At 45.3% G+C, this 72,089-nt stretch overlaps 1 protein-coding gene across 2 annotated transcripts; it reads left to right on the top strand.

Annotated features, from left to right (window-relative positions):
• Positions 1 to 33,983: 33,983 nt before the first annotated feature.
• On the top strand, positions 33,984 to 59,098 carry ctsl.1 (cathepsin L.1). 2 transcript variants are annotated; one of them, XM_078237204.1, is made up of 9 exons: positions 33,984 to 34,063; positions 34,163 to 34,265; positions 37,797 to 37,939; positions 39,823 to 40,014; positions 43,260 to 43,451; positions 48,833 to 48,998; positions 50,214 to 50,319; positions 55,910 to 56,005; positions 58,699 to 59,098. In XM_078237204.1, exons 2-9 carry the CDS (start codon positions 34,169 to 34,171, stop codon positions 58,703 to 58,705), a joined length of 999 nt encoding a protein of 332 aa, XP_078093330.1. In that variant the 5' UTR covers positions 33,984 to 34,063; positions 34,163 to 34,168; the 3' UTR covers positions 58,706 to 59,098. The 2 variants fall into 2 exon arrangements, with proteins under 2 accessions (XP_078093330.1, XP_078093331.1); XM_078237205.1 differs by having other exon boundaries at positions 34,057 to 34,265.
• The last annotated feature ends 12,991 nt before the right edge of the window (positions 59,099 to 72,089 follow it).

The following is a 72,089-nucleotide window of genomic DNA, read 5'->3' as shown; positions in this document are numbered from 1 at the left end:
ACGGTCCCGATTGCGACTGTTCCCTGGCTCTGGGAGATGTGCATGTGTCAGGAACGCATGTGCAAATCCCACAAAATGGCCGACACACAATTCTCTGGACCGGATCCGCCGGAAAATCTGTGGGTCGCGATGGGAGAATCACCCCCTTAGTTTCTGAAGGAGAGTCATATTGTTTTCAGAGGCTTTTTCCCAGAGTGGAAGGGTCGACTACAAGAGGGCACAGGTTTAAGGTGAGATGTGTTAAGTTTAGGGGAGATGTGCAGGGAAAGTTTTTCACACAGAAGATGGTGGGTGCCTGGAATGCACTGCCAGTGGAGGTGGTGGAAACGTTCAAGGTGTATCTTGATAGACACATGAACGGGAGGCGAACAGAGGGATAGAAACTGCACAGGCTTGATGGGTTGAAAGGCCTGTTCCTGTGCTGTATTGTTCTTTGTTCTTTAAAACATTAACTCTGTTTCTCTCTCCACATCTGTACGCTTATTCCAGACCTGGACACTTATTCCAGAACTTTCTGTTTTCATTTCGGATCCCCAGCATTTATGGTATTTTGCTTCTAATTTATGCATACGGGTTACATCAGCTTCGATCTTTTCCCTTTTTCCCTGGAGCGTAGGAGGCTTAGGGGTGATCTTATAGAGGTCTATAAAATAATGAGGGACGTTGATCAGTTAGATAGTCAATATCTTTTCCCAAAGGTGGGGGAGTCTAAAACTAGAGGGCATAGGTTTAAGGTGAGAGGGGAGAGATACAAAAGGGTCCAGAGGGACAATATTTTCACACAGAGTGGTGAGTGTCTGGAACAAGCTGCCAGAGGTAGTAGTAGAGGCGGGTACAATTTTTTTCTTTAAAAAAGCGTTTAGACAGTTACTTGGGTAAAATGGGTATAGAGGGACATGGGCCAAATGCGGGCAATTGGGACTAGCTTCGGAGTTTAAATAAAAAAGGCGGCATGGACAGGTTGGTCCGAAGGGCCTATTTCCATGCTGTAAATCTCTATGACTCTATATCTATGAAGAGGTCTCTCTTTCGTCATCTGGAGCTTTATTTTCACCTCGGGGAAGGGAAACAGGAGTCAGGCTGGCTTCCAGGTCCCAAGCTAACTCCGTGGGGGAGGCAGTCACACTTAGGAATCTTGACTGGGTGGCCTCCTTAATTGGTAAGGAGGCAAATTGCCCATCCAATTAGGCAACTGTCAAAGCTTGGTGGGGATGGGGGGTGAGTTTTATTTTTATTTGTGGGACATGGGCTGGCCAGCATTTATTGTCCATCCCTAGTTGCCCTTGAAATGAATGGCTAGCTTGGCTATTTCAGAGGGCAGTTGAGAGCCAACCACATTGCTGTGACTCTGGAGTCACACATAGGCCAGACCAGGTAAGGACGGCAGATTTCCTTCCCTGAAGGACGAACCAGATGGGTTTTTCCGACAATCAACAATGGTTTCATGGTCATCAGTAGATTCTTAATTCCAGATTGACTCCTGGTTTGTGGTGGGCAATCAGCTGCCGAACAGCTTGAGAGGAGCAGCAGGCTGCAGCGAATAACTGGGAGGGCATTTGAGCATGAAGATTTCATCTTACTAACTTTAAATTGAAAACAGATTTAGCAGCCAGGCCACCAACATGATGGTGAGGTGTGGGGTGCTTGGGGGGTGGGATGTGGGTGGAGGCTGTATCCCTCCACAGGGGAGCCTTTGGCAGCATCTGCACCCAGAGAGACAGGAAGGACCTACGCAGAGCACTGGGTGCTGCAGGCAGTGAAACTATCCCCCATTGCATTGGGGAACAGAAGCCTGATTAAAAATCCCAGTCAGCCAAGCCTCTTAATAAGCCTGATTGCCTGCCTGCCTTGTCAGGATGGGGAGGGCCATCAGGCCTCAACCCACTTTGGCACAAAATGGATGGCACCAAGAAAGGAGCTAGAAAGTTGGCATTGTCATTTTTGGGTCTTGCCCACCCTCTATGAGCCAGAAATTTCAGCCTTGGTTCTGCAGCCCTTGGACCATAAGTCCATAGGATATTGGAGTAGGATTAGGCCATTCAGCCCATCAAGTCTGCTCCGCCATTCAACCATGGCTGATAAGTTTCCCAACCCCATTCTCCCGCCTTTGCCCTGTAATCTTTGATCCTCTTACCAATCAAGAACCTATCTAACTGTCTTAAATGCACTCAATGACCAGGCCTCCACAGTCTTCTGTGGCAACGAATTCCACAGATTCACCACCCTCTGGCTAAAGAAATTCCTCCTCATCTCGGTTCTAAAGGGTCGTCCCTTTACTCTGAGGCGGTGCCCTCGGATTCCAGTCTCTCCTACTCATGGAAACATCTTCCCCATTGGAACAAATGCTCACTTGTGTATTGGATTCATTGATAATTGTTCAAAAAGAGCTGATGTGTTCTCAGGGAAAGGAAACAATTTGCATTTATGTTGAGCTTTTTGCAATCTTAAGAATATTCCAAAGTGATTTACAGTCAAATTGGGTGTGATGTAAAGTAGGAAAGCTGGTATCCAATCTGTGCTCAGCAAGGTGCCTCAAACAAGACGGCAGATAATAAGATGGTTATATTAAAGCAAAATATGGCGGATGCTCTGACGACTCGAACATTAACTCTGTGTGAGATTTTCCAATTCCACCCCCCCCCCCCGTCCCTGCACTAACCCCCCTCCGCCACCACCCTGTGGTGGAGACAGCTCACCATTGGCCAGCGGCAGGATCTTCCAGTCCTGCCGCTGTCAATGGGTTTTCCCATTGTTTGTACCCTCCACCATTGGAGAACCCATGGAGAGGGGGATGGAGGGGGGGCGGGGGGGGGGGGGGGGCGGGGCGGGGGGGGGGCGTCCATTGGCGGGACCAGAAGATCCTGCCAGTGAAAACAGCTGTCAAACTTCAGCCTCTGTTTTTCTCTCCACAGATGCTGCCACACCTGCTGAGGGTAATAACTTTAACAAGGCCCACGATGTGGACCTCCTAGAGTATGAGCTCCCTGATTGAGGCAATAATGGCTTGTCCATCCAGGGAGCTCTGCAGGTGTACATAATGTGGAGTGTCAGGGTTACTGGCACTCAGGGTTTATACTCCGTACGAGGAAGTACCTGTCTCAAGTGTTGCTGACTACATAAATAAACTTAAATTTGGTGAAGGGTGGGGTAAAGGCCTCGGAGGAGTTATGTCACTGAGTTTATCCAGCATTTTCTGATTTTATTCTAGGTATTTATGGCTGAGTGATTACTGTTTAGTGATGGTGGTTGTTGGGTAAATAATGGTCAGGAATCTTTATTATGATGTACTTTGGGTCAGAGATGATGGACACAGCGGGCTTTTCCTCGCTATTATTGATATACTTTGTTTGTTGTCATATTTGCAGAGCCTTTTAGTGAATATAATTAGGTTTCTAGCACCACAACAGAAGAGGGAAAGAAATGCAAATTTATGGCAATAATTTATCAACACCTTTGCTTTGCCAACTTCCCATTAATGAGACTTCAACAACAACCCTTTCCGTGACCAAAGGGAAGGGCAGGTGAATGAAGACATTTTGTGGTATTTATTACACTCTATTAAATAGGTAAATGTTCCAGTGCTGCTGTTTTGTTGTTTCCTTTATAATAGGTTGCTAAATCACATTTCAGAAAATGTTTTTAGCACGTAATTCGCAGCTGAATCTGATTTCAGGACTAACAGCAGGAAGTTCTATTCAAACATGCAATTTTTTGCTTTGTTTCTCAGTTACATAATCATTCCTTACGCGCAGATACTGACCAATTTCATACCAGGTGAACAGTCTGAAAGCACTGACTGCTAAAGAGTGGTTCAAGCGCACCCCCTCCCTCCCCCCACCTCCCCCCACCCGCAACCCCCACCACCCCCCACCACCCCCCACCCGCACCCCCTCCTCCCCCCACCTGCACCCTCCACAACCCGGAGACATTCATCCTGTAATTTATTGATGCACTGCCACTGCCTTTTACCCAGCGCTGGTTGATTTACTGTTGCAAAGGTTGCCAGGAGGACAAGTGAGAATTTACAGCAACAAAACCATTAGCAACTCAGAGTCCGTGAATGACACAGAAATACATTCCCCCTTTGAATGACTGCAAGAAAGAAAGGATAATTTGTGAAGGGTTCTATTCTGAGCCAGATAAGTACCCGTGTTAATTACTGGTCACTCTATTAATCAATGACCCAGATTACAGTGGAGAAAAAAGCACCGCAGTGCAGAAAGTAATTTTCTTGAAAGAAAAATGATGCCCGTTCCTTGCCAGGCATAGCTAGTTGGTAGCACTCTCCACCACTGCCCCCTCTGCTCCCCCCACCCCGCCACCCCCCCACCCACCACCCCTCTCCCCACCCCTCCACCAAACCAGGGCAGAAGAATATGGGCTCAAGTCCCATGTGAGACTTGAATTCAAAAATTCACGCCACTGCAGTACTGAGGGTATGCAGCACTGTCCTCGGTCTTTCTTCAGTTGCTGTCTTTCAGATAAGGCATTAAATTGAAGCCTGGTCTCTCTCATCTGTCAGCTTATTGTAAAGATTTCCACAAAACTATTTTTAAAAAGAGCAGGGAGTTTCCCCCGTTCCTGACCAATATTTATCCTCAATCAGCACCCTAATGCAGACAATCCGGTCACTATCAGCTTGCTGTTTATGGGATCTTGCTGTGCACAGATTAGCTGTTGCATTTCCTATTTTTCCAATGGCGGCCACATGTCAAAAGCATACAATTGGTTGTAAAGTTCTTTGGGGCATTTGGAGATCTTACAAGGTCCCATACGAAGGTGAGTCTTTGTTTATTCTGAACTTTCTTTATCTTTCCCAAGGTTAAATGATGATTATGATCTCTCCCCACCCCCGCAATCCCCCAATCAAACAAAATTCTTTTCAGCACAAAGGAATCCCATTAAACTGACAGGAAACCATACTCTATAAATAATTCAGATACAAGTGTGTTGATGTGCATCTTCAAACTTCACTAAGTGCCTTTGTGGTTTTTTTGTGATAGATGTGAACAGATAATATTGCATTATTATAAAATACCCTGCTCACTGACACTGAGCTTGGGTCTTGCCAGGGGCACTTAACTCCTGACCTCCAGCCTTGGTCCAAACATTGACAAAAGAGTTGAACTCAAGAGGGGAGCTCAGGGTGACCTCAAACCAGCAAATACTGAAGTCAATGGGTGCAATTCTCCCAAAAAATTTCTAAGTGTTGTCTCTGGCAGCTAAAGCGGCCCAGATCGTAACCCACCCACACTTAGACATTTCTTTGGAGCTTGGGGTGAATCCCGCCGGAAAAGAGAAATGTGGGACTGAAAGACACCAGCAAGGCCGAACACCATTTTTAAAGGGTGCCCCAATCTCTAGACAATCCTACAGACCACCCTTCCCGCCCACTACATGCCACCAAAGACCAACCTCCGTCCGCTGGCATCAGACCCCCGCCAAATCGCTGCACCTTCCCCCCTCAAGTGAACAGAACCCCACAATGGGGTCACCAAAGGCCCTCCCCTTCAGCAGCACCCTACCTCTGCCTTCCCTCCCTTGGCAGTGCCAATCAAAAAGTTGAGGCCAAAACATTGTCTGATTTCAACAAGAAATTAGATATAGCTCTTGGGGCTAAATGGGTCAAGAGATATGGGGGGAAAAGGGGGATCAGGATATTGAATTCGATAATCAGCCATGGTCAAAATGAATGGCAGAGCAGGCTCAAAGGGCTGAATGGCCTACTCCTGCTTCTAGTTTCTATGTTTCTATGCTTCTCTGACCACTGTCCTCAAACTCTGAAATTGCTTAAAAATATGATCATCTTCAGACAGCCACCCATCAGCGATCCTGCCTTTGTATTGGAATCTGCGTTTAATATTTTGGCAGTTTCCAAATTTGGCCACCATGAAATTCTCCATCCTTTGTTTTACCACAGAGTTGCCTACATGATACAAAGTAGCTGGAACAGCTAGCTGCCACGTGCTCTAGGGGAGAGTGTTTCCCATGGAATTGAACCCACTTCAATATCGAAAATCTATTGATATGAGAAATGCATGCACAATCGAGTAACTTCAATGCCAATGAAGACTCTGGGATTTCAAGGTTAAACTTTTCCAGTCTCTTATACCACAAATCAAAGCCCATAATATATTTCTCCATGGACTGATCATCTGTTTTCCTAAATCTGTCAAAGGCTGATCATTATTCAAACGGTTTCAACAAATCATCCTTGATGCAAAATCTCCCCAAAAACCGTAATAGAGGATTCAATCCCTCTTTGGAGCCCAAGTCACCCACATCCACTCCTGAAAATACTTTACTCCTAACTCATTTTACTTTTTGCTGGTAATGACAAAGGCAAAACCATAACTTGTTTCTTTCGGGGTAACAATCTCAGGGTAACTGTCCACATCTTAACTTTATTTTTCCATTCCTGATATGGTTCTGCCTGCGTAAAGAAAAGTAAAAACCTGAGATTTTACGTTGTCTTTCTGCCATCCTGTAACTGAGCTTTATAGCAGCAATTTGCTTCTTTTTCTCTCCAGGGAAGGCAATGGCCAAATGTTATTATCGCCTAACCCAGAAACTCAGCTAATGTTCTGGGGACCCCAGTTCGAATCTCGCCAAGGCAGATGGTGGAATTTGAATTCACTAAAAGAAATCTGGAATTAAGAATCTACGGATGACCATGGAACTATTGTCTATTGTCGGAAAAACCCATCTGGTTTACAAATGTCCTTTAGGGAAGGAAATCTGCTGTCCTTACCCAGTCTGGCCTACATGTGACTCCAGAGACACAGCAATGTGGTTGATTCTCAACTGCCCTCGGGCAACTAGAGATGGGCAATAAATGCTGGCCAGCCAGTGATGCCCATGTCCCATGAATGAATAAACAAAAAAGAGAATAGAGACAAAAAAACTTCTTCCATAGAATCCATAGAACCCGTACAATGCAGAAGGAGGCCATTTGGCCCATTGAGCCTGCACCAACCACAATTCCACCCAGGCTCTACCTCCGTAATCCCATGTATTTACCCTGTGAATTCCCCCTGACACTAAGGGGCCAATCAACCTAACCCGCACATCTTTCGATCGTGGGAGGAATTCTTATCCAGCAACCAATCACCAAAGCTTAAAGTTCATCCTCTGTCACCATGTTAATTCCAGTAATTGTATGCTTGAGGAAGAATGAATCTGAAGTTGCCCTGTACCTTAAAGCAGTTTACAGACAACCCCAGTTCCTCCTAGACACCCAGATTGAACTGGTTTATGTATAGAATTATCGAAACCCTACAGTGCAGAAAGAGGCCATTTGGCCCATCGAGTCTGCACCGACCACAATCCCACCCAGATTCTACCCCCATATCCCTACATATTTACCCGCTTATCCCTCTAACCTATGCATCTCAGGACACCAAGGGGCAATTTTAGCATAGCCAATCAACCTAACCCGCACATCTTTGCACTGTGGGAGGAAACCAAAGCACCTGGAGGAAACCCATGCAGACACGAGGAGAATGTGCAAACTCCACACAGACAGTGACCCAAGCCGGGAATCGAACCCAGGTCCCTGGAGCTGTAAAGCAGCAGTGCTAACCACTGTGCTACCGTGCCACCCCTTTTGCAATGATACTTTTGCAATGATTCCCTAATCCTTCCCCAGTGGTGGAAAGCTGTGCTTAATTATTAACTTGAAGCGTGTATTCTTTGCAGCACACTTTCAAAATTAACACAACCCACTGCCCCCACAATGAAAAGCCTGTCTTTCCTAGCATTCTCCCCGATGTGGGTGGGTCAAGCTGTGAAATTTCCCAACTCCCACTACCCACCACAAAGATGAAAATCCAGCCCAGTAATTCTGTTTCGCTCCACAGATGCTGCCTGATCTGCTGAGTATTTCCAACATTTTCTGTTTTTATTTCAGATTTGCAACATCGCAGTATTTTGCTTTTGAATTTCAAAATGTCCTCAATTTACACAATTTTCATGCCAATGAACTGAGTTTTGTTAACTATGCATCATCTCCTGGGATCTCTGAGCAATCGCAAGGGCCCAGAGTTGGGGTGAGGGAGTGCAGGAATTGTAAACGGTCGGAGGCAGACCTGACAAGGGTCAGGCACTTGGGTTCAGACAAAAAGCAGGCCTTTGTGAAGGCCCATTTCAGAGGAAGTCATCAATGGTGATGTCCTCATGTCTTGGAGGAAGCATCATTATCTCATCAGGTAACTATTAGTTGACATTGGTGCAGAAGCCCATAATGGTCCATCAATGACCCCACGCACCCCGGACATTCTCTCTTCCACCTGCTTCCATTGGGAAAAAGATACAAAAGTCGGAAGTCACGTACCAACCGACTCAAGAACAGCTTCTTCCCTGCTGCCATCAGAGTTTTGAATGGACTTACCTCGCATTAAGTTGATCTTTCTCTACACCCTAGCTATGATTGTAACACTACATTCTGCACTCTCTCCTTTCCTTCTCTATGAACGGTATGCTTTGTCTGTATAGCATGCAAGAAACAATACTTTTCACTGTATGTTAATACACGTGACAATAATAAATCAAATCAAAGAATTGCTATTGTTGCTGCCTAATCAAAATGGACCCTATTGATCCACAGAAACCATGATGTGGATTCACATGATGCAGCCACAGAGGTGACATTGTCTTGCCACCACTACCTGATGCAGTCACGTAGTTAGCTGCCAAGACTCAATGGGTGGATGAATGATGGACAGCGCTGTAGAGTAATGGGTTAAAGGTTGTATTAATGAAACCATTATGTTATTGATCTAAGCATGGGATGAATACACAGATGACCACAAGGCTGCAGGAGAGCAAGACACAAACCTGCTGTGACTTAGACAATGTGTACTGATCTATCAAGTCTTGTAAGTTGTGTAAATAATTTTTTTATAGACAATCTATATACTGACTATCTCAAGTCTATCATAGAATAAACAAGGTGCCATCAAGTTATGGTAAAACTACAAGACATAATAACAGATTGAAGCAAGGTGTCAGGTGAAACCTCTTTGAAACACAATGACAGTGCTGGAAGCCACAGCTTAGGAAACTGAGGTCTCAGATTGGAAACCTATCTCCACAACCTCAGAACAGATCGACTTCATAATGATGAATAACTGTACCAAAAGGTAACTCAGTGAGCGCACAGTGTGACTTGCAAGATGTCAACAGCTGCTGAACAGCCACGACCCATTCCACACCCATTCTAACACACAGAGAGTCCGCCGCAATGGGAGTTCTGGAAGAGACAGTTTGTAGGGTACTGAAGGGTTTCATGTTTATAACGAAAAACACAAACATCAGGTCTGTAAACCTTTATATGTAGTTGGGGCTGTTGCTGATGATGTCTCGGTGTGACAAGACATCAGACGACAACGTTATGGGGGCCATCAATAAGAACTTCAGTCATAAGAAAAATTTAGCCATGAAGCAAGATTCAACCAGAGGGGCTGAGGAACAGGGTCCTGAGGAGGTTCACAAGAATGATCCCGGGAATGAAAAGCTTGATGTCGGAGGAGCGTTTGAGGACTCTGGGTCTGTACTCGATGGAGTTTAGAAGGATGATGGGGGTGGGGGGGATCTCATTGAAATTTACAGAATACTGATAGGCCTGGATTGAGTGGACATGCCTTAGAGTAAAGGGATGACCCTTTAGAACCGAGATGAACAGGAATTTCTTCAGCCAGAGCGTAATGAATCTGTGGAATTTATTGCTACAGAAGGTTGTGGAGGCCAGGTCATTGAGTGTATTTAAGACAGAAAGATAGGTTCTTGATTGGTCAGGGGATCAAAGGTTACAGGGAAAAGGTGGGAGAATGGGGTTGGGAAACTTATCAGCCATGATTGAATGGTGTAACAGAGTCGATGGGCCGAATGATCTAATTCTGCTCCTATATCTTATCATCTTATAATCAGTTGATTCCTTTATTAATGATTTATATTGATTGGCTCGTCCCAAGATATATAGGTTTGGGGGATTAGTGGGGTAAATACGTTTGGTTATGGGGTAAGCCTGGGTAAGAGTCGGTGCAGACTCGTTGGACTGAATGGCCTCCTTCTGCACTGTAAGGATTTCATGATTGTTGCGATCAAAGAAATTAAACTCATGAAGCATTAAACCTTCACATATTATCACTGGATCCAAGTGACTATTGCATTATTACAGAAAGACACTGACTAAAAACTGAACTCCAGTCTCAACCCATATTTTGCATTTCCTGTTCCATGTTTAGTGCGGCATTAGATTACGCAGAACAACATCAACACACAAATCCCTGTTCTCCATACTGTATCGAGGCTGCGTTTCAATGAAATCCCATGCTGTAAGTGTCAAAAAACCCGAACTGAAACTTTCAACAGAACCAGAAATACATCTTTCAACATTAGCAGCAGCTGAAAAATAACGTTAAAAAGGCAGTTATGTCAGTTTGCAATGTAAAGTGGGACAGGGATTCTCGCTCGATAACCAAGGCGATGGTGCCCTCTGGTGTAAAGAAACTGATTTTCTAAACTCATCAGCCAAAGCGCCTTTATCAATTTGCCATATTGGTTTGTGCGTGATCCAAATATTCGCAGTCTCGTTAAATTTACAATGTGCATCTTATTAAGAAGGCACCAATTTGAACAGGCGTAAAGGCCTAAAGCAGTCTGGAATGCTACATATCACCACTTCCAAAGTTCATAATTCTTCAATGCAGTGCTGACTCCTTGCCTTTTCCCTAAGGCATTATATTCTTGCTTTCCTTATCTTAGTCATCCATAAACAGTGCACCATTCTCAGCAGCAGCCAAGTATCATTCTATTATCGGGCAGTATGGACTTGGAGAACAGCTTAAGGTGCACATTTTAATTTCTCTCTTCCCTTGTAGGGAAAACCAGGTCCCACTCTGTACCTCCTCACAACGGCTGTTTGGAGTCAGTGAACCACAGAGTAAGAAACCTGAAGATTACAATGACATCGGGCCAATCAAGCAGGAGTAGTTCCAATTTATGAGACAAAAAATGAAAATTAATTAAAATAAGACCCCAAGTACTCATTTCCATTTAGTTTACATTTGTTGGTGAATTTCCTGTTCGTCAAGCTGAACATGTTAATGTTGGGAAACGGAATGCTTCACACTTTCGACAACCTGTCATGAAGCAGCCCAAGTAAACTGTTATCTTCTTCTCAACAAAATGTCTTAACCTCAACCTCAAGAGTCTAACTATTGCATCGATATCACACTTTACCATTTCCTCCATCAGGCCAAGTGAAATTACCCAAGAAATGCTCATAATATCCAATATGGAATTTGTAAGACAATATCCACAGGGATTATTGACAGTTAGGGAGTCAGAAGAGGTCACTCAGATTTATTTCTGAAAAGCACAATGCCTTGTTTTCGGAAGAGATTAAACACAGTCAAACATACAGCAAAAGTGGATATAGGAAACTTATAAACTGCAATAAATTTGGATGTTACAGTGGATCTGATAAGGTCCTTTCACCTCTGCGATTTGAATGCAAATCCAGATGGATGTCTCTCAGTATCACACGAGAGAGAAACGAGTCCAAAGGCTGAATTTTACCCTCCCCCAAGACACGTTTTTGAGACAGGGTGGGGAGTGTAAAATTGAATGGATTGGACTCTCCTGGGAACCCGCCTGCCCAAATTCAGATGCAATTTCATGCTTGGGGGAGCATGGCCTCAGGACAGGAAACCCACCCATTCACCTAGTAAGGCCCTTAAGTGACACATAAAGGTCTGATCCTGCCCAGCCTCAAGGGATGGTGGGAAAGTGACATTTTCACTTTTCCCCATCTGGAGCGGGAAGGGGGGGGGGGGTGCGCCTCACTCAGTAGGTCCCACTCAGAGTTGGGGTGCCCTCCCACCCAAGACATTGGAACCCAAGGACCCCCTCCCTCATCACTCCCCCCCCCCCCCACCAGCCTACCCTCAACACTGCGAATGCCCCCCCTCTGGCCATCCCCTCCCCCATCACCCCCGGGCATCTCCCCATCCTCCCTCCCCCAGGAATTATCTCTTCGAAGAGCCCGGGACTTAGTCCCAAGCAGAGTGCTGCAGTACCGCTTCTGGCCACTACAGCGCTGCGCGTGGCTGGGTTGAAGAGCTGTTGGCCAATCAGATTGGCCAATGGCTCTCAGGGGTGGAACTTCCTTCCAGAGGCGGAGGGAAGTCCCACCCGCTGCAAGCCAATGCTCAAGTGAGCATTGGCATTAGAGTTGGCGAATGTGTGTTAGGTGCCCACTCTCAGAATGGGGAGTGACAATCACTCAGCATCCTTAAAATTCTACCCCAAGAGCCTACATGTTACAGTGGGACATTATGCAATCGGTCAGGATTTAATTTCATTATATGCATGTAGGGAGGCATAGGATCACTTATGATGGTACATTTGGAGCTGAGAAAGTTGGCAATAAGTTGGCAATATTTCTGGATTCCTTATTTATTCCAATAAACTTCAGCACATTGTGAAACTATGAAACTCTCCTTCATGCAAAGGATGACCAAAGTATGCAATTCTCTCACAGAAGGAACAGTAGTTGCTAGCTCAATGGATAGTTCTGAATTGGAATGGATAAATCTTTTCCATTATAGTAAGGGAAATTGACCCAAGGTGGGTGGAGTTCTGATTCAGAGCGGCCATGATTTCATTGAACAGGCCCGAGGGGCTGAATAGCCTATTCGTGTTACCATGTTCCTTTTTTAGCTAGCAGCACCACAACGAATGAAATAGTTCCACTTCCCCCTCAATGTTTTTGCGAAATGTCACGACAATATTTGCCAAAATCCAGGAGCCATTTTGTGAAGTCAACCATAAAGCAAACATTCATGACGGGAGCAGGGAGGGACAACATTTCCTACTAAACAGGGAATCTATTCCAGATGACTTGCTGACAGCATACTGAGCTAACTTGTAATTGCTCTAAAAATCTCACAATATGTGAGCTGATGAAAGGAGTATTTTCATATTAGCACCTGGAATCCTGTGGTCCCCTTACCTAAGGAAGAATATGCTGGCATTGGAGCCAGCCCAGAGAAGGTTCACTAGGTTGATCCTGGGTATTGAGGGATTTTAGTATAGTCAGAGGTTGAGTGGGTTGGGCCCATACTCATTGGAGCTTTTAAGAATGAGAGGTGACCTCAGGTGGTGAGGTGGATTAGCCATGCGAAATTGCCCCTTAGTGTCCCAAGATGTGTAGGTTAGGGGGATTAACAGGGTAAATACGTAGGGTTACGGGAATAGGGCCTGCTTGGGATGCTCTGTCAGAAATTTGGTGCAGACCTGATGGGCCGAATGGTCTCCTTCTGCAGGGATTCTATGATTCTATCATCTTATTGAGACCTATAGGATTCTCAGGGGGCTTGATATGATAGATGCTGAGAGCTTGTTTCCCCTTGTGGGAGAGTCTAGGACCAGAGGGCATGATCTCAGAATAAGGGGCTGTCCATTTAAGACAAAGATGAGGAGGACTTCCTTCTCTCAGAGGGGAGTGAATCTGTGGAATTCTTTACCGCAGAGGGCTGTAGAGGCTGGGGCATTAAGCATGTTCAAGGCTGAAATGGACAGATTTTTAATCAGTAAGGGAATCGAGGTTTATGGGGATAAAGAGAGAAAGTAAAGTTGAGGATTATATCGGATCAGTAATGATCTCATTGAATGGCGGAGCAGACTTGATGGGCCGAATGGCCTACTTCTGCTCCTGTGTCTAATGGTCTTATAGCAGGTCAGGTTGCCACATGAGAAGAGAACGATCCTTTTTAAAGAAAACTTGCAGCAAGAAGAAGTTAATAGAGAAACGAAAGCAGTTGTGAAATTGAAATGAGTCTTTCTTTGGGAATTCACCACATTAAACCTAAAACAAAACTAAAGTTTGGAGAATGAAAACAGCATCTGACTGAAAAGCAGAGAGAGGCTCTTAGCTGCTTTGGGTCTAGTCTTTTTGCTTTATCACTTTGTAAATTTTTAACTATTACTTTGCAGTAGTTTATCAACAAAATAGTTTAGCTAATCTGTAGAAGATAAAAATCCTGATATTGTTGATTGAAGCAATACAATACAGAGAGGGCATGGTAATCTAAATTGGGTTATCTCAGACTGCAATGGTATATTGATCAATTGGGCCAGTGGGCTGATGAATGGCAGATGGAGTTTAATTTAGATAAATGCAAGGTGATGCATTTTGGTAGATCGAACCAGGGCAGGACTTACTCAGTTAATGGTAGGGCGTTGGGGAGTTATAGAACAAAGAGATCGAGGGGTACAGGTTCACAGCTCCTTGAAAGTGGAGTCACAAGTAGACAGAGTGGTGAAGAAGGCATTCAGCATGCTTGGCTTCATTGGCCATAACATTGAATACTGGAGTTGGGACGTCTTGTTGAAGTTGTCCAAGACATTGGTAAGGCCACACTTGGACTACTGTGTACAGTTCTGGTCACCTATTATAGAAAGGATATTATTAAACTAGAAAGAATTCAGAAAAGATTTACTAGGATGCTACCGGGACTTGATAGATTGAGTTATAAGGAGAGGCTGAATAGACTGGGACTTTTTTCCCTGGAGCGCAGGAGGCTTATGGGTGATCTTGTAGAGGTCTATCAAATAATGAGGGGCACAGATCAGCTAGATAGTCAACATATTTTCCCAAAGGTAGGGGAGTCTAAAGCTAGAGGGCAATAGGTTTAAGATGAGAGGGGAGAGATACAAAAGGGTCCAGCGGGGCAATTTCTTTCACTCAGAGAGTGGTGAGTGTCTGAAACGAGCTGCCAGAGGTAGTAGTAGAGGCGGGTACAATTTTGTCTTTTAAAAAGCATTTGGACAGTGACATGGGTAAGATGGGTATAGAGGGATATGGGCCAAATGCGGGCAATTGGGACTAGCTTAGTGGTAAAAAAAAAAGGACGGCATGGACAAGTTGGGCCGAAGTGCCTGTTTCCATGCTGTAAACCTCTATGAATCTGGGATACAGGTTCCTAATCAGGTGCAGTACAGGCCTAAAGGTCCATTCTTTGATACGGCATACGGATGACATGACCTGTCCACTGTGTCTGTGCTCTCATCAGCAGTGTGTGGACTGATGATAGACTTGCTCTGGAGAGAACTTCAGATCTGGTACTTTGTCTTGCCATCTGAGGCGTAATATTCTGCAAAGACAAGTCATGTGGAAACGATTGAGCTGTCTTGCATGCCTTCGATACACAGTCCATGTTTCACAGGCATACAGGAGGGTAGTGAGTACCAGGGCGTTGTAGACCTTCAGTTTTGTTGCTGGGCTGATTCCTCGATGTTCCCATACAGTGGAACGCAGTCTACCGAAAGCAGAACTTGCCTTTGCTATTCTGCAGTTAACTTCTGTATCAATAGTCACTGCTCGGGAGAGGGTACTGCCAAGATAAGCGAACTGGTCCACTGCCTGTAGTTTCTGCCCTTTGATTGTGATTATGGGTTCTGTGTTCGGTGCATGAGGAGCAGGCTGGTGCATGACTTTGGTCTTTTTAATGTTGATGGTGAGTCCAAAGCTGTCACAAGCCCTGAAAAATTTGTCCATACCGACTTGCATCTCTGGCTCTGAGCCAGTATACAGGGCGCAGTCATCGACAAAGAGGAAGTCTCTCAGAACAGTCTCCTTCACTTTGGTAATAGCTTGAAGTCTCCTCAAGTTGAAGAGCTTCCCATCCATTCTGTACTTAAGGCTGATTCCAGTAACACTGTCCTGGAAGGCATCATTCAGCATGGCAGTAAACATCATGCTGAACAGTGTGGGTGCGAGCGCACAGCCCTGTTTGACACCACTGGTGACTGGGAATGCCTCAGAGGATTCTCCGCCGTCCAGTACTCTGGCCATCATGGAACTGGCGTACCATCTGAATGAATTTTGGGGGGGCAGCTGAACTTTGACATGATCCTCCACAGGCCTTGTCGGCTGACAGTGTCGAAAGCTTTCGCGAGGTCAACAAAGACTGTGTAGAGCTCGCGATTCTGCTCCTGACACTTCTCCTGAAGTTGGCACGCGGCAAAAATCATGTCAATAGTCCCGCAACCTTTGCGGAAGCCACACTGTGACTCTGGAAGCAGACCCAGCTCCAGATGAGTGACCAGACAATTTAGCAGAACTCTTGCGAGGGTTTTTCCTGCGATGGAGAGCAGCGAGATTCCTCGATGGTTGTCGCATACTTGTCGATTGCCCTTCCTCTTGTAGAGGTGTATGATGGAAGCATCTTTAAGTTCCTGAGGAATGGATCCTTGCTTTCAAAAGGACTGGAACAACTCGGTGAGCTTCTCGATAAGTACAGGACCAGCAGCTTTGTAGATCTCTGCCGGTATGGTGTCTGCCCCTGGGGCTTTGCCACTAGATAGCTGGCTAACAGTTTTCATGACTTCGGCTACTACCAGTGGATCATCCATGGCGCTGTTGACATCGACCTGGGGAATCCTGTCTATCGCCTCATCGTTAATAGATGACGGTCGGTTGAGGACGGCTTCAAAGTGATCAGCCCATCTCTGCAGGATCCCTCTCTGTAATGAGAGTTGTACCATCTGTACTCAGGAAGGGGGAACTCCCGAGAGATTGAGGTGCATGGAGAGTGTTGAGGACTTCATAGAACCGTTTCAAGTCGTTTATATCAGCGTATCCCTGTATTTCATCTGCCTTGGTGCTCAGCCAGGCATCCTGCATTTTACGCAGTTAATTCTGGACTGTCCTCCGAGCACTGGTAAAGGCGTTTTTCTTGGCAGCTGATGATGGGTCGTTCTGACAGGCACGATGAAGAACGGTGCTTTTCCACAAGCAGAGCCTGTATCTCCTCATCATTCTCATCGAACCAGTCATGCTGCTTGCGGGTAAAGGGCCCGAGCATCTGCAGTGCAGATGAATGGACAGCATCCCTGAGGCGTTCCCAGTCGTCCTCAGCGCTGCCTGCGAGGTGTAGGTCAGCAAGCTTGGTTTCTTAGTCTTCAACCGGTGCTGAAGCTATGCTGGAGTTCTTTAGCTTGGCCACATTGATTTTTTTCACAACCTTGCTTCCTTGTGGTCGCCTCTTGGGTCTGATGCGGAGCCTCATTTTGGAGACAATGAGCCTGTGATCATGAGCCTGTACAGATGTATGGTGTAAATAAAGTAACTTGGTGACGGGACCTTCGCCTCCATGGAGTTATTACACCAACCTAATGATGTTTCTTGTAATTACTGTTCCACAAGTGCAGGGAACCAAAGTGAGATGGGAATCATTGCATTTAATTTCACTGCTTGGGAAGCTGACATTTAAACAGCAACTGTCTGACATCAGTAACAGCAGAAACTTCACCCAGGAAACAATAACTCCTCCACAACGCTGTCCTTCACTGCTTTGAAATGATTATATTCAGTGCACAAGGTCTTAATGAAGCAGTTGATTGTGATATAAGTAACGATTCCAGAACACACAATTCAAGAACCAAAAAATGGGGGAAGCTTTTTTTGGTTTAATTTATGCATACGAGACAGAGTACAGGGATGAGATCGAGAATCTGGTGAACTGGTGCGATGACAATAATCTCCCCCTCAATGTCAACAAAACGAAGGAGATTGTCATCGATTTTAGGAAGCGTAAAGGAGAACATGCCCCTGTCTACATCAACAGGGACAAAATAGAAATGGTTGAGAGCTTCAGGTTTTTAGGTGTCCTGATCACCAACAACCTGTCCTGGTCCCTCCATGCCGGCACTATAGTTAAGAAAACCCCCCAACGCCTCTATTTCTCAGAAGACGAAGGAAATTTGGAATATCAGTTACAACTCACAACAACTTTTACAGATGCACCATAGAAAGCATTCTTTATGGATGTATCACAGCTTGGTATGGCTCCTGCTTTGCCCAAGGCCATATGAAACTACAAAAGGTTGTGAATGTAGCCCAATCCATCACGCAAACCAGCCTCCCACCCATTGACTCTGTCTACACTTCCTGCTGCCTCAGAAAAGCAGCCAGCATAATTAAGGACCTCATGCACTCAGGCATACCCTTTTCTAGCTTCTTCCATTGAGAAAAAGATACAGGAGTCTGAGGTCACGTACCAACCGACTCAAGAACAGCTTCTTCCCTGCTGCTGTCAGACTTTTGAATGGACTTACCTTACATTAAGCTGATCTTTCTCTACACCCTAGCTGTGACTGTAACACTACATTCTGCACTCTCTCCTTTCCTTCTCGATGAACGGTATGCTTTGGCTGTATAGTGTGCAAGAAACAATACTTTGCACTGTATACTAATGCGTGACAATAATAAATCAAATCAAATATAAACATTTAATATTTCCAACAAAATGAAAAACTTTTGTATCTAACTTAAAACAAAATTGACAACATAATAATAAGATAATAAGAGATAGGAGCAGGATAGGCCATTCAGCCCTTTGAATGCCATTCTATGAAATCATGGCAGATATGATTATGGCCTTAATTCCACTTTTCTGTCTGCCCTCCATAATCCTTGACTCCCTCGTGAATCGAAAACCTGTCGAAGTCAATGTTGAATGTATTTAATGACCCAGCCTCCACTATTTGCTGGGGACATGGGTGGCACGGTGGCACAGTGGTTAGCACTGCTGCCTCACAGCACCAAGGACCCAGGTTCAATTCCTGGCTTGGGTCACTGTCTGTGTGGAGTCTGCACGTTCTCCCCGTGTCTGCGTGGGTTTCCTCCGCGTTCTCCGGTTTCCTCCCACAGTCCGAAAGATGCGCTGGTTAGATGCATTGGCCATGCTAAATTCTCCCTCAGTGTACCTGAACAGGTGCCGGAGTGTGGCGACTAGGGGATTTTCACAGTAACTTCATTGCAGTGTTAATGTAAGCCTACTTGTGACACAAAGAAATAAAAAGAGAATTCAAAGCACTAACGACCCTCTGACAGAGAAATTCCTCGACACCTCTGCCTTAAATGGAAGAGTAAGAAGTCTCACAACACCAGGTTAAATGGAAGACTCCTTATTTTGAGCTGTTAAATAATCACACCTTTTACGTCTAAAATTGTATAGAAACAAGGCAATAGCCAATCAGGCTGTTCAAACAAAGTCTATGCTACCTACAGGTATGATCTATTTTTAAATTTAAAATAGTAACACATTATCTGTCTTCCTGTTTGTAACTCTAGAATTTTCAGACACAGTCATCAAGTCTTGTATAATCATAATGAAACTGTTACTGTAATCATTTAAAAGAAATAAGGTGCAGACAGCAGACGGTCAGAGTCTCGATCTGTTTAAGAAGTTGAGTTAAGGGAACAGGGACAGAGTTGGGAAGTCAGTATCCAAAGCTCCTGACTCACTGACTCAGGCACATTGATGAGTAATGTTCAGGAGGAATCAGGAATTTGTTACGGGGAAAGATTCGGTCAATTGGAGGAAGTTAAAGTTGGTTCAGCCAAGCTGTTCTCTGCAGTGAAGAGTTCAAAAGCCAGGTGACCCAATTTAAAATTAGGTCATTGGTAACAAGAGCCAGAATTTTACACTCCCAACACCCCCGGCAGTTTCTGAGGGGCGGGGGGTGAGGGGGGGAGGCGGGGGGGGGGGGGGGGGGGGGGGGAGCATGAAATTGCACGGACGGAATGCTCTCCCTGTGCCCCCCTCCCTGACTTCAACGCGATTTTACACAGGGGTGGACAGGACCTTGGATAGGAAAAAAGTAGTTTATTTATTAGTCACAAGTATGCTTGCATTAACACTGCAATGAAGTTACTGTGAAAATCCCCCAGTCGCCACACTCCGACGCCTGTTCGGGTACACTGAGGGAGAATTTATCATGGCTAATCCACCTAACCAGCACGTCTTTTGGACTGTGGGAGGAAGCCGGAGCACCCGGAGGAAACCCACGCAGACACGGGGGAGAATGTGCAAACTCCACACAGACAGTGACCCAAGCCGGGAATCGAACCCGGGTCCCTGGCGGTGTGAGGCAGAAGCGCTAACCACTGTGCCAACGAGCTGCCCCAGTCTTACCACTCTTGCCCCAATTGAGGCCCTTGAGTGGTTGCTTAATGGCCACTTAAGAGCCATGACAGGTGACAGCCTGAGGGGGAAGGCCGGAAATGAAGGGAGTTCAATCTTGGTTGAAAAGGGTGGGGACCGACTCCATCAGAAGCCCCATTCTGACTAGAGGTACCTTCCTCTTAAGGTCAGGTGACTTGTAGACGTCCCTGCCCCCCGCCCCCCTCCCCCCTGGTTGTCACCTGAGACCCTGATGAATCTCACAGACAATCCACAGGCCTCTTCTACCCCCACTGCCTGGACCCCTGACAAGTTTTTCTACGGTTCCCTGGACTTAGGGTGGAATTTTCCCATCGAGGACTCAGTCCCATGGCAGGGACAGGATTGTGACATGTTTTCCGTTGGGGAGGCTGGCAGAAAATCAAGCCAGATTTATTGCCCATCACCAACTTCCCTTGAGGAGGTGGTGGTGAGCTGCCTTCCTGGACCCCTGCAGTCCTTTAGGTCTGGGACACCCACAGGGCTGTTAGGGAGGGTGTTCCTGGATTGTGACCCAGCGACAGTGAAGGAACGGCCAATATATTTCCAAGTCAGGATGCTGAGTGACTTGGAGGGAAACTTCCAGATGGTGGTGTTCCCATGGGTCTGCTGGTGATGAGTCAGATTTATATTTTCAATTTTTAAAGTTTCCGGCGTTATATCATTGCTGAACAAATAAATTACCCTAACCAACTATAAATTATTCCTAATATGAAACTATAAACATTCACTGGAGGCAGAGAAAAACTGGGCATTTTTAGATTTAAAATGTGACTACCAGCAGACTTATAAAAGGCAGAAAGACAATGACAGAATCACATCATCAACCAACATTTGTGCAAAAGTCCCAATGCTGGTGTAGAGATGGACTCAACCTCAACCTTACTACTGCTGCCTCACAGTGCCAGGGACCCGGGTTCGATTCCCGGCTTGGGTTGCTCTCTGTGTGGAGTTTGTACATTCTCCCCGTGTCTGCGTGGATTTCCTCCGGGTGCTCCGGTTTCCTCCCACAGTCCAAAGATGTGCGGGATAGGTTGATTGGCCATGTTAAATTGCCCCTTAGTGTCAGGGGGTCTAGCATGGGTAAATGCACAGGGTTGTGGGGATAGGGCCTGGGTGGGATTGTGGTTGGTGCAGACGTTATTGGTCGAATGGCCTCCTTCTGCATTGTAGAATTCTATGTAAATCGATGTAAACTTGAATAAATCGTAACAAAGTCATTAAGGGACTGGACTGACAATCCCGAAGTAGTGAGTTTATGCCCTACCATCGCACGTTGCGAAAAGGAATTTGATAAATCCAGTAAGTTTTAGACTAAGTTTGGAAAACGAAGGTAGAAAGTTTTGAATAATTTTTAAAAACTCACCTAATTGGCTGATGTCCTTCAGGGACATCACCCCTATCACCCCTACCTAGTCTGGTCTGTGTGTGATTCCCACCTCACAGTTCCCTGCTCCCCACCGCCACATGGTTAACTAAAACATAAAGCCCATAACATTTTGAACAGTCATATTGGACTCCAAACATTAACGCTGTTTCCTTCTCCACAGATGCTGCCAGACCTGCTGAGATTTTCCAGCACATTTGTTTTTTATTTCGGATCTCTGGTATCCTCAGTATTTTGCTATTGTTATTGTCCCTGAGCTTGCTGTTACTTGTTACTTCAGTTCTTCACCTCATTCCCACTCTGACCTCTCTGTCCTTGACCTACTGCAAAGTTTCAATGAAGCCCAAAACAAGCACAAAGAACAAATCCCCATCTCCTGACTCAGCACTCTCCAGCCTCAGAGACCCAACATTGAGTTCAATCGTTTTAGACCATAACCTCTGCCTCCATTGTATTTTGTATGTTTTTGCTGGTTATCTTTTTCTAATTTCCTTATCTTTGCATTTGGATGACTGCTACCCAATCATTCTCACCTCATCTGGACATATATTTTGTTTCTTTGCTTTACTCATTGTCTTTTGTATCATGAAACCTTTTACCAAAACCTTTTACTGCAAGCCCACCAACTCCCACAACTAACTTGACTACAGCTCTTCACACTGCACATCCTGTAAGGACTCCATCCCATTCTCTCAGTTTCTTCACCTCTATCACAACTTAAACTTGATACTTTAAAACATCTGCTTAGATGAGGCCACTTTCCAAAATAGCGCTGTCAATATGTCTTCTTTCTTCCTCAATCATGGTTTTCCACCCACTGTGAATGACAGGGGCAATTGCGTCTCACCCATCCCCCGGCCCATTGCTCTCACCCCCTCCCAGAACGAGGATAGCGTCTCCCTTGTCCTCACTTTTCACCCCACCAGTCTCCGCACTCAAAGGATCATTCTCTGCCACTCCTGCCAACTCCAGCATGTTGCCACTACTCAACACATCTTCCCCTCACCCACCCTGTCAGCATTCCGCAGAGACCGCTCTCTCCGGGACACCCTGGTCCACTTCTCCATCACACCCAGCACCTCATCGCCTGCCTACGGCACCTTCCCATGCAATCGTAGAAGGTGCAACACCTGCCCCTTTACCTCCTCCCTGTTCACTGTCCAAGGTCCTAAACACCCCTTTCAGGTGAAGCAGCGCTTCACCTGCACCTCCTTCAATCTGGTCTATTGCATTCGCTGCTCCCAATGCGGTCCACTCAACATCGGAGAGACCAAACGCAGACTGGGTGACCACTTTGCTGAACACCTTCGGTCCGACTGTAAGAAGGACCCAGACCTTTCTGTCACTTGCCACTTCAACACACCACCCTGCTCTCCTGTCCACATGTCCATCCTTGGCCTTTTGCAATGTTCTAGCGAACCCCAGCGCAAACTGGAGGGACAGCACCACTTCTTCCGTTTGGGCACTTTACAGCCTTCCGGACTGAACATTGAGTTCAACAACTTCAGAGCGTGAACTCTCCCCTCCACCGTCACCCCATTTCCATTCATTTTATTTCATTCTGTTTCTTCTTTTCATCTCATTCATCCATTTTTATCATCCTTCTTTCTGACTTCCATTTTCCCACTTGTCCATTCCCGCTCTCCTTCAGGGCAACTGCCTGAACCGTCTGTACCTCTGTTCTGCCATTCATACATTCTGACCGCTTAATGGACACTTTTATCTCCTCTCTCAGCCTTCTTCATCCTCATTTACATTCCCTTTGTCTAATTACAACCCCCCAACCTTCGTAGTAGAAATCTTTTCTGATTTTCTTTTGCTCTTAGCTCAGACGAAGGGTCATCCAGACTCGAAACGTTGGCTCTATTCTCTCTCCACAGATGCTGTCAGACCTGCTGAGATTTGCCAGAATTTTCCGTTTTTGTGCTTCTCTATTTTTCCTCAGCTTTGATGAAGGGTCATCGGCCTGAAACATTGGGTGGAATCTTGTTGTGGCTTTGGGAACCTTGCCTGCCACTGGAGGGTCAGTGAGAGAAAAGCCCTGCCTGGTTAGGGTAGGCCCAATGAGACACAAGCTAATCGGGCATTGGCGGGGCCAGCAGGCTGGCCTTGCCCGGGAATCAAGCCCCTGGGGGCGAAAGTTTCACCGACTGAGAGTTGCCGGCCAATGCCACCCAATCAGAGGCTGGCAGCTCTTGCGCTCATCAGCACCACTGGGAAACCATGACTACTGCCAGAACAGTAAGAAGTCTCACAACACCAGGTTAAAGTCCAACAGGTTTATTTGGTAGCAAATACCATAAGCTTTCGGAGCGTGCTGCTCCTTCGTCAGATGGAGTGGTTATCTGTTCTCCAACAGTGCACAGACACAGAAATCAAGTTGTGAGACTTCTTACTGTGCTTACCCCAGTCCAACGCCGGCATCTCCACATCATGACTGCCAGAAGGGCAGGCACCAGAGTTCCAGGATCACAGAGTAGTCCAGGCTGCAGCTAAGTAATGTGGGGGGAAAGATCGTGTGGAGAGGGGTACAGAATGGTGAGCAGCAAGGGCAGCAGGTGCTCTCAGCAGCTCCCTGCTTCCCAGTGTCCAGTCCCTTGATCCCTCGATCAGCACTGAGTGGCTTTGATCGAGGATGACTCCCTACCCTCCAAAGTCCCTTGGGAGGTGACAAATTGGCTGCATAGTTTCACCTGTTGTGCATGGTGCATGGCAACAAGCTCAACTAAAACTGGCTTAATACCACCAGTGGTGGGATGAGCCCCTTAAATTGTTACTAATTGGCCATTAAGGGCCACCATTGGCAAAGAGGCAGAAAGGTCAACCAGGGCCTACTTTTGATTTGATTTTGATTTGATTTATTATTGTCACATGTATTAATATACAGTGAAAAGTATTGTTTCTTGTGCGCTGTACAGACAAAACATACCGTTCATAGAGAAGGAAAGGAGAGAGTGCAGAATGTAGTGTTACAGTCATAGCTAGGGTGTAGAGAACATAGAACATAGAACATAGAAAGCCACAGCACAAACAGGCCCTTCGGCCCACAAGTTGCGCCGATCATATCCCTACCTCTAGGCCTATCTATAGCCCTCAATCCCATTAAATCCCATGTACTCATCCAGAAGTCTCTTAAAAGACCCCAACGAGTTTGCCTCCACCACCACCGACGTCAGCCGATTCCACTCACCCACCACCCTCTGAGTGAAAAACTTACCCCTGACATCTCCTCTGTACCTACCCCCCAGCACCTTGAACCTGTGTCCTCTCGCAGCAACCATTTCAGCCCTTGGAAATAGCCTCTGAGAGTCCACCCTATCCAGACCTCTCAACATCTTGTAAACCTCTATCAGGTCACCTCTCATCCTTTGTCTCTCCAGGGAGAAGAGACTAAGCTCCCTCAACCTATCCTCATAAGGCATGCCCCCCAATCCAGGCAACATCCTTGTAAATCTCCTCTGCACCCTTTCAATGGCTTCAACATCTTTCCTGTAATGAGGTGACCAGAACTGCGCGCAGTACTCCAAGTGGGGTCTAACCAGGGTCCTATAAAGCTGCAGCATTATCTCCCGACTCCTAAACTCAATCCCTCGATTAATGAAGGCTAGTACGGCGTACGCCTTCTTGACCGCATCCTCCACCTGCGAGGCGGATTTAAGAGTCCTATGGACCCGGACCCCAAGGTCCTTCTGATCCTCTACACTGCTAAGAATGGTACCCTTCATATTATACTGCTGCTTCATCCCATTGGATCTGCCAAAATGGATCACTACACAGAAATGGATCACTACACAGAAAGATCAACTTAATGCAAGGTAGGTCCATTTAAAAGTCTGACAGAAGCAGGGAAGAAGCTGTTCTTGAGTCGGTTGGTGCGTGACTTCAGACTTTTGTTTATTTTTCCCGACAGAAGAAGGTGGAAGAGAGAATGTCCGGGGTGCGTGGGGTCCTAAATTATGCTGGCTGCTTTGCCGAGGCAGCGGGAAGTGTAGACAGAGCCAATGGATGGGAGGCTGGTTTGCGCGATGGATTGGGCTACATTCATGACTTTTTGTAGTTTCTTGCGGTCTTGGGCAGAGCAGGAGCCGTACCAAGCTGTGATACAACCAGAAAGAATGCTTTCTATGGTGCATCTGTAAAAGTTGGTGAGAGTCGTAGCTGACATGCCAAATTTCCTTAGTCTTCTGAGAAAGTAGAGACGTTGGTGGGCTTTCTTAACTATCGTGTCGGCATGAGGGGACCAGGACAGGTTGTTGGAGATTTGGACACCTAAAAACTTGAAGCTCTCGACCCTTTCTACTTCGTCCTGTTGATGTGGACAGCGGCATCTTCTCCTTTATGTTTCCTGAAGTTGATGACAATCTCTTTCATTTTGTTGAGATTGAGACTCACCCAGAATTTAATTCTGGTGGAGGTGGGAAGACGATGGGGTTCCATTCAACACTTGCCCTTCCTCCGTCCAAGCTCAGCACCAGTGTGAGCACAGGATTCTGCCTGTTAATGTCGCCTCTTTCCACAGATGCTGCCTGAGTAGTTCTAGCATTTTCTGATTTTATTAAAAATTACTCTTGCAGTACAGTAGAGGTGGCATGGTGGCAGCGTGGTTAGATCTGTTGCCTCACAGCACCAGGGACATGGGTTCGATTCTGGCCTTGGGTGACTGTCTGCGTGGAATTCATACATTCTCCCCGTGTCTGTGTGGGTTTCCTCCGGGTGCTCTGGTTTCCTCTCATAGTCCAAAGATGTGTGGGTTAGGTGGATTGGCCATGATAAATTGCCCCTTAGTGTCCAAAGATGTGCTGCTTAGATGGATTGGCCATGGTAAATGAGCAGTGGGGTGGGGATAAGCTGAGGGGGTGTGGGCCTGATGGGCTGAATGTCCTCTTTCAGCTCTGTAGGGATTCTATGGTTCTGCTACTGTTTTATGGTATATTTAGAATGGATCTAAAAATGTGCATCACTCAATAACCTCGGCACGAACATAAATCATTTATTTTGTGTCATAGAAGGAATTACAGAGGGCAATTCCCTTCACTTGTTGAACGGGAAATTCTCAGTGATGTTGCTGGGCAGGCTTTGGGGAAGAATCACTGACTGGAAACACAGACCACTACTTTGGAGACTGCTTCCCATTTTATTAAAATATGTTTCATTTAAAATAAATACGTCTACTTTATAATAGATATTCCACAGCCTTACTTTCACCTTCACTGCACATCACCTCACACAGGTTCACATAAAAGCCTCAGCCTCACAATCCCTACCTCACCTGTCCGTGGCTGATCCCACATCTGTGAGAATGTTGCAGTGTTTCTTAAAATGGCACAACCAGCATAACCAGCTGGTCAAATACGAAGAAAACCCATTCCATTTTGGGTGGCAAGATGGCACAGTGGTTAGCACTTCTGTCTCACAGCGCCAGGGACCCGGGTTCGATTCCAGCCTTGGGTGACTGTGTGCAGTTTGCACGTTCTCCCCGTGTCTGCATGAGTTTCCTCCGGCTGCACCGGTTTCCTCCCACAGTCCAAAGAGACGTGCAGGTTAGGTGCATTGGCCATGCTAAATTCTCCCTCAGTGTTCCCGAATAGGAACCAGAGTGTGGCGACTAGGGGATTTTCACAATAACTTCATTGCAATGTTAATGTAAGCCAACTTGTGACACTAATAAATACATTTTAAAACGGTGTTTTTTTCAAATGGGCTTATCCACCTTAAGTGGATAAGGAGAGACACGAAAAAACTGTATTTAATTCCTCTCACCGCCTGCCCGTAAGCAGAAGGTGTTCTGAATTATTTTTAAAGTATGCAGTCACGTATTTTCCTAAACTTTCATGTTGCGTGATCCAATTTACTAATAACCCGCAGGAAACTCACATTATGTTTAACTCAGAAGGTTAGTTTATTTCGCATTCAAAACCTGGGCAAGGGGTGTTCGCACATTCACACTCCACTACACACACACACACACACACACACACACACTCACACACACACACACACCCACACCCACAAACACACTCATACACACACATACATACACACAAACACACAGAGTAAAACAGGCAATAGAAAAATGAGTTTTACAATTATGAACCTATGGACAGTAACAGTATAAGAGCCACAGAAATGAATATCAATTCAAGTGAATTCCAGAGTCCAAAGTCAGAGTTCATTGAAGAATTCTTTTGTATGAGTTTGAGTTCAGCTGTCTGAAGATCAGCATTGTAGAATTTGGATACAGTTGATGCTGAAACCGTGAAATGAAACAGGTACACACACTTGGTCAGTCTCGCAGGCAATGGCATCATAGAATCCCTACAGTGCAGAAGGAGGCCATTTGGTCCATTAAGCCTGCAGCGAAACAATCCCACCCAGATCCTATCCCCGTAACCCCCCCATATTTGGCTTACATTGCACGTTCTCCCCGTGTCTGCATGAGTTTCCTCCGGCTGCACCGGTTTCCTCCCACAGTCCAAAGAGACGTGCAGGTTAGGTGCATTGGCCATGCTAAATTCTCCCTCAGTGTTCCCGAATAGGAACCAGAGTGTGGCGACTAGGGGATTTTCGCATTCAAAACCTGGGCAAGGGGTGTTCGCACATTCACACTCCACTACACACACACACACACACTCACACACACACACACACACACACACTCACACACACACACGCACACACACACTCATACACACACATACATACACACAAACACACAGAGTAAAACAGGCAATAGAAAAATGAGTTTTACAATTATGAACCTATGGACAGTAACAGTATAAGAGCCACAGAAATGAATATCAATTCAAGTGAATTCCAGAGTCCAAAGATGTGCGGGTTAGGTTGATTGGCCAGGTTAAAAAAATTGCCCCTTAGAGTCCTGGGATGCGTAGGTTAGAGGGATTAGCGGGTAAAATGTGTGGGGGTAGGGCCTGGGTGGGATTGTGGTCGGTGCAGACTCGATGGGCCGAATGGCCTCCTTCTGCACTGTAGGGTTTCTATGATTCTATGATTCTATGATATTTACCCTGCTAATCCCCCTGACACTAAGGGAGAATTTAGCATGTCCAATCCACCTAACCTGCACATCTTTGGAATGTGGGAGGAAACCTACACAGACATGGGAAGAACGTGCAAACTCCAGACAACCAGGCACCGAAGACCAGAATCGAGCCCAGGTCCCTGGCGCCTGTGAGGCAGCAGTGCTAACCACTGCAGGAATTCTTCCAGCAGAGCCAGGCTTGAGGGGCAGGCTGTTGTTCTGCCAAGAGGTCTGCTTCTTGGTGGTTCACCAGTTGGATGTTAAACAGCAAACTGCTCATGAGGCTCAAGGTACAATGTTAAAATTGTCCAAAGAGGCCAGAGGCATTGGTCATGGCCCATTAATAATTAATTGTACTCTCTCCTTGAATTCCATTGTTGCTCCTTAGGACAGAGACAAAGTGGTTGTTAGCATTTCTTCCAGCAGGATGAGTTTCAATCTTTCCCTTTTGTGATAGTTCAGGTTTGGAGAACCAGTTTGACTGCACTTTCTCCACTTTGGCAATTACAAGGGATTTGTACAATGAGGTGTGAAATTCCACAGGGTGAATGAAGAATTATTTTATTCTTGTCCTGGTGAATCTCCTCTGTATCCTCTCTAGTGCAATCACATCCTCCCTACAGTGAGGTGACCATCACTTTGCCCTCACCCTCACAGCTAAGTTCCTCGATGTCCAGGTCACCATCAATCTGTCCTGGTCCCGTTCCCCCCCCCCCCCCCCCCCTCCCGCCCCCCAACACGTTAGGAAAGCCCACCACCACCTCTACTTCCTCAGGAAACTGAGGAAATTTGACATGTCAGCTACGACTCTCACCAACTTTTACAGATACACCGTAGAAAGCATTCTTTCTGGTTGTATCGCAGCTTGGTATGGCTCCTGCTCCGATCAAGACCGCAAGGAACTACAAAGGGTTGTGAATGTAGCCCAATCCATCATGCAAACCAGCCTCCCATCCATTGACTCTGCCTACACTTCCTGCTGTCTTGGAAAAGCAGCCAGCGTAGTTAAGGACCCCACGCATCCCGGACATTTTCTCTTCTACCTTCTTCCGTTGGGTATCAGATGCAAAAGTCTGAGATTATGTAACAGCTGACTCAAGAACAGCTTCTTCAGTGCAGTCATCAGACTTTTGAATGGACCTACCATATGTTAAGCTGACCTTTCCCTACACCCTAGCTATGACTGTAACACTACATTTTGCACTCTCTCCTTGCTTCTCCCCTATGTACTCTGTGAACAGTATGTTTAGTCTGTATAGCGTGCAACATCAATACTTTGCACTTTATCCCAATACACATGACAATAATAAATCAAATCAACATCTCTCTCCTTGGCCTGCTGCACTATTCCAGTGAAGCTCAATGCAAGCTGGAGAAATAGCATGTCATCTTCAGATTGGGCACTTTACAGCCCTTTACTGAGTTCAACAATTTCAGACCATGAACTCTGTGCCCCAATTTGATTCTATTGCTTTGACATGTTCATGTTTTTCATGTTTTTGCTCTTGGAGTGAGCTGTTTATTACGCTGGCATTCACACTCACCCTGGACAAATATTTGTTTCTTTACTCCAACCATTACCATTCCTTTGTCATTTTCTCCATGACAACTTTCCTCTTCACCTCTTCTGCTCTCTACCCTATCCCAGACCTTCCCTTTTGTTCTTCCACCCTTTCCCTTTTCAGAGACAGAAAACCTATAACATTTCAATATTTGATTCAAAACGTTAGCTCTGCTTCTCTCTCCACAGATGCTGCCAGACCTGCTGAGTATTTCCAGCACTTATTGTAACCAATAAAATGAGTTGTGTTTGCAGGGTGATAAAAGGTCAACTATACATGTGATAAGGAGCAATCCCTCCGGTGTTGTGAGAATACATATTCAGCAGATTTTTCAGTAATTTCCAACAGACAACCAATTTGAAAAGTTCCTCACCTTCCTGTGGTTTAGCTGGAAAATTCTGTTTGGAAATTGCAATTCTGGACTGGAAATTTCTGGGTTTTGCTGTTGGCTCATTTCCAACTACTGACTGGCAATGGTCTGAAGTTATCAAATGTTTTACATGTAGTGGCATCATATCTGCTTGCTAGACTGGAAAAATTGGCTCTATTCTCTCCCCACAGAAGCTGTCAGACCTGCTGAGATTTTCCAGCATTTTCTATTCCAATATAGTTTATCATGTGAGATATATCACAGATTTATCCTGGTTGCTTTTTGCTGCATCATCTCCTATATATCCATGCTCCTTTGAAGATAAACTCAAAATTATTGTACAGATGCATGCCCGAACAGAATTAGCCCTTATCTTATAAAAGCCTATCAATTGATTGTTTAACATCATGGCCATTAATCATCTCCATATCTGTCCTTTATCAAAAATCAATTAGATTAATCAAGCACAATCTGCTTTTTACAAATCCTTCCTCACATAGTGACACAGTGGTTAGCACTGCTGCATCCCGGCGCCGGGGACCTGGGTTTGATTCCCAGCCTTGGTCACTGCCTGTGCGGAGTTTGCACGTTCTCCTGGTGTCTGCGTGGGTTTCCTCCGGGTGCTCTGGTTTCCTCCCACAGTCCGAAAGATGTGCGGGTTAGGTGAGTTGACCATGCTTAATTCTCTCTCAGTGTACCCGAACAGGCGGAGGAGTGTGGTGACTAGGGAATTTTCACAGTAACTTCATTGCAGCGTTAATGTAAGCCTACTTGTGACACTACTAAATAAACAAAGAACAAAGAACAATACAGCACAGGAACAGGCCCTTCGGCCCTCCAAGCCCGCGCCGCTCCCTGGTCCAAACTAGACCATTCTTTTGTATCCCTCCATTCCCAATCCGTTCATGTGGCTATCTAGATAAGTCTTAAACATTCCCAGTGTGCCCGCCTCCACCACCTTGCCTGGCAGCACATTCCAGGCCCCCACCACCCTCTGTGTAAAATATGTCCTTCTGATATCCGTGTTAAACCTCCCCCCCCTCACCTTGAACCTATGACCCCTCGCGAACGTCACCACCAACCTGGGAAAAAGCTTCCCACCGTTCACCCTATCTATGCCTTTCATAATTTTATACACCTCTATTAGGTCTCCCCTCATCCTCCGTTTTTCCAGTGAGAACAACCCCAGTTTACCCAATCTCTCCTCATAACTAAGCCCCTCCATACCAGGCAACATCCTGGTAAACCTCCTCTGCACTCTCTCTAAAGCCTCCACGTCCTTCTGGTAGTGTGGCGACCAGAACTGGACGCAGTATTCCAAATGCGGCCGAACCAACGTTCTATACATCTGCAACATCAGACCCCAACTTTTATACTCTATGCCCCATCCTATAAAGGCAAGCATGCCATATGCCTTCTTCACCACCTTCTCAACCTGTGACGTCACCTTCAAGGATCTGTGGACTTGCACACCCAAGTCCCTCTGTGTATCTACACCCTTTATGGTTCTGCCATTTATTGTATAGCTCCTCCCTACGTTAGTTCTACCAAAATGCATCACTTCGCATTTATCTGGACTGAACTCCATCTGCCATTTCTTTGCCCAAATTTCCAGCCTATCTATATCCATCTGTAGCTGCTGACAATGTTCCTCACTATCTGCAAGTCCAGCCAATTTCGTGTCGTCTGCAAACTTACTGATCACCCCAGTTACACCTTCTTCCTGATCGTTTATATAAATCACAACAGCAGAGGTCCCAATACAGAGCCCTGCGGAACACCACTAATCACAGGCCTCCAGCCGGAAAAAGACCCCTCCACTACCACCCTCTGTCTTCCAACGCCGGCATCTCCACATTCTGTGACCAAACCAGTTCTCCACCCATCTAGCCACCTCCCCCTTTATCCCATGAAATCCAACCTTTTGCACCAACCTACCATGAGGAACTTTGTCAACCATTCCACAAAATGCAGCAATGGATCTCACTTCATGCTTTTATTTCGAAATGGGGTCACTGCATCCCATAAATATTTCATTTTTCTGTTCCAGTCGACTTTATGTCACATTCATATGTGATCTTAATCCAAAGATAAGTCAAAGATAAGTTAAAGATAAGCAAAGGGGATTGGAGAATATGGGGGAATATGGGGGAAAGCGGGATCAGGCTATTGAGTTGGATGATCTGCCATGATGATAATGAATATCGGAGCAGGCTCTAAGGACTGAATGGCCTACTCCTGCTCTAATTTCCTATGTTTCTATGTCATTTTATTCCTATTTTAGTAGTGGGGAGATGAAAAGGATCATTTATCAGAAAGCCTGATTTAGAACCTTATCTAACATCAAAAGAAATATTTGAAATTTAATATTCTGTATTAACCTTCAGTTTCTTGATAACAATCTCGGTGCAAGAGGATGTCTCAGTCAGGCAAATTTTGACATTTAGCCACATCTAACAATAACATGTGAACAGGTTAAATCAGCAAATTGTGTTTCCTGAATGATGAGAAATCACATTGTTTTGATGAACTGTGTTGGAACAGATTTTGTTCTTGTGACTTTGTTTTTTGATTCATATAGAGTTTCACTTCAACATGATTCAAGTAGGGCTCTGTAGATTTTTATTGCATGGAACATATTCGACTGCAAGACACATATATAGCTTTTACAAAAGTGTTTTTCTTGGAATAAATTTGTGTTTTTAGTAATAACTTTTTTTTGTGTGGTTTCATCAAAGGATGAAGGGGCGGCACGGTGGCACAGAAGTTAGCACTGCTGCCTCATAGCGCCAGGAACCTGGGTTCAATTCCAGCCTTGGGTGTCTGTGTGGAGTTTGCACATTCTCCCCATGTCTGCATGGGTTCCCTCGGGGTGCTCCGGTTTCCTCTCACAGTCCAAAGATATGGTAGGTTAGGTGGATTGGCCGTGCTAAATTGCCCCTTTGTGTCCCAAGATGTGCAGGTTAGGTGAATTGGCCATGCTAAATTGCCCCTTAGTATCCCAAGATGTGCAGGTTAGGTGAATTGGCCATGCTAAATGGTCCCTTAGTGTCCCAAGATGTGCAGATTAGGTGAATTAGCCATGCTAAACTGCCCTTCATGTCCTAAGATGTGCAGGTTGGGTGAATTGGCCATGCTAAACTGTCCTTCGTGTCCTATGATGTGCAGGTTAGATGAATTGGCCATGCTAAACTGCTCCTTAGTGTCCCAAGATGTGGCAGGTTAGGTGGAGTGATCATGCTAAATTGCCCTTTAGTGTCCCAAGATGATAGGTTACGGCAATTAGCCATGATACAAAATGCGTGAGGTTACAGGGATAGGGCAAGAGAGAGGGCCTGGATAAGACACTCTGTCAGAGAGTCAGTGCAGACTTGATGGGCCCAATAGCCTCCTTCTGCACTGTCGGGATTCTGTGTGATTTTTCTTCTACCAAAGAGTGCTTACTGGATTTTGCAAATGATGCAAAGTGTCAATTCTTGGAACATTTGGTTTGTAAATTTACACAGCATCACATCATAGTTTGAATTAAATTGAGAGGAAACAACTATTTCCTCCTTTTTTGGCCAGTAAGCACAAACCTCATGATGAGTCGGTGACGAGGGAACACGTATAAATTCTCTGCATTTTCTTGACGCTGATTTTATTTTACTGGAATCTAACCTCGATAGATCTTTGGTGAGAAGGAAAGCCCAGGTGAGAATTATATTTGCACGGTTCAGTGCAAACACCCGAGTCTCAATGTTTATGCTTTTCTAAACTTTTGAGTTCAATAACTGACCTTCGGAACTTCAGTTTAGGATGAAGTTTCTGATATTAGCTGGTGTTGTGGCGTTGGCAAGTGCTGCCAGCTTCTCTCCTGAAGATTTGGAATGGCTCAATTGGAGAAAGAGGTTCGGTAAGTTATTTGGTTTACTTTGTTTAGCTGATAAAGTAAGTGTTGTGAAACATGTGCTATGCCTGTTGCATCTGCAATGCATGTATCCAGTGAGCTGGAACTCCACTACAGCTGGAAATATTGTATTAAATATTTGAGTTTTTTTAAAAGTATAATTGTTAGTACATAGTTACAAAATATTTTGGTGTTTTCTAACTTGGAGATGAAATTTAAGGGCAGTTTAGAGGCAGAGGAAGGTTTGAAGTTTAATCAGTCAGCCACAAACATTCAAAGGAGCAAAATTGTGTTTGAAAAGCAGGGAGGGATTTCAGAAGGAAATTTCCACAAGAAACATTCATGTCAGACGGTGACTATCTTCAACAAGAGAGAGCCTAACCACATATCTTCGACATTCAATGGCATTACCATCATAACAGAATGGGCAGCACGGTGGCACAGTGGTTAGCACGGCTGCCTCACAGCGCCAGGGACCTGGGTTCGATTCCCGACTTGGGCCACTGTTTTTGCGGAGTCTGCACGTTCTCCCCATGTCTGCATGGGTTTCCTCCGGGTGCTCCGGTTTCCACCCGCAGTCCGAAAGACGTGCTGGTTAGGGTGCAATGGCCATGCTAAATTCTCCGTCAATGTACCCGAACAGGTGCCGGAGTGTGTCGACTAGGGGATTTTTGCAGTAACTTCATTGCAGTGTTAATGTAAGCCTACTTGTGACACTAATAAACAAACTTAAACATCTTGTTAGTCACCATTAACCAGGAGCTTAATTAAACCAGCCACATAAATACTATCGCTACAACTAGAGCAGGTTTCTTGGACTTCGACACCTAACACAACCTAAAGCTTCCCGTTTATTTCAGCATAAATTCAGCTCAGTGTGGATTACAAACATCACCGTGTTACTGTGATGCCAAGTAGTTACAAGATTATGAGTGGCACGGACAGAGTGGATAGCCAGATGCTCTTTCCTAGGGTAGAAAAGGCAAGTACTAGGGGACATAGGTTTAAGGTGCGTGGGGAAAAGTTTAGAGGAGGTGCCCGAGGCAAGTTTTTTACACAGAGGGTGGTGAATGTCTGGAACGTGTTGCCCGGGGAGGTGGTGGGAGCAGGTATGATAGCGGCATGTAAGGGGCAACTAGACGAATACACGAATAGGATGGGAATGGAAGGATACAGATTCCGTAAGTGCGTACAGTTTTAGTTTAGGCAGGCATCATGATCGGCGCAGGCTTGGAGGGCCAAAGGGCCTGTTCCTGTGCTGTACTGTTCTTTGTTCTTTGTTCTTTGTTCAAGTTCTCAATGAGTCAAAAGCAGATAACGCTGGAAAATCTCATCAGGTCTGACAGCACCTGTAGGGAGAGAACAGAGCCAAAGTTTCGAGTCAGGATGACCCTTCGTCAGAGCTGATTTAGGGCCCAGCCTGCTGTTGGAGTATACGGATATCAAGAGCAGTGAGATTCTTCCAGCCGGTTGCCTCACACCACTTGGGCTTGATGGTGTGAGGACCTCCAATGTGTAGTGTATGGAGATTTGAAAGATCTGTTGGATTGGGAAGTGACGCTTTGTCACAAACATAGACATCCCGCCTACTGCGGGAATCGTCAAGGCTGGGACGGATCATTTGATGGACCATTGAAAGGTCTGTTGACTTCGGGGCGGGCAGGACTGGATAATTCTATCCACAGTGTAAATTGGGTTGCTTATTATGGTTTACACTTTCCAACAATCTGTCCCTCACTGCTTTTGCAGTGTAACTGCGGCCCAATTTACGCAGTTCCTTTCTCTCACGGAATAGCACGCTGGGATAGATCTCAGCTGTGAGATATTGTAAAATAGATGGCAGCAAGTTGGCAGCCTGAGCAGGTGAGGTATAAAAGGGCTGCCATTTGGCGCACAAAGTCAAAATCCACTTCAGCGAAATTCAATGAAAGGAAACACCTTGTTTATCAGAATCAAAATAGAAAAGCCTAACCTGTTGCAAAAGACTGTATATTTCCCCTTTCATTGGAATCACAAGATGTTAATCACAGAAATCGGTCAAACTGAAAGTAAAGCACCCCCTTTCCACAGTTTACCTCCATGGCAATGCACGTAGCTATGACATGGCACAGTGGTTAGCACTGCTGCCTCACCGTGCCAGGGATCTGGGTTTGATTCCCGGCTTGGGTCACTCCCCATGTCTGCGTGGGTTTCCTCCGGGTGGTCCGGTTTCCTCCCACAGTCCAAAAATGTGTGTGTTAGGTTGATTGGCTGTGCTACATTGCCCCTTTGTGTCAGGGGGGCGAGCAGGGCAAATATGTGATGTTAAGCAGATAGGGCGTGGGTGAGATTGTTGTCGGTGCAAACCTGATGGGCCAAATGGCCTCCTTCTGCACCGTAGGGATTCTATGACAAGCGTGGAGGCTTATTTTCTCAGATTTATGACAATTTCAGAAATGTCACCTATTAAATTTTACTTGTTTTCTTACTTTTCTTGCCTGTCTTTTTTTTCTCTCTCTCTTTTAACCGTATCTTCTCCTCTATTTATTTCTCTTCCTGTACCCAATTGAATTTATCCTCCTTTTAAGTCCCTCTACTGTATAGGAATGGTTGAGGACTCTGGGTCTGTACTCGTTGGAGGTTTAGAAGGATGAGGGGGGATCTTATTGAAACTTACAGGATACTGCGAGGCCTGGATAGAGTGGACGTGGAGAGGATGTTTCCACTAGAAGGAAAAACTAGAACCAGAGGGCACAACCTCAGGCTAAAGGGGCGATCCTTTAAAACAGAGATGAGGAGGAATTTCTTCAGCCAGAGAGTGGTAAATCTGTGGAACTCTTTGCGCCAGAAGGCTGTGGAGGCCAGGTCATTGAGTGTCTTTAAGACAGAGATAGATAGGTTCTTGATTGGTAAGGGAATCGGGGGTTACGGGGAAAAGGCAGGAGAATGGGGATGAGAAAAATATCAGCCATGATTGAATGGCGGAGCAGACTCGATGGGCTGAGTGGCCTAATTCTGCTGCTATACCTTATGGTCTTTTGGTCTTATATTTCCTAATTCTTAAATCTCACTGGTGAAGCAGATGCCCGGGGTGATCATCCTGTCCACTCAGGTCCCAGATGCCCTGGTTCTCTCACTGCACTGATATCAGCAACCTTGTAGATAAGAATGGACAGAGCTGCAGGGTGCATGGACGAATCCTATAGCAGATGCTCTTAGATGCCCCACTGAGGCAAAATCTGTCACATTAAGTTATTTCCTTCCGATTTTTCTGTTAATAAATATTTTCAATTAATAAATAGTAGCCATTTATAATGTGGTGAAATTTGTTATTCTGTTTCATTTCAGAGATATTTGATGTGTAGTACATTTCGTATTGCTACACTTTTCATGTCCACATGTGTCTATATTTCACATTGAAATTTAAAAGTGTTTGATGCATTGGAGAAAAGTTAATTGGCCGTGGATCAAAACTGGATCATTCTTCTAATTCAATTCAAAGTATCTCACTGAATTAGGCTTTACTCAGGAATTGAGAATGTTGTTCTTTAATTCAAGGTAAATCATATTTTTCTCCTGAGGAGGTAGCCCATCGTAAGGAGATCTGGCTGGCTAACTGGAAGATGGTTATGAAGCATAATGTACTGGCAGACCAGGGGTTCTTTACCTATAGATTGGGGATGAACATTTTTGCTGACCTGGTAATTCATTATTTACTAGTTTCTTTATCGATACAATGCAACTTTAATATTGGGGCAAAGTGGTTTCTGTTTTGAAATCATAATTGGGGGCGGCACGGCAGCACAGTAGTTAGCACTGCTGCCTCACAACGCCAGGGACTGGGGTTCGATTCCCGGCTGGGGTCACTGTCTGTGGGGAGTTTGCACATTCTCCCTGTGTCTGCGTGGGTTTCCTCCGGGTGCTTCAGTTTCCTCTCACAATCCAAAGATATGCGAGTTAGGTGGATTGGCCATGCTAAACTGCCCCTTGGTGTCAAGGGGACTAGCTAGGGTAAATGCATGTGGTGTAGGTGGTGTAGTGGTGTTGCCACTGACTAGCAATAAAGCGACCAAGGGTAAAGCTCTGGAGACCCAGTTCCAAATCCCAGTTGGTGAAATTTGAATTCAATAAAACAAAAAAAAAATTGGAATTAAAAGTCCAGTGACAACCATGAAACCATGGTGATTAAAAACCCATCTAGTTCACTAATGTCCTTCAGGGAAGGAAATCTGCCATCCTTACCCAGTCTGGCCTACATGTGACTCCAGATCCACAGCAAAGTGTTGTAGACTCTTAAATGCCTCTGAAATGGTCTCGCAAGCCACTCAGTTCAAGGGCAACTAGGGATGGTCAATAAATGCTGGCCCACCCAGTGACGTCCACATCCCATAATAATTTTTTTAAATTTAGAAGTCGTGGGATTTTCTTGAACCCCTTTGATATTTAAACTTGCTTACACTGTCCTCTCCAAACATTTTACAAGCTAATTGGTGGGAGAGGCATGTCAATTCTCAATTCAAGTTCCATCCTGGCAATATGCATAGGATGTAATCTGGTGGTTACAGTGTTCCTGCCACCTTGGTGGTGGAAAGTTACAGTTCACTCATTGAGCCCAGGCTGCTGTGGCAAAGTGTAGTCTGGAGCTGCAGAGAGTGATGGGAGAGGCACCAATGTTCTTTCCATCACATGGCTGACCAGGAATCTCTCCCACCCTTATCGCCTGCCATTGGCCTTTAATGGAAGGATTTACAGGCTGATACTCAACCTGTTCGGCCACGTTATGAACATGCCTTCCTTGGCCATCAGTTCCTGGACCCAGAACTTCTGGCTCAGATGCAGGGATGTGACCCATTGCAAGACAAGATCTTCAAAGCTGCATACAAGATTCTAATCAGCCAGTCAAAGAACAATCAAATGTACTTGCAATTAATTTTAGGAATCCCTTTTGAAAGCAAATCAAAATGATTCTGTGCCACCGTGCCAAGAGCGGCACAGTGGCATAGTGGTTAGCACTGCTGCCTCACAGCACTCGGGACCCGGGTTCGATTCCCGGCTTGGGTCACTGTCTGTGTGGAGTTTGCACAGCGCTGCAGCGCCCCGAAAGCTCGTACTACCAAATAAACCTGTTGGACTTTAACCTGGTGTTGTGAGACTGTTTACTGTGCCTACCCCAGTCCAACACCGGCAACTCCACATCATGTGTGGAGTTTGCACATTCTCCCCGTGTCTGCGTGGGTTTCCTCCGGGTGCTCGGTTTCCTCCCACAGTCCGAAAGACGTGCTGGTTAGGTGCATTGGCCATGCTAAATTTTCTCTCAGCGTACCCGAACAGGCGCCGGGAATGTGGCAACTAGGGGATTTTTACAGTATCTTCGTTGCAGTGTGAATGCAAGCCTACTTGTGATGAATAAATAAACTTTACTTTATATGGAGTCACTCAATAAGAATAACATTTTTATGGAGATGGTCATGTTAAGTGTTAAGTGATCTGACAAGTCTTAATCGTGAAGCTATTGCCTCATGCCCTAACCTATAAATACTAAAAGAGTTCACAGATTAATAATTTTAATGACTTTTCTTTGCAGAAAAATGAAGAATATAAAAAAGTGGTACTTGGCAACTGCTTGCGAAACACCACTGCCACAAAGTTTACACCAGACACCTCTCTGTCCTTCAAGAACATTAGCTTCCCAGATCGTGTGGACTGGAGGGATAAAGGCTATGTAACCCGTGTGAAAGACCAGCAACAATGTGGTTCCTGTTGGGCATTCAGTGCCGTAAGTCTGATGTATAAGTTGTACAGTCTTATTAAAGGTGAAAATTGCTTGGCCAGAGTAAAGCACTACATCCTGGTCCATTGAACATGACTGAAGTAAATCTTTGGCTTAACTGAAGGAGGAAGTAGTAACTAAACTTTGGCTAAAATTATGTAATTTTGTCATCAAATTGTGCGGTTGCGAAATCAATGTTGGGTGTGGTTATATAAAATTTCCTTCCATATTTTGGTATTGTGAGGCTCTGCAGTTAAGCATCTTGAGGTGCTTTCAGCATTAAAGGAAAGATAATAATTAGGATTAGGATTGGCCCCTCAGGCCAGCTTCACCATTCAATAAAGTAATGGTCAGAATTTTATCTTTGTCCAACTCCCCCTGTGGGTTATGAGATGGGTGGGGTGAAATTACATGGAGGGGATTGCCTTCAGGTTCCTGCCCTGACCTGGTTGCAATTTTGCACTGGGTCAGATAGGCCTCAGATGGGAAGTCTGGCCTCGCCCCAGTTAATTCTCTTATGAGGCCACTTAAGGGCCATTTCCTGCCCAGCCTGGTGGGTGAATACGGTTTGCCGTGGGGAAGGCCAAAAAAAATTAGGTTTGATCTCAGAAGGGAAGGGGGATGCGGGGCAGCTCTTCAGAAGACCCTTTCTGAGTGGAGGAGCCCACCCCTTAATGTGATCTCTGAACCTCCCTGCCCCCCCCTCCCCCCCCCCCCCAGCCTAATCCACAAGACCCCAATCACCCCTCTCCCCGCTCCATGCTGCCAAACGTTTGCTGGGACCCCCGCCGCTTACCTGTCTTCTGGGTCCCAGGACTTAGTTAGGGTTAGGGTCGGGATTAACCAATTGTTAGCTAACCAATTCTATATCCATGCTAATATGTTACCCTCTATGCCATGAGTTCTTATTTTGTGAAAAAAACCTTTGATCTGACACATTGTCAAATATCTTTTGGAAATCCAACTACACCACATCTACAGGTTCTCCTTTATCCACATTAATTTTACTTCCTCGAAAAACTATAATAAATTAGTAAAAACAATTTCCCTTTCACAAAGCTATGTAGACTCTGCCTGATTGTCTTTTGATTCTCTAAATGTCCTGCTATTGCCACCTTAATAATGGATTCTAGCATTTTCCCAATTACAGACATTAAGCTAACTGACCTATAGTTTTCCTGTTTTGTGTGCCCCTTTTTCTTTAATAGAGGTTTAAAGTTTAAAGCTTTAAAGTTTATTTATTAGTGTCACAAGTCAGCTTACATCAACACTGCAATGAAGTTACTGTCTTTTACATTAGTGATTTTTCAATCTGCTGTGACCTTTCCAGAATCTAAGCAGTGTTGTAAGATCACAGCCACTGCATCTATTAACCCTGCAGCCACTTCTTTTAAGATTTTAGAATGGAAGCTGTCCAGTCCAGGGACTTTGTCCACTGTAGTTCTAATAATTTTCCTAATACCTTTTCCCTAGTGATTGTGATTGTTTTAGAATCTTCTCTCTCGTTTACCTCTTTGTTTTGTGTCTTCCACAGTAAAGACAAACAAAAAACATCTGTCCAAAACTCCTGCCATTTCCTTGTTCCCCATTATTAAATCTTCAGTCTCACCATCTGAGGGATCAATATTTATTTTAGTTACTCTCCTCCTTTCTAAATACTTAATAGAAACTCTTGCTAACCGTTGGTCTATTACGAACTAGATTACACTCATACTCTAATTTCTCCCTCCTTTTTGTCTTTTTAATCATTCTTTTGCTAATTTCTAAATTCTGTCCAATCTTCTCACCTAAAAGTCAAAGTTTATTTATTAGTGAGGCTTACATTAACACTGCAATGAAGTTACTGTGAAATTTCCCTAGTCGCCACACTCTGTTCGGGTCAATGCACCTAACCAGCACGTCTTTCAGACTGTGGGAGGAAATTGGAGCACCCGGAGGAAACCCACACCGACACAGGAAGAACATGCAAACTCCACACAGACAGTGACCCAAGCCGGGAATCGAACCCAGGTCCCTGGTGCTGTGAGGCAGCAGTGCTAACCACTGTGCCACCGTGCCACCCTACTGACCTTCACAGTATTGTACACATTGTTTTTCAGTTTGATACTACCTATAATTTTCTTAGCTATAGCTGCTCAATCCTTCTTCCAGAGTCTTTCTTTCTCAATAGGGAATATCTTTGCTGGGAATTATGGAATATTTACTTAACTTCTCTCTACTGTCCTACTATTTGGCCTAGTTTCCCAGTTCACTTTTTCCAACTCTATTCTCATATCATTGTAATTGTCCTTATTTAAGTTTGAATTACTAGTCTTTGTCCCACACTTCTTGCCCTTCATTTGTTCAAACTGAATGCAGAATTCAATTATGTTATGATCACCTGCTACTAGATTCTCCTTTATGCTTAATTAATCCTGCTCTTTGCACTATCAGGTGGAGAAAAGTCAATCCTCTTGGTGGCACTAGAACATGCTGCTCTAAGAAATTGCTGATTTGATTCATTCAAGCTATGTGTGGATTAAAATTACCCATGATTATTGCTGTGCCTTTCTTGCTTGCTCCTGTTATTTCTCGCTTTATACCTTACTTTATACCTCGTCCTACAGTGTGGTTACTGACAGGAGGCATATTAGCCACTCCCACAAGAGAATTCTCACCTTTGCTAATTCTTATCTCTACCAAATCTGATTTTATATTTTGATCTTTAGAACTAAGGTCATCCCTCACTAACAGAGCTAACAGCTTTTCCTAGGTTCTTGTCCTTCCGAAATTTTAAATACCCATGCGTATTAAGGTACCAGTCTTGGTCACCTTGCAACCGCGTCTCTGTGATGGCTATCAGATCATACATATTTATATTTGAGCTGACAATTCGTCTATCGTGAACAAGTGTCTATCAGTGGTTTTGCATAAAGCAGCTTATGGCATGTTTTATTTTGTACAAATAAGCCTATAGCATGTTTAGCAGCGATATTAACTTCCTGATGCTTCTGTAGTTTAATGGGTGGAATTTTGCCGTCCCGCCCACCAGGGAAATTAGAGCAAGTGAGGGTGGACCATTGAAAGGTCCATTGATCTCGGGTGGGATTTTCCAGTTTCGGGGCAAGCGAGACTGGTAAACTCCGCCCAGTGTCTCTCCTGAGGGAAGAACTGATCGTTCAGTAATTTTAATACTTAGATGAAGCATTCTGTGTTATTTTTGGTGTTTTGATCTTTTGCCTGCATTTAATTGGGTGGTTGATTTCTAACAGACAGGGTCTTTGGAAGGACAGCACTTTCGGAAGACTGGTAACTTAATCTCTCTGAGTGAGCAGCAGCTCGTCGACTGCTCAACTGATTATGGAAATGAAGGCTGTGATGGAGGACTCATGGATTATGCATTTAACTATATAATTGCCAACAGAGGAGTTGATACTGAAGAATCGTATCCATACACAGCAGAGGTTAGCCAAGATCATCTTGATAAAGTATTCCATGTTAAGTTAGTGCTTTAATGCAAATAGGCACAACCTCTCAAATACGTATAAAATCTCAAATGAGAGCCAAATATGAATGTAAAAGTGGCATGGTGGCACAGTAGTTAGGGCATTGTGGTGGCACAGTGGTTAGCATTGCTGCCTCCCAGCACCAGGGACCTGGGTTCAATTCCGGCCTCAGGTCACTGTCTGTGTGGAATTTGTACGTTCTTCCCGTGTCTGCGTGGGTTTCCTCCGGGCGCTCCGGTTTCCTCCCACAGTCCAAAGATGTGCAAGTTAGGTGGAGTGGCCATGCTAAATTGCTCTTTAACATAGAACATAGAACAGTACAGCACAGAACAGGCCCTTCGGCCCACGATGTTGTGCCGAGCTTTATCTGAAACCAAGATCAAGCTATCCCACTCCCTATCATCCTGGTGTGCTCCATGTGCCTATCCAATAACCGCTTAAATGTTCCTAAAGTGTCTGACTCCACTGTCACTGCAGGCAGTCCATTCCACACCCCAACCACTCTCTGCGTAAAGAACCTACCTCTGATATCCTTCCTGTATCTCCCACCACGAACCCTATAGTTATGCCCCCTTGTAATAGCTCCATCCACCCGAGGAAATAGTCTTTGAACGTTCACTCTATCTATCCCCTTCATCATTTTATAAACCTCTATTAAGTCTCCCCTCAGCCTCCTCCGCTCCAGAGAGAACAGCCCTAGCTCCCGCAACCTTTCCTCATAAGACCTACCCTCCAAACCAGGCAGCATCCTGGTAAATCTCCTCTGCACTCTTTCCAGCGCTTCCACATCCTTCTTATAGTGAGGCGACCAGAACTGCAAACAATATTCCAAATGTGGTCTCACCAAGGTCCTGTACAGTTGCAGCATAACCCCACGGCTCTTAAACTCCAACCCCCTGTTAATAAAAGCTAACACACTATAGGCCTTCTTCACAGATCTATCCACTTGAGTGACAACCTTTAGAGATCTGTGGATATGAACCCCAAGATCTCTCTGTTCCTCCACAGTCTTCAGAACCCTACCTTTGACCCTGTAATCCACATTTAAATTTGTCCTACCAAAATGAATCACCTCACATTTATCAGGGTTAAACTCCATTTGTCATTTTTCAGCCCAGCTTTGCATCCTATCTATGTCTCTTTGCAGCCTACAACAGCCCTCCACCTCATCCACTACTCCACCAATCTTGGTGTCATCAGCAAATTTACTGATCCACCCTTCAGCCCCCTCCTCTAAGCCATTAATAAAAATCACAAAGAGCAGAGGACCAAGCACTGATCCCTCTTTAGTATCCAAAGATGTGCAGGTTAGGTGGATTGGCCATGGTTCAATACAAAATTGCCCTGTAGTGTCCCAAGATGTGTAGGTTAGATGGATTAGCCATGGCAAATATGTGGGGTTATGGGTATAGGGCCAGTGGGAGGGCCTGGGTAAGATACTTTGGCAGAGAGTTGTTGCAGACTCAATGGGCTGAATGACCTTCTTCTGCACTGTAGGGGATTCTATGAAGAAAATACACTGTCTGATATGATCTTATCTGTGTTGTTTGTTACCATGTCCTCAGAAACACTAAGCGCAATAACCGGCACAGCGACAGTGAAAAATCAGTTTTTATTATTGGAATGAAGTGCAATTAACACCTTAAAACAAAGATTGATCCCCTAACTTAAGTAGATTTTTAATGGTCTTTAACATCAGCATATTGTGCTTGTAACATGTACAATGAGCTAATCACTTTACATCACCCAACATGGGTGGCACGGTAGTACAGTGTTTAGCATTGCTACCTCACAACATCAGGGACGCAGATTCAATACCAGTCTTGGGTCACTGTCTGTGTTGAGTTTGCACGTTCTCCCCGTGAATGCATGGGTTTCCTCTGGGTGCTCCGGGTTCCTCCCACACTCCAAAAATGTGTGGGTTAGTTTGACTCGCCATGCTAAATTGCCCCTTGGTGTCAAAAGGAACTAGAGGAAATATGTGCGGTTACGGGGATAGGCCCTATGTGGGATTGTTGTTGGTGCGGGCTCGATGGGCTGAATGGCCTCTTTCTGCACTGTGGCGATGCTATGATTCTATGAACACATTTAAAGAATTGATCTTCTTTGAGGGTGAGGCAAAAAAACGTGTTCTTTTTTTCTGTGAATTGCAACCGATTTGCTCCCCAGTCCATTCTGTTCCTATCAGTCACAGGAATAGCGAATTGCTTGATGCAAGAATACCAAGATCCTTCTACCATTCTGGTCATTGCTTGTACAATGATCTTGAAGATGTGACTAATCACAGCCATTAATCACTCCAGTGGCAATGATGGGGTCATTGCTATTGACCTCAGCATCCTTGGATTATAAGGGGTTATCATTTTGCTAAACAGGTGACTATGGCTGAATGAACTGGTATCCGATAACTTGCCATTCAAACAGCACATCATTTTCTTTGAATTTTTATTTCACACAAGCAGTTTTATCACTGAGGTCGGGAAGCGCTGGGTTCACATTCCACTCCAGGACTTATTGGCCATGCAAGGAGCATTTCTGATAGGGTTCGAACTAGAGCGTTAACAAATGGAAATGCCAATTTATGACATAGATTATGATATACCTCCGACATCAGTGAGGCATGCGTCACACTCTCAAGAGAGAGAGAGGTTCAGATCATGCCTAGGAGCAATGTGCCTACTCTGTAACCTGTTTAGATGTGGGACTAAAAAACAAGTGTTTTTTAGTCCCACATAGCAGATACCAGAGTCTGTCTCAGAACGAAGTCCCATGCCTCGAGTCCAAGGTAGAAGAACATCACAACAGATTCAAAAGGTAGCCTGCCAATCTGTCCAACATTTCCCCACTATTTGCCAAAGGGAGAGAAGGTTTGTGCGGAGATACCAAACAAGTCACCATTTTACACTTTTCCTCAATTCTCATTTTTTCTTTACCCTAGAAGTTATTTTAATTTGACCTCAGGATGTAGGTGATGCTGAAAACGCTCCATTTGTTGGCCACTCTAGTTGCACTGGGAAGGGTAGGCCTTCTCCTGGACTTGTTGGGCCGAATATGGGGCGGCACGGTAGCACAGTGGTTAGCACAGCTGCTTCACAGCTCCAGGGACCTGGGTTCGATTCCCAGCTTGGGTCACTGTCTGTGTGGAGTTTGCACATTCTCCTCGTGTCTGCGTGGGTTTCCTCCGGGTACTCCGGTTTCCTCCCACAGTCCAAAGATGTGCGGGTTAGGTTGATTGGCCATGCTAAAAATTGCCCTTAGTGGCCTGAGATGCGTAGGTTGGAGGGATTAGTGGGTAAATATGTAGGGATATGGGGGTAGGGCCTGGGTGGGATTGTGGTCGGTGCAGACTCGATGGGCCGAATGGCCTCTTTCTGTCCTGTAGGATCTCTATAATAAGAATGGCCAGATTCTATCCTGTAAACTTCTATACAGCTGCTGCAGTCCTCATGGGGTTGGTGCTCCCACAATAATGATGGACAGGCTGTAAATACAAAGTATATTTAATCAGAAACATAGGTATCTAGGTAAATGTATTTTTTTCATCTTGCGGCATGGTGGCACAGGGATAGCACTGCTGCCTCACAGCACCAGGGACTTGGGTTCAATTCCGGCCTTGGGTGACTCTCTGTGTGGAGTTTTCATGTTCTTCCTGTGTCTGTGTGGGGGTTTCCTCCGGGTGCTCCGGTTTCCTCCCACAGTCCAAAGATGTGCCGGTTAGGTTGTTTGGCCATCTTAAATTGACCCTAGTGGCAGGGGGCTAGCAGGGGGCTACCAGGACATGGGGTTACGGGAATAGGGCGTGGGTGGGATTGTAGTCAGTGCAGACTCGGTGGGCTAAATGGCCTCCTTCTGCACTGTATGGATTCTATGATTCTGCCTCTAAAGAAGATATTGGAATTTCTAAATTTGCTGATACCAAATTTGGAGATGTGGCACACAGTGAGGATGCTACCAGTCTCCTGCAACGGGACGTAGATAGGTGAACAGGATGGGCAGACAAGTGGCAGATAGAATTTAATACAGAGAAATGTGAGGTAATGCATTTTGGCAAATGGATAGGGAGAGGCAATATAGACTAATGATAAGGGTTCATGTACGTCAATCTTTGAAGGTGGCAGAGTGTATGGAGACAATTATTTGCAAAGCACACGGGATATTTAGCTTCATAAAGAGACATCGAACACCAAAACAGGAAATGTTGTGCTGAATCTGGCCACAACTAGAGTAACGCATCTAATTCTGGTCACCACACTTCAGGAAGGATGTTGAAAAGTTGCAGAGGTTTACCGGAATGGTTTCGGGGGGGGAAGAGATTTTAACTGCAAGATTAGGCTGGAGAAACAGGCATTGTCCACCTTGGGGATATGGAAATTAAGAGATTTGGCAGAGGTTATGGCAGATTTGGAGACAATAGACAAAGAAAAGGTCTTCCCATCAGCTGATGGTGCAAGAATTGGATGACACATTCATGGTTTTGGACCAGAGATGCGGGCAAGATGTTGGGAAGAATTTTTTAAACAACCAGTAGTGATGAGGGCTTTAGAAGCAGACACAATGATTGATTTCAAGAGAAAACATAGATGTTAACTTGAGAATGAAGTTGTCGGTCTTCAAAGGTGGTATGCAGAAATAGGGCTGACTGGCTTGCTCTCAAAAGAGCCAGCATGGATTCAATGGGCCTAATGGCCTCCTTTTGTATCATTATGACTCGACTCTGAGAAAGCAGAATAGCATAGTTGCAAGTGACGTCTGTCAAAAGGGGCACATCTGGTCTAAATAGCTAACCTATTACCAGCAGTAAACCTAATTCCAAACGCTCGATGTAAAAGAAAATAATTTGAATAATTGAAGAGTGGTTCTTCTCACAGGCAGTGGTTAAGAATTCCCCTTATGAATAAATATGTATTTTACTTTCACTGAGGCCTCAGCCAGCAGACAATCATATCACATTCTAAAAGATCTTTTATGTATAAAATTGTGTTTAAATTCAATCTTTCAGCTAAGTGTAGTCGCTAGTTGTTTCTGTTCTGGAATGCAAAACTGCGTCTAATTAACACCAAAAAATGGGGCCTTTCTGCATTCTATCAGAGCATAATGCTGGTCATATCTAATCCACACTGTGTTGTCTTTCCAAAGCACCAGATGTGACCATTGTGCCAAGTACTATGTTAAAATGTGTAATATCATCACTTTCAATTCACAACCCTAATGGAACTAACCAAGACGATATAGTGTGGCGAGAATATTATTAAATATGTAAAATTCATTTTTATTTCATGACACAAACTGTGCCAGACTTCAGCACAATTAGCTCTGTCATTTTTGTCCCTTTTATTCAGGATGGACCCTGCAAGTTCAATCCAGAAACTGTTGGCGCGACTTGTAATGGATATATTGTCCTTCCCAGGGGAAGTGAAGATTATTTACAGATGGCAGTGGCCAAGAATGGGCCAATCTCTGTTGGCATTGATGCTGGTCTACCATCGTTCCAGCTGTATTCCTCAGGTAGATATCTGTGATAATCCCCAGGACCTGCACGGGGAAATCACTAATTGACCTCCCCGGAGGACTCATTGAATATGAACTCCCTGGTGGTTGGTAATTACCTTACCAGGTGGAGCTTGTATATTGAGCCCTATATAAAGCAGGACCCGGAGTGGGTCCATTGTTGTATTGTCCCGGTTGGGACCTGTTTGTGTTCACCACAGGGTTGTGGTTTCGCTTTGCTTTATTTTTGCAATAGAGCTCCACTCCTTTACAGCTAACTCCTGGAGTTATTGGCCAGAGTTTTACCGCCCTGGACAGGAATCGGAGTGGGCAAGGGGCGGACCATGGAAAGGTCCGTTGACCTCAGGCGGGATTTTACGGTCTTGGGGTGAGCAAGGTCATAAAATCCTGCCCATTATATCTAAATGGAATATATTTCCTTACCTATTTGTATGGTTCAATTTTATGATTTACCACCCATGGCAAAGACTCTTGCTCCATATATATTTGGAATGTGGGTGCAGTCAGAGATCAGTGCATTGGACTTTTGGCCTATATGCAATATAATGGACAAAAATTCTCAGTAGTCACTCCTGCTGTACAAAACTGCATCCCGAGGCAATGGAGTGGATATTTTTGCCCTATTATCAAAGGAACATAGTCATCACTAGATGTTAGAAGAGCAAGATTTATAAACTGTTGCTTTGTAGCACAGATATTTAATACTGCTGAATAGAGAGACATGTTGTCAAAGCTTTTCATCTTGTACTCATCAGAACAAATGCAAGAACACCAGATTTCACACCATCACCACATGTTGTACTACAGAAGGAAAGGGTGCTGATTGGTTGACAAGTCGATTCTGATTGGCCAAGAGGTTGCAATCATGAAAGCGAACGGGGAACTATAGCCTCCCCAAGTTCCTTCATAATTCACCAAAGGCACAAGGCTTGAAACTATTCCTTTTGTTTGCTGAGAATGGGTCCCTGTTTATGAATGTATGTTGCTTCTAACAAGTGTAAAGAGAATGAACAAGCTGTATCCATTTTTTGCCCAGATCAGATTATTACAGATCACTTTTTAACAATGTAAGTATTTGTTGAATAACATGAATTACTTATCTCAGATTTTCAGACATCTTAAACAGGGAATTTGTAAGTTTACAAATCCTTTGTGATTTCTAAACTCTATTATTGGGAAAAACATTGGTATCTTTGTTCCAATTAAATGCAGGAGTCTATGATGAACCATTGTGCAACAGTGAAGATCTTGATCATGGTGTTCTAGTTGTTGGATATGGAACATTATATGGAAGCGACTACTGGCTTGTTAAGAACAGGTAAGAACATAGACCAACGCCTTGCAAATATTATATAAAATCCATAGAATTTATTCAACCCTGCTGCTGTTAGTCCATGTAACGTTAGGGTGGAATAATCCCACGTATCAGACTGAAAACCGGTGTGTTTCTCCCCAGAGAAACAGACAAGTTTTGCCTCCCGATCCTCCCACACTTTGCCATTTTAAAGGAGGGAGGGCATGTTTTGTGCCAACATTTTGAGAAGTGGGGCTAAATATGGCGGCAACCCGACTCCACAGAGATACTGCCACTAATTTAAATGAGCCCTGATCTCAAATCAACATTAAAGACCCCGCCCCAATCTAGCATTAGGCTCTCTATTACCCCCTCCACACGTGAAGCAAACCCCCACTATGGGGTCATCTACAAATCCCCTGTAGCCCCGTGCCCTGTAGGCCCCACCCCTTGGGTTGGTGTAGCCAGGGTGCCAGCACTGTCCGGCCATGTCCCTGACCACCCAGGGGTTACACCGGCCTTCAAGCCCCCGGCGTGACCATCTCAACTGCTCTCCGTTTTTGGGGACCAGCTCCGGCCAGCATGATGTAATGCCGGCAGGTGGGAACATGTGGGCCGGCCATTCACGTCCCGCCACTCCTGCAAGCAAGGATGGAGAACTCAGCACTCAGCCAGACCTCTGTTCACTGTAGCGGGTCCAGAGAATCCCGCTGGCGCGAATGGCCGGAAAATTCCGGCCACGATGTTTCCGGAAGATACGGCGATAGGCCAGTTTTGAATGTGTAAGTATATTTAAAGGAATGGCAATCAGATTCACGTCCTCACTGCGTGTGAATCTGATGACGTTGTCAGTGAGGGGCAGGGAAGATCTCATTCTGGGATCTCCCTGGCGCAAATCCCATTATGGTCTTCTCGTGAGAGTTTCCGTCCATAATGTGATTAGCGCCTGCATCAACCAGAGCTGGAAAAACAGGCCCCTGTTCTCTTACTTTTCACACAATGTTGGCATTTGGCAGTGATTGTTCTTCATTATAAATGAAGAGACCATTTGTATTGTTCATTTATATTGGCAGAATGAAGTAGATAACTAACAATTAGTGGGATTAATCATTGAGGTGCCATTTTCCAATCTTATTACAATAAGGTAATAACAAGAAATCCATCATCTACCAGTTGAGTTTTGTATGCTAAATGTAGAAATAAGGGTAAAACTATCCTCTCTGATGTCAACTCACCAATAAAGATCTGTTTGGCAACTAACAGACACTTGGAAACAGTTTCAAATAATAAATTCTAAGAGTTCATTTTTTCCCCTTTCATTTCTTTCAATATTTCCTCTTCCAGGATCAGCTTTTGTATTATTTTTGACATTGCTACTATACACTGCACCATCTGTCTGCTGTCTCCCACCCACTGACTTCTCTGTAGCAATCACAGTGGAATTCCAGGAGATATTTCATCATTTGGGATCCCTCTTCGCAGTCACTGTTGACAGAATTAGTTTGGCTCACTTCTGCCCAAATATTTTGCGGCTCTGAGCTGATTGAGCCATGTTCAAGTAGGCCATGTTTCACTGGCTCCTGATGGGAAAGCTTTCTCTGGGGTCATTAGACAACTTGTGTGCCTTTGCCTGTAGATGTCTTGCGTGGACCGAGTGGTCACATGATTACGTGATGACGCGGCTACAATAGAGGTCACGTGTTTGGAGTGCGGGGCAGAATGTTGAAGTGGCTGCTAAACTAGTGAATAAATTAATCTTCGTTATAAATCCTTGTTGCCTGTGATTCGAGGACCCAACACATTTACATTTTGACTAATCAGCAAGGCAGGAGCAATGGGGATTCCAGTCAATGGGTTGGATAATATTTAAGAAGCTACCTCTTGACTTGAGTCTCTTTGTTGCTGGCTTTATATTTCCAGAATACTGAAAGGCCGAGATAGATTGGATGTGGGGAAGATGTTTCTATGAGTAGGCAAGACTAGGCTCTGAGGGTACAGCCTGAGAGTAAAGGGACGACCCTTTAGAACCGAGATGAGGAGGAATTTCTTCAGCCAGATGGTGGTGAATCTTTGGAATTCATTGCCACAGAAGGCTGTGGAGGCCAGGTCATTGAGTGTATTTAAGACAGAGATAGATATGTCCTTGATTGGTAAGAAGATCAAAGGTTACAGCTAAAAGGCGGGAGAATGGGGTTGAGAAACTTATTAGCCATGATTGAATGGCGGAGCAGGCTGAGTGGGCTGAATGGCTTAATTCTGCTCCTGTATCTTTTGCTTTTATGCCACAAACGTTCATGTCTCAGTCCCTGTCAGGCTTAATTTAATCGTGAATCTTTCTACGTTGTTACATCCAACTTTCTGCCACCCAGATTTCTCAATCTGGTAATCTTATATCAAATGGACTCCAACGGTTCAAGAAGGTAGCTCAACACCACCTTCTGAAGGGTAATAAGGAATGGGCGATAACAATGCTGGCCTAGCCAGTGACGCCCGCATCCCATGATAATAAAAAAATTAATTGGGGATGAAAATCAAAGTTAATTGGATTTGGTACTGGGAAATGAGCCGGGCCAAGTGTTGGATTTGGTTGTGGGAGAGCACTTTGGAGATAGTGACCACAATTCGGTGTCTTTTGTTATTGCAATGGAGAGGGAGAGGGCCATACGGCAGGGCATAGTTTACAATTGGGGGAGAGGTAATTATGATGCAATCAGGTGGGAATTAGGAAGCATAGGATGGGAACAAAAATTGTCAGGCAAAGGCACTAATGATAAGTGGAACTTTTTCAAGGAACAAATACTGCGTGTCCTTGATAGGTATGTCCCTGCCAGGCAGAGAGGAAATGGCCGAGTGAGGGAACCATGGTTCACAAAAGAGGTGGAATGTCTTGTCAAGAGGAAGAAGGAAGCGTATGTTTGGTTGAGAAAACAAGGTTCAGTTGGCTCGATGGAGGGTTACAAGTTAGCAAGAAATGAGCTGAAAAAGGGGCTTAGGAGAGCTAGGAGAGGACATGAGAAGTCCTTGGCGGGTCGGATCAAGGAAAACCCCAAGGCTTTTTACTCTTATGTGAGTTATAAAAGAATGAACAGGGTGAGGCTGGGGCCGGTCAAGGACGGCAGTGGGAATTTGTGCATGGAGTCAGAAGAGATAGGAGAGGTGATGAATGAATACTTTTCTTCGGTGTTCACCAAGGAGAGGGGCCATGTTTTTGAGGAAGAGAAGGTGTCACAGGCTGATAGGCTGGAGGAAGTAGATGTTCGGAGGGAAGATGTACTAGCAATTTTGAATAAACTGAAAGTTGATAAGTCCCCTGGGCCTGATGAAATATATCCTAGGATTCTTTGGGAGGCAAGGGATGAGATAGCAGAGCCTTTGGCATTGATCTTTGCGTCCTCACTGTCCACGGGGGTGGTGCCAGAGGACTGGAGAGTGGCGAATGTGGTTCCTCTGTTTAAGAAAGGGAATAGAAATGACCCTGGTAATTATAGGCCGGTTAGTCTTACTTCGGTGGTCGGTAAGTTGATTGAAAAGCTCCTTAGGGATAGGATTTACGACCATTTAGAAAGATGCAGCTTAATCCGGGATAGTCAGCACGGATTTGTGAAGGGCAAGTCTTGCCTCACAAATTTGATAGAATTTTTTGAGGAGGTAACTAAGTGTGTAGGTGAAGGTAGTGCAGTTGATGTCATATACATGGATTTTAGTAAGGCGTTTGATAAGTCCCCCACAGTCGGCTTATGAAGAAAGTAAGGATGTGTGGGATAGAGGGAAGTTTGGCCGACTGGATAGGTAACTGGCTATCTAACAGAAGACAGAGAGTGGTGGTGGATGGAAAATTTTCGGACTGGAAACCGGTTACCAGCGGAGTGCCACAGGGATCAGTGCTTGGTCCTCTGCTATTTGTCATTTTTATAAATGACTTGGAGGAGGGGGCTGAAGGGTGGATCAGTAAATTTGCTGATGACACCAAGATTGGTGGAGTAGTGGATGAGGTGGAGGGCTGTTGTAGGCTGCAAAGAGATATAGATAGGATGCAGAGCTGGGCTGAAAAATGGCAAATGGAGTTTAACCCTGACAAATGCGAGGTGATTCATTTTGGTAGGACAAATTTAAATGTGGATTACAGGGTCAAAGGTAGAGTTCTGAAGAATGTGGAGGAACAGAGAGATCTTGGGGTCCATATCCATAGATCTCTGAAGGTTGCCACTCAAGTGGATAGAGCCGTGAAGAAGGCCTATAGTGTGTTGGCATTCATTAACAGGGGGTTTGAGTTTAAGAGCCGTGGGGTTATGCTGCAACTGTACAGGACCTTGGTGAGACCACATTTGGAATATTGTGTGCAGTTCTGGTCACCTCACTATAAGAAGGATGTGGAAGCATTGGAGAGAGTGCAAAGGAGATTTACCAGGATGCTGCCTTGTTTGGAGGGTAGGTCTTATGAGGAAAGATTGAGGGAACCTGGGCTTTTCTCTTTGGAGCGGAGGAGGTTGAGAGGAGACTTGATGGAGGTTTATAAGATGATGAGGGGAATAGATAGAGTGAACGTTCAAAGACTATTTCCTCGGGCGAATGGAGCGGTAACTAGGGGGCATAACTATAGGCTTCATGGTGGGAGATATAGGAAGGATGTCCGAGGTAGGTTCTTTACGCAGAGAGTGGTTGGGGTGTGGAATGGACTGCCTGCAGGGATAGTGGAGTCAGAAACTTTAGGAACATTTAAGAAGCTATTGGATAGGCACATGGAGTACTTCGGGATGATAGGGAGGAAATAGCTTGATCTGGGTTTCAGACAAAGCTCGGCACAACATCGTGGGCCGAAGGGCCTGTTCTGTGCTGTACTGTTCTATGTTCTATGTCCTATGTTAATCATATAATCATAGAATCCCTACAGTGCAGAAGGAGGCCATTTGGCCCATCGAGCCTCCACTGATAACAATCCCACCCAGGCCTTATTCCCGTATCCCCATGTATTTACTCTGCTAATCCTCCTTGACACTAGTGGGCAATTTAGCATGGCCAATCAACTTAACCTGCACATCTTTGGACTGTGGGAGGAAAGTGGAGCACCCGGAGGAAACCCACGCAGACACGGGAGAACGTGCAGACACCACAGGGACAGTCACAAGGCCGGAATCGAACCCGGGTCCCTGCCGCTGTGAGGCAGCAGTGCTAACCGCTGGGCCAAGGCAAGAAAATCACCTACATTGTCTGGAAGAGGAAAAAGAAGAATATTTAAAGGAAAAAAAGTTTATTTCATGGTTGCAGTTTAATGTGCTTCTCAGTCACTCATTGGTTTTGACAATACACAGTGTAACATCAACAAATGAATGTTAACACAAGCTTATGCTCAATGGACTGTGTCGGAATCTAGTGCAATAAAAGGTTTAACACGATGGCATGAAATTTCTTTGTCTTCTATTTTGACATAGGTATTTATATAATTCAAATTATAGAACAATTCTGTTACATGTGTTAAATATTCATTGGCTAATAATGCCCCATGTAATTTGAGACCTTTTTACGTAAGAACAGGAGAAATTTGAGCTGGAATCAGCTATTTGTTGGTTCTGATTTTAACATTTCTAAATACTCATTTCGTGATTATTTTTGTCAGCTGGGGTACATCCTGGGGTGACGAAGGATATATTTACATGTCAAGGAACAAGGATAATCAATGTGGAATTGCGTCGCTTGCCAGCTTCCCTTTGGTGTAAGTCTAATTATTTGTTTTGCCTTGTCGAATTTATTTCAAAGTGAATTGTGTGCTGAATTCATGCACCAGACAACATGAGATAAATCAGCGATGTGTGGTGGTGTGGGGTTGGAGCCTGGTAGAAATTGGTTGGCGTTTGCTTCTTCTTCAGATGTAAAATTAGCACAATGATCTGTACGTTAGCAGTGGATAGTCCACAATAAATCCACGGTGGCACAGTGGTTAGCACTGCTGCCTCACAGTGCCAGGGACCCGGGTTCAATTCCTGCCTCGGGCCACTGTCTGTGTCTAGTTTGCACATTCTTCCTGTGTCTGTGTGGGTTTCCTCCGGGTGCTCTGGTTTCCTCCCACAGTCCAAAGATGAAGATCGAAGGGCCTGTTTCCTGTGCTGTACTGTTCTTATGTGCAGGTTAGGTGGATTGACCATGCTAAATTGACCCTTAGTGTCAGGGAACTAGCAGGATAAATATGTGGGGTTACAGGAATAAGGCCTGGTTGGGATTGTGATCGGTGCAGACTTGATGGGCTGAATGGCCTCCTTCTGAACTGTAGGGATTCTATCTGCTTTTGGGCAGCTGCTAAATTTGTCCTGTACATTTTTTAGGTGACGCAGGTGAATGCCAAAATCAAAAAAACTAGGCCCTTTTTTCATTCATTCATGGGATATGAGCATTGTTGCCCATCTCCAATGACCTTTGAGAAGGGAGTTGGGAGCCTTCTTCCTGAACATCTTGGCATGTCCACAGTGCTCTTGTTGGGGGGAGTTCTAGGATTTTGACCCGTGACACTGTAGTCCCTTTATGACAAGTAACTCTGTCCTGAAGTGAGGAGGTCAAAGGTATACCCAATACTCCAGGCTTGGTCTCCACATGAGGCTCTATATAATTGCAGTAAGACACCTTCACTCCTGTGCTCAAATTCTCTTGCAATGAGGGCCAACATACTATTTGCCTTCCTTATTGCTTGCTGTACCTGCATGTTAGCTTTCAATGACTTATGAACAAGGACACCTCGGTCCCTTGGGACATCAACACTTTCCAATCTCTCACCATAAACACTCTTCCTCCTCCTGGCTCTAACCCAGGGAGATTGAAGGGTCGAAAATTTACAAACCAAAACTAAAAAGGGTATTTACTTCTCAAAAGACCTGCATAGAATGTTTGAGGAACAGAGATCACGCAGGGTCAGATGACAGCAGGCATCAAGAGCTGGTACACTTTTCACTTTGAAATGCAGTTTATTCTAATGCAGCTATCAGAAGTCACATAGAAGGTATATTTTATTGACTGATGTTATTTCCTGCTCATTCAGGTTTCAATGCCCTTTGACAGACTCATATTTGTGACCAAGAATTCACATTTTAATATATGAACATTATGCAGTTAAAAAAAAAAGATCATTTGGGGTGGCACGGTGGCACAGTGTTTAGCACTGCTGCCTCACAGCGCCAGGAACCCATGGTCGATTCCTGGCTCGGGTCACTGTCTGCGTGGAGTTTTTCACATTCTCCCCGTGTCTGCGTGGGTTTCCTCCGGGTGCTCCGGTTTCCTCCCACACTCCAAAGATGTGCAGGTCAGGTTGATTGGCCACACTAAATTGTCCCTTAGTGTCAGGGGGATTAGCAGGGTAATATGTGGGGCTAAGGGGATAGGGCCTGGGTGGGATTGTTGTCGATGCAGGCTCGATGGGCTGAATGGCCTCCTTCTGCACTGTTTGGATTCTATGATCAAGTAGAGGTTTTCATGAGCTCAGCACGTCTTTACACCTTTTCTGAAACACTACTGCAATGTAGGAAATGCGGCAGCCAATTTGCGCACAGCAAACTCCCACAAAGAGCAATGTGATAATGACCAGATCATCTGTTTCAGATTGATTGAGGGAGAACATAGACCCAGATACCAGGGATAGTCAAAAGGTCGTGCTGGTTAGGTGTATTGGCTATGCTAAATCCCCCCTCAGTGTACCCGGACAAGTGCTGGAGTGTGGCGACTAGGGGATTTTCACAGTAACTTCATTGCAGTGTGAATGTAAGCCTACTTGCGACAATAATAAATAAACTTAAACTTAAATAACTCTCATGCTCTTCAAAATAGTGCCATGGGATCTTTTATGTCCATCTGTGAGGGCAGACAGGGCCTCAGTTTGATGTCTTATTTGAAAAAGAGCACCTTTAACAGTGTCGCACTCTCTCAGCACTCGGGTGGAGAGACAGCCTCAATTTATGTGCTCAAGTTCTGGATTGGAACTTGAACCCACATTAGCATTGAATGTTCAGAGAAAAAGTTAGACTTTTATTTATTAGTCACAAGTAAGGCTTACATTAACACTGCAATGAAGTTACTGTGAAATTCCTCTAGTCGCCACAGTCTGGCACCTATTCGGGTCAATGCACCTAACCAGCACATCATTCTGAATGTGGGAGGAAACCGGAGCACCCGGAGGAAACCCACGCAGACACGGGGAGAACATGCAAACTCCACACAGACAGTGACCCAAGTCGGGAATCGAACACGGGTCCCTGGCGCTGTGAAGCAGCAGTGCTAACTGCTATAGATGTGCTATATCAAACAATAAAGGGTAAAAGTAAAAACATTATGGCCAGAATCACCATGCAAGACTTTTTGTGTACTCCTACTGTCGAGTTGCTGTTACTCTGCACCAATCTTAAACTTCTCTATTTTCATTCACAGATACTGAAATTCTCACCATCCCGAAACCAGAGAATATGAATAAAAAGCATGAGGTTACATATATTTTTGAACCCAATCACTTTCAATGAGTAATATAATGAATCACATTTATAGATAGATTTCTTTTTGTAAATTTAATTTTTCATTGACGGCCACACTGAAGAGATTAAGCGGTGTAATTTGTAACATGTATGGAACAGTCACGTTTTCAGAACTCATTTCCTTCAACAGGTTTTTAATGTGTATGTGTTGCAATCTGTGTTCAAGGCGGCATGTCCATTTAATAGCCCTGTATGCCATCGTGCAGTACACAGTGCGCTAAACTCGCCAAGATCTTCTGGAAAGATAGTCGGTGCTTGTCTGTCCTGTCTACAAGGCAATAAATGTCACTTTTCCCTTCAACATTTGGTGCTTCTCATTTGTTGTGAATCACTTGCCTGCATCTTCGCTGTCCTCCAGCCATTTTAAGGTTGTCAGATATTGAACAGAAGAACATTATAGGAGCAGGAATAGGTCATTTGGTCCCTCAAGACAATAAGATCATGGCTGATCTGATGTGGCCTTAACTCCACTTTCCTGTCTGTCCCCCATCACTCCTGACTCTTTTGCCAACCAAAAATCTGTCTAATTCAGTCTGGAATACATCCAATGAACCCGCAGCCTCCACTGCTCGCTGGGAATTCCAAACACAGTAAGAAGTCTCACAACACCAGGTTAAAGTCCAACAGGTTTATTTGGTAGCACGAGCTTTCGGAGAAGAAGGAGCGACACTCCAAAAGCTTGTGCTACCAAATAAACCTGTTGGACTTTAACCTGGTGTTGTGAGACTTCTTATTGTGCTTACCCCAGTCCAACGCCGGCATCTCCACATCATTCCAAACACTAACAGCCTTCTGAAAAAATAAATTCCTCCACATCTCGGCAGCACGATGGCACAGTGATTAGCACTGCTGCCTTAAAGCGCCAGGGACCCGGGTTCGATTTCCGGCTTGTGTGGAGTTTGCACGTTCTACCCGAGTCTGTCTGGGTTTCCTTCGGGTGCTCCGGTTTCCTCCCAGAGTCCAAAGATGTGCAGGTTAGGTTGATTGGCCATGGTAAATTGACCCTAGTTTCAAGGGGATTAGCAGGGTAAATAGGTGGGGTTACGGGGATAGGGCCTGGGTGGGATTGTGGTCAGTGCAGACACGAAGGGCCGAATGACCTCCTTCTACATTGTAGGGATTCTATGTAAGAGTGTAAAATTGGCCCAGCTTTTTCAGTTAACGGTTAAAGGGAAGTAAATCTCACTCATCTTGCACAAACCTAGCAATCTCTTGGTTGACAATTTCACCTCTGTCGCCTCTAGTCATTCCTGTCACTGATTGCAACGTTCATTACTGGGGCTTTCCACAGTGGAGCTGGTGTGGTGTCATCGAACTGTCCATGCAACCAATCATTTTAAATAATGTTCCAAAGTCACACAAACAGGGGACAAACCAGCCAAATAAAACCACTTTCATTTTATTTTACATCGAGCAAATGATAGATTGGAACATATACCTGAGGGTAAAGGTAATAGCTAACATATTGCAAACAACTTAAAGAATTGTAATTGAAAATATTTAAGCTTCAAAGTCTACTAATTAATCAGTTCACAATTTACCACAAATATAAAATTATCTTTTCAGTGCCAGGTCTATTGTTCATCATTTAAAAATGTTTTCCATTGCCATTGGGTGACACGGTGACACAGTGGTTAGCACTGCTGCCTCACAGCTCCAGGAACCTGGGTTCAATTCCTGCTTTAGGTAACTGTTTGTGTGTAGTTTGCATGTTCTCCCCGTGTCTGTGTGGGTTTTCTTCGGGTGCTCCGATTTCCTCCCACAGTCCAAAGATGTGCAGGTTAGGTGGATTGGCCATGGTAAATTTCCCCCTAGTGTCCAAAGATGTGTAGGTTCAGGGGATTGGCGATGCTAAATTGCCCCTTAGTGTCCAAAGGTGTGCAGGTTGGAGGGATTAGCAGGGTAAAAGCTTGGGTTTAAGGAAATGGGGTGCGGTTAGGCATAAGTCAGATGCTCTGTTGGAGAGTCAATGTAGACTTGAAGTGGCGAATGGCACTGTTGGGATTCTATGATCGGAAATCCGATTAAACAAAGTGTAATTTAGTTAAGAGTTTCTGGCAGCAATATGGAAATCATAGAAATCATAGAAACCCTACAGTGCAGAAGGAGGCCATTCGGCCCATCGAGTCTGCACCGACCACAATCCCACCCAGGCCCTACCCCCACATATTTACCCGCTAATTCCTCTAACCTACGCATCTCAGGACTCGAAGGGGCAATTTTTTTTTAACCTGGCCAATCAACCTAACCCGCACATCTTTGGACTGTGGGAGGAAACCAGAGCACCCGGAGGAAACCCATGCAGACACAAGGAGAATGTGCAAACTCCACACAGACAGTGACCCAAGCCGGGAATCGAACCCAGGTCCCTGGAGCTGTGAAGCAGCAGTGCTAACTGGTGGAGAAGGAAGGTTGAAATTCTCACTGATGTCAGAGATTGCCAACTCTGGCTGGTGGGTTTACAATGCAGCCTCTGATGGAGGGCTGCGTGATGGTCCACAGCTTCTGTATTTCCACACAAATCAGCCCCCCTCCCATCCATCTGTCCCAATCCACCCAACACCCAGGAAATCCAACTCATTACGTTCTCAGTTACATTAATATTTTACAGGCGAACATGGAATCCTGACTTCGGGGGGGAGGGGGGAAGACACGGGACTGGGGATTGAAGAAGTGCAGCGGAGAGGGAGGATGAGAGTGAGGGGCAGGGAGAGGATAGGTAGGGGGAAGTGGAGTGGTAGAGGGGAAGCGGAGTGGTGGGGGGGGAAGCGGTGAAGGGAGAGGTAGATAGAGGGAGAAAGAGAGAAAGGAGTGGGAGTGGGGGGAAAAGAGGGTGGGAGTGGGTTGTGGGTGGGGGTGTGGACGGAAGTGTGTGAGGCTGTGGGAGGAATGGCAGTGATGGGGACTGATGGGGTGGTTGGGATGCATAGTAAAGGTGGGTAAAGGGAGGGAGAGAGTATGGGGAAGGGTGATGATTGTCCAGTAAGTTTATTTTTAAAACACATTTTGTATATATGTTCTGCTTAAACCGCCCTGGGCCTGTGGCTGTGATTAAAAGAACCAGGCAGAATGGTGTAAAACTCTGGGCAAGTACACAGCATCAAGGTCAAGTCTCCAATGGCAGTACCAATGTTGGAACAATCCAGGATGGGATGTGGGCAGCTTATCTCTTCCCCCTGGAAGTTGAAGCTTGTGCACCAATTCCGTGCTTTGGGACTTCCTCCGGGTCCTGTTCCCACTGTCTCACTGTTCACCACCACCTCCGTTGGAAGCTCTGGGCCATTGTCTGTCTGGATTATGAGCTGCTGCAACACATTTTTAAAAAGTAACTTCTTTTTTTCATAATGCTGTGACGGACAGGGAATCTCTTCTTCTTCCTTGAGCACTCTTTCGATGTCCCAGCACTATTTCAGAGCCTTCAAAAATCCTTCTGAGCTTCAGGTCCGAGGTGCGGAGGGATCTGGGTGTCCCAGTGCATGAATCACAAAAGGCTGGTATACAGGTACAAGTAGTGAGGAAAGCTCATTGAAAGTTGTTTATTGTGAGGGGAATTGAATACAAAAGTAGGGGGGATAAAAGCTTTGACAAAGGGCCATCTGAACTGGAAACGTCAGCTCTTTTCTCTCCTTACAGATGCTGCCAGACCTGCTGAGATTTTCCAGCATTTTCTCTTTCGGTTTCAAAAGTAGGGAGATTATGCTCGAGTTGTATAGGGCATTGGTGAGACCACATTTGGAGTTTCCCCAAACTTTTCCAGCCACAGAACCATTTTGACTTCCCGAGAGTACCGACAGAACCCCGGAGAAACATTCTTATTGCCAAACCACAAAGAATGAATGTTTTCGTGCAATAAGTGTACACTCGCAAAAACCCCAATGTATAGATATCTTTCCTATTTCTTAGATGTGTAAGTTTGCTATAATTAAGTTATCGTATTAAAAAATGTTCTTTTTGTCATTTTTAATGAGAGGAGTATTGTTGCGCCTTTGGTTCTCACGCACTCACTCTCATCTCTCTCCAAAGTCCAACTGTTACAATCTTGATCCGAGACCTGACCACACCACTCTCCTCACTCTCAGAGGCTCTGTTTTCCTCCTCTCAGAGGCCCATTCTCTCCCCCCTCACAAGCTCTACTCTCCCCCGCCCCCGCTCTGCAGTCTCTGTTCTCCCCACTCTCTGAGGCTTTGCCCTTCACCCACCTCCCCATGGACCCGGTTCTCCCCTATTTGCAGGCCCCACTCTCAGAGTCCCTGCTCTCTCCCCTCTGACAGGCCCCGCTCCCCTTCCCCCTCACAGGCTCTGCTGTCCCACACTCCCACAGGCCCCATTCTCCTCCTTCTCACAGGGCCCACTCTCCTTCTCACAGGGCCCATTCTCAGAAGGGTTTCCTCCGGGTGCTCCGGTATCCTCCCACAGTCCAAAGATGTGCGGGTTAGGTTGATTGGCTATGCTAAAAAAAATTGCCCCTTAATGTCCTGAGATGCATAGGTTAGAGGGATTAGTGGGTAAATATGTGGGGATATGTGGGTAGGGCCTGGGTGGGATTGTGGTCGGTGCAGACTCGATGGGCCAAATGGCCTCTTTCTGTACTGTAGGGTTTCTATGATTTCTATGAAGTCCTGTTTGGTTGAGAGTTAAATAACAACCATAATACTGGAGCGAACTTCCTTACTTTTCTTTCAAGTAGGGCCATAGGATCTTTCAAGTTAATTTGAGAGGGTAAAAGAGGCCTTTAATTAATGTCAAATTCAAAAAAACAGCACCTCCAACAGTGCAGCTCCCACTCAGTCCTGCACTGGTATGTCAGCTTGTGTAGGGTTCAACCCACAACTTTAACCCAAGTGTGTGTGTGTGTGTGTGTATATATATGCATCCAAAAGGGCTCTGGTACACACACATGAAGTAAATCAGAACACGAAACCCTGTCTCGGTTCTTAACTACCATGCCTACACACATTTAAAAATATTGTGTGGCAAGTGCAAAACTTCCCCAGTGTTAGTAATCTGCACTAAAGAAAATAACAATGAAGCTTTGTTGCATCAACTAAATGATTTATTGCTTTGGAAAGGTGAACTAGAGCTATGGAAACTTTGCTAGCAGTATACGGATGAATAAAATTATGGTCGCCCCTAGGAGTGCAAAAAGTGCAACAACTATACAACTAATTAAACCTACAGTCACGAGCAATTCTTCCATATCAACAGTACTGTTTACATTATGCTTATGGGCGCATAAACACCTGCAACCCATCAGCAGAACAGAGACAACAAGTGCCAAGTGAGCGGCCAACAGGACAATGATATCGTGTTCCAGGTGGCTTTGAGGGAGCTCTGGTATTGGCTTCTCTACGGGCTCAACTTCCCGGATCACTGTAAAACAAAGCAAAGATCAGTAATATCTTCAAATAAATCCAAATACAGCGAACGAACGCAACATACTCGGCAGAGCTAGCAACCGACAAATCCAAGTTGCAGCTGAAGGATGACTTTCAATATTATCTGAGGCCCAAACGCGAATGCCTTCAGGTACAGAGAATAACTGAATGAATTATTGAGCAACTGTTGTAAGGTGGACCAGTAAGTTCAGCAAGTGTTTTGTAGACAAGGACTTGCCACAAAAGGCAATCATACTCATAAACAGCCATTTTCAATGGTGATGGGGGAAGGAAGTTCATTAGGAAAATACCCATTGCCACCTTAGTTCAAGGGCATATTAAAAATCCTATGATGGAACAATTCCACTGTCCATCACAAAAAAAATTCTGTCGCTTTAAAGACAAATTTCTGATCAAACCTCCGACGTACAGCCTTCTGATTGGATTCGTAAAGAAGAGGGACTGCTACCGTCACAATTTTTCACATCCCTGTCACTATCAAACAGCTTAGACATGAAATTAATGAACTATGTAAAATCTACAGCAAAGATACAGACCATTTTGTCTGGTTGGTCAATGTCAGTTGCTAATTAACTTTCATTACTTCATCCCTCTATCCCCCTCCTCCTCATGAAGCCTTCACTCAGTTGTTGCATCTTCTTCAATCACTCCGGGACTTCCACATTTTCACTGTTCGCTGGATTAAAAACATGCCCTCAAATGCTTATTTGATCTGTTTGTTACTGTCTGGGTATTTCTGAGTCTTTGTTCTAGGGTCCACAATGACCCGATTGGACTGCCCCCAAATTCCAGGGGACTTCCCCCACTTCCCACAAGGCTGCCTCACCCCAGGGAATTCCCCTGACCCAATACCTCCCCACTACCCCCACCCATGGGACTCCCCCAGATTAACTCACCCCACTGAACTCCCCCACTCATGAAATTTTCCCCATCCCCAGTTGCCCCCCCACCCATGGGACTCCACCCACTCCCATAGGACTCCTCCCGCCCTATCCACTCCATGGGGACTCATCCCCTAACCCGAACCCGAACTCTGACCCGAACCCTAACCCCAACCTGAACCCTAACCTGAACCCTAACCCTGATCCATGGGGTTTTCCTCAACCTCATTGAACTCCTCCCTCTCCTTGGGGACTCTCTCCTCACTGTCTCCCCCCGCACCTTGAGGCCTGACTCCATCCACACCCTAAGAACTGTCCGGATTCTCCCCTCCACCCCCCCACTGCAAACGCCCACCACCATCTCCCCACCCACAAATCCTACCCTCTCCCCTGACCCGTGAAATATCTTTAAATTTGCTGGACCTTTAGCCTACCTGGGGTTACAGAGGCTGATGCCACAAAAAAAAAGGGGCGCAGCCTCTTATAGCCCTCTACGCTTGGCCCCAGGGATGCGCTGCACAGCTCCCATCCAGCTGGAGTTGGAAAGTTACCAAGATAGGATAGGAAAATAATCCAGGTCAGAAAGTAAGAGTGCAGCAGAAACCCGACTCCGAGTGCCACTCAGTGAAGGTTCAGTCCAATATTCACCTAAAGGAAAGCCATAATCAGCTCTTCAAGCCGAGTGGTATTTGCTGCATGCTCTGGCTTGCATTAGAATCATAGAATCCTACAGTGCAAAAGGAGGCCATTTGGCCCGAGTCTGCACCAACAACATTCTCACCCAGGCCCTATCTCCGTAACCTCCATGTATTTACCCTCCTAATCCCCTTGACACTAACGGGCAATTTAGCATGGCCAAACAACCTAACCCGCACCTATTTGGACTGTGGGAGGAAACAGGAGCATCCGGTGGAAACCCACGCAGACACGGGGAGAACGTGCAGACTCCACACAGACAGTCGCCCGAGACCAGAATTGAACCTGGGTCCCTGGCACTGTGAGGCAGCAGTGCTAACCACTGTGCCACCGTGCCGCCCCTGTAGCTGCTGATCCTGAGCGCATTAACGGCAATATTATCCTCTGGACCCTAGAGTCCTATGAGCAACACACAGGAGATCAGCTCAAATGTATGTTGTCGTTTTTTATTCATTCATGGGACAGGTCACTGGCTGGTCAGCATTTATTGCCCATCCCTTGTTTCCCTTGGAGGGCAGTTGAGAGTCAATCACATTGCCGTGGCTCTGAACATAGAACATAGAATCCCTACAGTGCAGAAGGAGGCCATTCGGCCCATCGAGTCTGCACCGACCACAATCCCACCCAGGCCCTACCCCCACATATTTTACCCGCTAATCCCTCTAACCTACGCATCCCAGGACTCTAAGGGACAATTTTTAACCTGGCCAATCAACCTAACCCGCACATCTTTGGACTGTGGGAGGAAACCGGAGTACCCGGAGGAAACCCACGCAGACACGAGGAGAATGTGCAAACTCCACACAGACAGTGACCCGAGCCGGGAATCGAACCCGGGACCCTGGAGCTGTGAAGCAGCAGTGCTAACCATTGTGCTACCGTGCCGCCCTTATCTGGAGTCACATGTAGGCCAGACCGGGTAAGGACGGCAGATTTCCTTCCCGAAAAGGACATTAATGAATCAGATGGGTTTTTCCGACAATGGTTTCATGGTCATCAGTAGATTCTTAATTCCAGGTTTTTTTTTTATTGAATTCAAATTCCATCATCTGCCGTGGCGGGATTCGAACCCGGGTCCCCAGAACATTAGTTGAGTTTCTGGATTAACAGTCTAGCGATAATACCACTAGGCCATCACCTCCCCAAGTTGTCACTTATTACATCTGTTTTTGGAAATAAAATGAAGAACTTTACACAGAGCATTTATCACAAACGTACCCACATTCATCCAAATACAAAGATACAAATTAGGGGCCATTTGGTCCTTGAACCTCTCTGCCACTTGATATGAACTTGCCTGATCTGATTGCGGCCTCTACTTTCCTGTCTACCCCTGATGCCCTTTGACTCCCTTATCAATTAATAATCTATCTAATACCATCTTAAAAATATCCACTGACCCTGCCTCCACTACAGAGAAGGCAATCTGCTCATGGTGGGCTGCCATTGCCAATCACAGCCTTGGCATCAGTGTAGGGATGTGTGTATAAAATTACCTTCCTCTGTTAAATTGACAGTTTTGTTTGTTGTAGAAACATTTTCATGTACCCCCAGGCTGATGACTTCACTGACCTAAAACACAAAAATGTTTGTGATTAATGTGCATCATCAATAATAAAAAGAAGGGATTGTGGGGAATCTGTGTTTGAGCTGCAGACCCTCAGACAATGGGAGCCCAGACTAAGAGTTAGTGCTGGAAATGTGGGTTGTTAGTCTTGCACGCATTAAATTTACTAGACAGAAGATTGTGTTGGGTCAATGATTTGAACGACCATGTCCCCTTCCACTTTGCAAAGCTGTGTAGCGGGAGCAATAATTTCTAAAAGTTTCTCCCTTGCACCTAGCAGCTCTCAGACGTTCTGTCACCCATTCCACTCAACAATCCCACCATCTTCATTGTAGTAAGCAACACACTGTTTCTGTACTCCTATGCTCAATGTTAGAGGGATGTTGGAGTCAGCGGGGTGAGGGTCATTGTTCCCCTTACAATAAATTCTAGGTTTGGCCTCCAGGGAACAAGGTGCTGCACAATAGCACGGGCCACAAGGGAAGAAAATGCCAATGAGCAAGTCCCAGTGACACACTCCTTGGCATCTGTTTCATATATTCCTCACCCTGCTGTAAAAGTTCTTGGGACAGAAACATATTCAGTCAGAGACATTTAGAATTAGTACTGCAAGAATTGTAAAACACAGATCATGTATTATTTATTTCTAGCAGACTCCCTCTGCTGGTACATGTGTGTGTGGAAGCCTCAAGTGGATGAAATTTACAATGCGACTTTTAAATACTACACCTTGGCATAAGGTAAACCAACTTCTCACCCTCCCACTTCAAAGATTGAAGTGTTGCCCTCTTGTACAATCTGCCGCTATCTTAAACAAATTTCCATTGTATTCACGTCTGGTCCAAGAGCAACAGGGTGAAATAATGTTGAAATCTGCTCACAGCAATAGGAAAATGCAACAACCAATTTGCACACAGCATGGGCTCGCAAGCAACAATGAGATAATGACCAGATAATTTGTTTGAGTGATGTTGGATGAGGGATAAATATTGGCAGTACATCGCGGCGTCCACCTCCTATGCTTCAGATAGCACCATGCAATCTTATGTGATAATCTGAGATTTTAAGCAGAGCTTTATTTTATCATCTCATCCAGCTGTGCAGCAGCTTTTCACCACTGCACTGAAATGCCATAATAGCTTGGCTTGCTGTGTGGTCCATGTTATAACAGCGAGCACACTTCAAAAATATCGAATTGGTGCAAACCTACACTGGGATATCCTGAGTTTGTGAAATGATGTGTACAAATGCAGACCTCCTTTCTTTTTTGTGTTTTCAAATCATTGGATTAGGACATGAATCCACCACCCCAAAGGCAAGAACATTGCCACTGAGCCAAGGCTGGTAAGTACTGAAGGAACTATCTAATGAGGGAAACTATCTAACTATCTGAGGGAGACAGTCTAGCAATTCAAAAAGCACTTTGGATGTTACATTCAACGAATATAATGAGCGTGTTCTGAGAAACAGGAGTGGGTCACCCAGCTCTTCAAACCCATTCTACTCGTAATACAATTCATTAGCGCACCCAGGCATGTAAAGTAGAATAAGACTATAGGTTCTAGGTGAATTTAGCTTGCTATAATCTGATAGCAGGTTTCAAAAAGGCCAATTAAAGTCCCCCTGTTGCTGCACTAACTCACGACCATTAGTGTAGATTATTACTGGGATGTGCTGACAAGGGATTGTATCCGAGACCATCTTCACCTGCCTGTCTCAATGCCACCCTAGGATGCCTAATTGCCAATTTAGCCGTTGTATGATTGACTTCTAACAGTAGCTTTCATTCTGTACAGCACTTCAGTTTTAGGATGCGGCTGGAGTTGATCAGAATCATTCAGCTAATCTACCTGAGAGTTCATTGTCAGCTTGGCGCTATACTTGCAAACCCGTCAGCATAATTGTAATTTTAGTGCAGGAGCCATCATTGGGAATACACACGGTTTAACTTTGTTTTGATGAAGAAACTGATTTGTAAACTCAAAATTCATGAATTTATATTGGGGCAGTACTGGTCTCGGATACAACATTGAAATTTGTTCATTAGTGTCACAAGTAGGCTTACATTAACACTGCGGTGAAGTTACTGTGAAAATCCCCCAGTTAACACATTCTGGCACCTGTTCGGGTACACTGAGGGAGAATTCAGCATGGCCAATGCTGAATGGCCAATGAGAATGAGGGGAGATCTAATAGAGGTGTACAAGATTATGAAGGGGATAGATAGGGTGAACAGTGGGAAGCTTTTTCCCAGGTCGGAGGTGACGATCACGAGGGGTCACGGGCTCAAGGTGAGAGGGGCGAAGTATAACTCAGATATCAGAGGGATGTTTTTTACACAGAGGGTGGTGGGGGCCTGGAATGCGCTGCCAAGTAGGGTGGTGAAGGCAGGCACGCTGACATCGTTTAAGACTTACCTGGATAGTCACATGAGCAGCCTGGGAATGGAGGGATACAAACGATTGGTCTAGTTGGACCAAGGAGCGGCACAGGCTTGGAGGGCCGAAGGGCCTGTTTCCTGTGCTGTACTGTTCTTTGTTCTAACCAACAAGTCTTTCCGACTGTGGGAGGAAACCGGAGCACCCCGGAGGAAACCCACGCAGACATAGGGAGAAGGAGCAGACTCTGCACAGACAGTGACCCAAGCCGGGAATCGAACCCACGTCCCTGGCGCTGTGAGGCAGCAGCACTAATGACTGTGCCATCGTGCCACTCTCATTACAATCACTTGAAAATCTGGGCAAAATTATAGTGATTAAATCATTGGAAGATAATATAAACCCTGGAATTAAAGGGTATTGGAGCCGTTTCAGCAACAGGAGCCCCAAGGGCTCTGTGCAGTGCTTATGGAGCCCAATGCAATCTATCTATATTCAATAGAGGGCACTTTAGCTTCATCTGTACAAAGATACAGTGTGCTTGTGTCCAGAGTGGATTGTGAAATCTGTGCTGTTTGTTTTAACATACGAACAAGGAGCAGGTGTAGACCATTCAGCCCCTTGAGCCTATTCCGTCATTTAATAAAACCATGACTGGTCCGATAGCAACCTCAAATCTGCATCCCACCTACACTTGATAACCTTTTACCCCCTTGCTTTCCAAGGATCTATCCACCTCTGCCTTAAAAATATTCAAAGCTTCTGCTTCCACTGCCTTTTGAGGAAGAGAGTTCCAGAGACTCACCACCCTCTGAGGGAAAACAGTCTGACTCATCTCCGTTTTAAATCATAGAATCCCTACAGTGCAGAAGGAGGCCATTCAACCCATCGAGTCTGCACCAACCACAATCCCACCCAGGTTCTATCCCCGTAATCCCACACACTTACCCTGCTAATCCCCTGACACTAGGGTCAATTTATCATGGCCAATCAACCTAATCCGCACATCTTTGGACAACTCATTTTTTAAACAGTGACCCCCCTAGCTCTAGATTCTCCCACAAGAGGAAACATCCTCTCCACATCGATCCTGTCAATATCCCTCAGGATCTTGTATGTTTCAATCAAGTCGCCTCTCCCTTATCCAAATTCCAGTTGATACAATCCTAGCCTGACTAACCTTTCCTCATAAGACAACCCTCCCATTCCAGGTATTAGTCTGGTAAATCTATGAGATAAAAGCACACATCCCAATAAGGATTTAGTGACCTCTAAGAAGATACATTTTGTTCTTCTCAATATATCTGGTTGAATTATATGGGGCTCTGCTTGCCACCACCCCACCCCAGGCCCAACAGTTAAAAGGTTCATCAGGGGGGAACAGCTGTCTTCCAGTCAATTAACAACTAATCGGTAAGAGGCAAGAATTTCTGATGTTCAGGGACAGGACGTCCTACCAGAGAACTGCTGGCCAATCAGAGGCCAGCCATTCTCTCCAGTGCTGGCAGCATCATCGGAGGTAGTGGCCACAGCCAGTATTGCACCTACCTGATGAGGAGGCAAGGTGCAATGGGTTGGAACTTTGTAAGTATTTGGACACCTGCGAAGGTGGTGGGAGCTGGGGTTTTAGAGATCACAGGGAAGGGGAACCTGGGGCAGGGGGAGCGACAGCTTTGGTGACGGCCTTCGATGGGCCAGTTCTGGAAGAATGCCACCCCACTCCTGCCAACCACCAGTCCACAAACTCTGGGACATTAAGCTCAACTTCCATCATAACACTTGTGCAAACGGTGCAAATGTACAATGAGGTTAATGCAGTACAACCAAACAACAAGAGTATGAATTCCAGAAACTGGCAAAGCCCAACCCCACACTGCCTATACTTTCCCAGTCTCACTCCAACATGGCAGTCCCACGATCGGTTTCTAAAGACTACTCTCTTGCTCTTCAGCTCAATCCTCTGATTCCTTTTCCAAACCCATACTTCCACAGCAAGCACATTTGAACCTTCTTCCAGACCCCCTCTAGCCTCCAGAACTCCCATCTTTGGTCTCTTACTTTCCTTGGCTGAGTGACCCTCCCCTGCAATACTCAAGGATGTTCTCCAGCCCCGAAGTTCATCACTCAATAACTTCCAATACCACCTGGTCCTTTCCTGCTTTATGAAAGAAATGATTGCCTTAATAAAAAAGATCTAAATTTAATCACCATTCATGTTAAGGTACGGTGGGAGGCACGGTGGCGCAGTGGTTAGCACTGCTGCCTCACAATGCCAGGGACCCAGGTTCGATTCCCGGCTTGGGTCACTGTCTGTGTGGAGTCTGCACGTTCTCCCCATGTCTGCGTGGGTTTCCTCTGGGTGCTCCAGTTCC

Source organism: Mustelus asterias, chromosome 21 (genome assembly GCF_964213995.1).
Source record: "Mustelus asterias chromosome 21, sMusAst1.hap1.1, whole genome shotgun sequence".
In the NCBI taxonomy this organism is placed as follows: domain Eukaryota; kingdom Metazoa; phylum Chordata; class Chondrichthyes; order Carcharhiniformes; family Triakidae; genus Mustelus; species Mustelus asterias.
Note: the sequence above shows the minus strand (reverse complement) of the source record. Positions and strands in the feature narration are given on the sequence as shown.

Excerpts from the sequence above, each read along its gene's own strand:
- ctsl.1 (XM_078237204.1), top strand. The coding sequence starts at position 34,169 with ATGAAGTTTCTGATATTAGCTGGTGTTGTGGCGTTGGCAAGTGCTGCC. Across the intron at positions 40,015-43,259 it reads CCTGTTGGGCATTCAGTGCC|ACAGGGTCTTTGGAAGGACA; the intron begins GTAAGTCTGATG and ends GATTTCTAACAG. Across the intron at positions 43,452-48,832 it reads CGTATCCATACACAGCAGAG|GATGGACCCTGCAAGTTCAA; the intron begins GTTAGCCAAGAT and ends CCTTTTATTCAG.